The sequence below is a fragment of the Streptopelia decaocto genome (genome assembly GCF_964273445.1).
Source record: "Streptopelia decaocto genome assembly, chromosome: 1".
NCBI classification, from domain to species: domain Eukaryota; kingdom Metazoa; phylum Chordata; class Aves; order Columbiformes; family Columbidae; genus Streptopelia; species Streptopelia decaocto.
Window position 1 is genome coordinate 78553336 of NC_138663.1, and position 70218 is coordinate 78623553.

Sequence of the window (70218 nt, forward strand, 5' to 3'; positions counted from 1 at the left end):
GCCAGTGCACTTACCACTTCGACCACTCTTGGCTTGCGTAGCCTCTGGAGAAAGACAAATTCCCTCATTAGAAAACCAAGCGAGTCTGAGCTGGACTTTGTCAGCACGCTCAAGGCAGAGGCAGGTTTCTCCAGAGAACCCCAGCAGCACCAGCGATGCCCTCGTCCCGCCCGCGCTGCTTGGGAAATGGCAGCTGAAAGCCTGGGGGAGCGGTGAGATGTGACCCCTTCAGTGACAGCAGGGAGCTCAGCCCCTCCTTCCTGCCAGCTGGGCAGAAGCCCCCAGCCCTCGGGATGGCTCCTGCCTCCCAACCAGTGCCAGGGCAGCACCGGGCATTTCCCAGGCCTACCTGAGCACCCATCACACTCATCATCGCAAGAGCCGGGCTTTCCCTTGCTCAAGACGGTCCCTCCGCAGGCTCCTCCCATGTCAACCCCCAGGCGGGGACCGAAGATCCTTGGTGGCGTCCACACTCCGACCTGCAGGGACAGGACTTCCCGACTTGCTGTTCAAGCTGCGTCCCTCTGCCGCCCTCCCGGCTGGCTCCCTGCTGCTCGGACCTCTCCAAGCCCCTCAAAACCAGGCTCCAGCTCAGCCTTAAACACACCTGGAATCACAGAATCACATTAGTATTCTGGTTGGAAAAGACCCTCGAGATCATCGAGTCCAACCACAAACCTCACACTACCAAGTCCACCCCTACCCCATGTCCTGAGAACCTCATCTCTGCATCTTTCAAAGCCCTCCAGGGCTGGTGACTCCTCCACTGCCCTGGGCAGCCTGTTGCAATGCCCCACAGCCCTTTGGGGAAGAAATTGTTCCTAAATCCAACCTCAGCCTCCCCTGGCGCAACTTGAGGCCGTTTCCTCTGCTCCTGGCGTTTGTTCCTGGGGAGCAGAGCCCGACCCCCCCTGGCTCCAAGCTCCTTTCAGGCAGTTCAGAGATCAGAAGGTCTCCCCTCAGCTCCTGTTCTCCAGCTGAACCCCGCAGGTCCCTCAGCCGCTCCCATCACACTTGTGCTCCAGCCCCTCACCAGCTCTCTTGCTCTTCTCTGCACACTCTCCAGTAGCTCAAGGCATCAAGTGAAGTCTCCAAACGCTCGAGTCACCGAGATGAACAGCACCTCCCGCGATGCTGCAGGACGGAGCAGCCGCTGCGGCACCAACCGCAGCAACCGCAGCAACCGCACAAACGGCACCAACCGCAGCAACCGCAGCAACCGCACAAACGGCACCGACCGCACCGGCCGCACCGACCGCCGCCGCTCCCCGTCCCGTGGCCGCGACAGCAGGGGCCTCGCGCCCCCGGCCCCCAGCGCCCGTGGGCCTGGTGGCCATGGCCGCAGCGTCCCGGTCCCCAGGGTCACGGTGTTAGCAAACAGGACACATAACCACGGATGTAGTTATATGCGGTGCTTTTATTTCAGCGCTGGGAAACCAGGGGTTCGCACCCAAAGCTGGCTTCGACCACTGATTCAAACTCCACTACATTTATACAATTTGGTTACATACATATTCATTAGGGTTACAACGTATGTATTGCATATTCATCAGATTTCACAACTATTTCACAACATCAGTTGCAACACCTTGGAACTACTCTAAGCATGCGCAGTGTCCTCTGGTGGTCGTTCAGGGAGTCTTCAGGATGAAGTAAGGAGTCTTCTTCACTCGTGTACTTTTCACCTTTTGTCACTGCACATGCGAACTATTCCTAGGTTCATTGTGAAATCATGTAAAATTCTTGGATTTCTTAGATGTGCATTCTCAGCACATCGTATCCTTTCAAGATAAGATAAGGACTAACTGAGGACTACCTTTCAGTTCTCTTTTTGTATACAACCTGCAAAGCCTCAAGATAAGGTAAGAATCTTGGATATAGTTTACAAAACTTAGTTACAACTATAACATTTCCCCCCTTTGAAAATGCTTTTCTATTCCTAGACAATGCATTTTCACTCCATTTTAGTCAGCTCCTTCAACAACTGACCCTCATCATGGCTTCTTTGGAGCACGGATTTAATCTTATAAGCAATCATAAAGGCTCCAAAAAAAAACTTTCTTCTTTGTCCGTGTCAACTATGTCACCATTACTGATGGAGACGAAAATCCTGTCCTCTCTTTTCAGCTGAAACATGCCACCTTGGTAGATGGAGTAAAGTCCATATTCTGCCTTTTTAGACCAGCAGCTTGTTCTTGCACTTTTCATGAGCAAAATGGGCTCTGGATGTTTACAAACTGAGTAACAAATCTGAATCCTCATTCTCGTTTTCACGGAAACAAAAATAAATTTGTGATACCAAGCCTGTCTGGGGTATCACAAACTCGCCATTTCTCTGTTCCACATTGTAAAGGAAAGACTGGCCTTTTCTTGACGATTCCCAGTTTTTTTGTTTTGTTTTGTTTTGTTTTTATTCCCTCTCCTGGGTGAGGAATCTATGTGTGGGGACAGGGAATTCTTCCTGTTGCTGTCGCCCATCAGATGTGCCACAATCCTGTTGATGGGACCACGCGGCTGCTGCCCATCGGTCTGTGACAGCGTCAGCACTCTGTCAGCGTTGACTGCAGATATGTTTTCCTCGTAGCTTTTCGACATCCTTTAAATTACCTTTCCCAGGTGCCACTTTACTTGCCAGCAGGGGTCAGCCGCTCTGTCTTCACTTTCAATTAGATCCAAGTTTTGGATGAAATTTCCCGTTTCCTCCCTAGTGAGACAAGCGATGCTGCTCTTGGAGTACGTGTCCCAGGGCTGTTTGAGCTCGTTGGTGAGGTAGAGGAAGGTGACGGCCATGCAGACAGACTGCAGGAACACGGTGGCGACCAGCATGGCCCCGCAGGTCTGCACAGGGCTGGGACCGGCCGCGGGCAGCATCGTGGCAGGGCAGGGCTGGTCCCCACGCAGCGCTGCACTGTTCCCTCTGGCGGCAGAGCGGGCCGGGCTGGGGTTCACCCGCTGCTGTCCCGCTGTTAGCAAATGAAACACGTAATTGTATAAATTCTGATTACCCTTTACATACACACTTGGATTTGGATCAGGTGCTTCATATCGTTCGCCATACAAAATTTTGTATGGGCTTACTAACATTCCGCTCCTAGGTTTAATCCTAATATGTAATGGTTTCAGCGTTATTGAATTTTTGATTCCTGACAAATCTTGCTAAGTTGCCTTTTTAGGGTTTGATTCATTTTCTCCACCTGTCCACTAGACTGGGGTCTCCATGGGGCATGTAATTCCCATTTAATTCCCAAACATCTGCTGACTTCCTTTACTAACTGTGCAACAAAGTGTGGTCCCCTATCAGATGATATTCCCAGTGGTACCCCAAATCTAGGGATTATTTCCTTTAGTAACCATTTTACAGTTTCTTTTGCCTGGTTGGTGCGACAAGGGAAAGCTTCCGGCCATCCTGAAAAGGTATCTACCCCAACTAGTAGGTATCTAAGCCCTCGAGTTCTGGGCAGTTCCGCATAATCTATTTGCCAGTAATCTCCGGGTTGTATGCCTGTCTTAATTTTCCCCATTTCTATTTTTCTTTTTACTAAAGGATTATTTTTCAAGCAAATTTCACACTTAGCTGTAATAGACTTTGCCATTGTTAGCATCTGGACTGAGATAATCCATTTTCTCAGATATGTTACCAATGCTTCCGCACCCCAATGACACTTCTGGGGTTCCGTCTGACGTATTCCTCTCATGATAGTAATTGGCACCACATCTTGTCCATTGGCGGATACATACCACCCAGAGCTATCCTTGCTGGCTTTTACCAGACCTGCCAATTTCTCGTCTTCTCTAGAATATTTAGGTGGCTCTGAAGGTAATAAATCAATTGCTCTTACCTTCTGGGAGACAAGACCCACCATTGTCCAAACTTGTCGTGCTACTGATCGAGCTGTCTGATCAGCGAGCCAATTTCCTTCAATAATTTTCGATGTTCCACTCTGATGAGCTTTACAGTGCATGATGGCAACTCGCGATGGCTTTTGAACGGCATTAATCAAGTTTAATATTTCCTTCTGATACTTGATGTTTGTTCCTTGAGAGGAAAGTAGTCCACGCTCTTTCCAGAGAGCTCCATGCACACGAACAACTCCAAATACATATTTTGAATCAGTCCAAATATTGACCCTTTTGTCCTCACTGAGCTCCAATGCCCTAGTTAGGGCTATCAACTCAGCTTTCTGTGCTGATGTGTTTGGTGGTAGGGATTTGGCTTCAATTACTGTTTTGGCAGTAGTAATCGCATATCCTGCATACCGCACTCTGCTTTCCACAAAACTACTGCCATCAGTAAAAAGTTCCCAATCCGTCTCCTCCAATGGGGTATCCTTCAGATCAGGACGACTTGCGTGGGTTTATTCGATGACCTCCACACAATCATGTTCCAGATTTTCTTCTTCAGTCTCAGCGTTTAAAAACACAGCTGGATTCATTAGGTTAGTTGTTTTTAGGATAACATCATCTTGTTCTGTCAAAATCGTTTGATATTTCATCACTCTACTTGGGGAAAGCCAATGGCCCCCCTTTTGTTCCAATACAGTAGTCACCATGTGGGATACAAATACTTGGATCTTTTTCCCCATGGTCAGTTTCCGAACTTCCTGGATTAATATCACGGTAGCAGCCACCGCCCGCAAGCACGCCGGCCATCCAGCACTTACCGGGTCAAGTTGTTTAGAGAAATAACCTACGGGCCTTTTCCAGGATCCCAGCCGTTGGGTTAATAGCCCTAGGGCAAGTCTCTGTCGTTCATGTATGAATAACTGAAAGTCTTTACTTAAGTCAGGTAGGCTCAAAGCAGGTGCTTTTATTAAAGCTTGTTTCAATTTCTGGAAAGCTTCTTGTTGTGGCTTTCCCCCCTCTAAGGTCTTATTCTTCTGCGCCTCATATACAGGTTTGGCAATAAGCCCATAGTCCATGATCCAGAGTCTGCACCATCCTGTCATTCCTAGAAAAGATCTCAATTCATGTAAGTTACGCGGTTCTGAGATAGCACAGATAGCATGCACACGGTTTATACCTAGTCTTCGCTGTCCTTGAGAAAGCTCGCATCCTAGATAGATCACAGTCGTGGATGCAATCTGAGCTTTATTTTTTGACACTTTATATCCATTCATTCCTAACTGATTCAATATTTCAGTTGTTACCTGGATGCAAAGTTCTTGGGTCTCAGCAGCAATCAGAATATCATCCACATATTGCAGCAACAAATACCATTGTCGGGGAATTCCGATATGGCCTCTTGTAGTCCACTCCTCGAGTTCTTTGGCTAGTTGATTTCCAAAGATAGTCAGACTATTCTTAAATCCTTGTGGAAGGCGCGTCCAGGTTAATTGGGTCTTTCTTCCGTTGTGTGGATTTTCCCATTCAAAAACGAATAGCTTTTTACTTTCCTGGTCAAGGGGTATGCAGAAGAAGGCATCTTTTAAATCAAGAACTGTAAACCATTTATATTCCTCTTTCACAGATGTTAGCAAGGTATATGGATTTGCCACTACGGGATGTAGTGATTCTTAGTGATTTGGTTTATTGCTCGTAAGTCCTGGACTAGTCGACAGCTACCATCAGGTTTCTTTACCGGAAAGATTGGAGTATTGTATTCTGATTCACATTCCTCTAGAACTCCATATTTCAAGAATTTCTCAATCAAAGATACTACTCCTAATCTAGCTTCTAATTTCAACGGATACTGCCTCAATCGTACTGGTTTAGCACCTTCCTTCAGCTCCACTTTCACAGGTTTAGCTGCTTTTGACCTCCCGGGTATGTCAGTTTCCCATACTGTGGGAATCACTGCGTCTTCTACTGCCTGTGGTATCTTTACAATTGGATTTTCCTTTAATAGTAAAATTTGTCCTGCCTTTGACTCCGGAATTTTCATTACCAAATCTCCATCCTCAAATGTTATTATGGCATCTAATTTAGTCAGCAAATCTTGTCCTAAAAGAGAAACTGGACAATCTGGAACATATAAGAACTCGTGGGTTAGTTCCTTTTCTCCAAAACACAAATCCAAGGATTGCAGGAATGGCCGTACTTCCTCCTTCCCTGTGGCACCAACAATTGCTGTAGCTCTGTGACCTACCGCCCCCTGTAAGGAATTTAATACAGAGTAAGTAGCCCCTGTGTCTAATAAAAATCTTACGTCCCGGTCTCCCACTTGTATTGTCACTAAGGGCTCCTTATTCTGAGTTTTCCCTTTCGTGCCTTCATATAGTCAGCTGTCATTACTATATTCCCCCAACACCATAGTTCGTACCGCATTTCCCACCACATTGGACACCTAACCCGTGGGGTTCCTAGCAGGGCATTCACTCTTCCAGTGTCCTTCCTGCTTACAATAAGCACATTGATTTATGCCAAGCCTCACAAGGGGTCTCAGGGGAGTTCCTTGGGTATTCCACGAACCACGTCCCCGACCTCCTCCTCGACTATTTCCAGCTCCCCTACCCCGGACCCCTACTCCCCTGCCTTGTCCCTGGATCAAAGCTAACAAATTTTACTGGTGACATCTCGACTGCTCCTTTTCTCTATTATTATAAACTTTCCAAGCTGTTTCTAACATTACGTCCAAATCCCTTAATTGTGCACCTTCTAATTTCTGCAATTTCTTCCGAATGTCATCTTGAGACTGCCCCAAGAAAATTAAAGCCAACTGAGTTTTTGCTTGTTCCGTTTCTATATCTAAATCCGTATATCTTTTGGCAGCCTCTTTTAATCTTTCTAAAAAGGCTGAGGGAGGCTCGTTCTTTTCCTGCCTTACGTTATACAATTTTGACCAATTCATTTGCTTCGGCATAGCAGTTTGAACACCAATCAATAACCAATCCTGATATCTCCAGAGACGGCATAACCCGCCTCCTGTATTATAATTCCATCGGGGATCTTCTTTTGGAAAGTTCTCATCAACATTGCCCTCTACTTTCCCATTCCGGATATCTTCTCTCACTTTATCCCTTGCAACCCATATAACCATATCTTTTTCTGTAGAATCCATTAATGTATTCAAAATAACTTGTGAATCATCCCAATCAGGATTCTGCATCTTAATTATCATCTTAATTACTTTTGCAACCTCATCTGGGTTTTCCTGATAATGACTGGCTGATTGCTTCCAGATCACTAAAACCCCTGGCGAAAACGGGACTTTTACATAGACTGGTTCCGCCCCAACACCTACCACCTGCCGCAGGGGTGCTATTACATTTGATGATCCTTCCACCTTTTGCGCTTCCTTCTCTTTTTCCCTGTTTCTAGTTTGGTGAGACACTGGGGTTACCATTATCCCTTTTATACCGGTTATTACCTCCTTATCATCGCTTGAATCATCATCACTATCAGCAAGAGGGATAGGTGCAGAGGGTCTAACTGATACCGTTTCCTCAGAAGGCGCAACATCGAGACACAGTAAATCTGTCTTTGAATCATTACCACTGCTATTTTCCACAGCCAAACGTGTCATGCATCTCTTTTCTGTTTTACATCCCGTACACTTGTTTTCATTATTACTCTGCACTAACATCAGTCCGCAACCCTTCCTCCAATCATGCTGTGGTTCAAGATAGAAAAAGAGATCAATATCTTGAACTTCGTCCCATTTGCCCTCTCTCTGACAGAACCTCATTAACTCAGCAATAATTTCATGATTCAAAGTCCCCTCCGGTGGCCACTGTACCTCATTAGGTAGTTTATATTGGGCCACCAGTGAGTACAATATTCGATTAACTTCTTTTTATGCATAGACTGTCCAAAACCAGCCTCCTTCCAATGTTTCAATAAACAACTCAACGGCGATACTTCTGAATTAGACATATTAAAACAAACAAACACAACTACGGGAACCGAACCAGACCAGAACAAGTACAGAAACAAATGCAAGAACCAGACCAAATACAGGAACAAATACAGGAAAGACAAGAAGAAATTCAGAAACCAGGATTCAGGAACCAGAACGGAATAAATTCAGTAACCAGGATTCAGGAACCAGACCAAATGCCGAACATGCAGAGGTTTCCCTCTGTCTGACGGTCGCAGCCTATAGGCTTTACCGATCGGGAGCTCCCTGCCCAACCGAGCATGGCTTTCGCCTCGTCTGACCGGCAGGCTACCAGGATTCAGGAACCAGATGTTGGGTACCCAAATAATAATGAAAGCACCTTCTTACCAATCAGAGGTCCGTCGAGAGCAGAGGAGGGTCGGTCACGTCCGATGCGCTGGAAAACCAGGGGTTCGCACCCAAAGCTGGCTTCGACCACTGATTCAAACTCCACTACATTTATACAATTTGGTTACATACATATTCTTTAGGGTTAGAACGTAGGAATTGCATATTCATCAGATTTCACAACTATTTCACAATATCAGTTGCAACACCTTGGAACTACTCTAGGCATGCGTAGTGTCCTCTGGTGGTCGTTCAGGGGGTCTTCAGGATGAAGTAAGGAGTCTTCTTCACTCGTGTACTTTTCACCTTTTGTCACTGCACATGCGAACTATTCCTATGTTCATTGTGAAATCATGTAAAATTCTTGGATTTCTTAGATGTGCATTCTCAGCACATCCTATCCTTTCAAGATAAGGTAAGGACTAACTGAGGACTAACTTTCAGTTCTCTTTTTGTATACAACCTGCAAAGCCTCAAGATAAGGTAAGAATCTTGGATATAGTTTACAAAACTTAGTTACAACTGTAACAACGGCAGCCCCGGCCCCGCCCGCAGCCCTTCCCTTCCCTTCCCTTCCCTTCCCTTCCCTTCCCTTCCCTTCCCTTCCCTTCCCTTCCCTTCCCTTCCCTTCCCTTCCCTTCCCTTCCCTTCCCTTCCCTTCCCTTCCCTTCCCTTCCCTTCCCTTCCCTTCCCTTCCCTTCCCTTCCCTTCCCTTCCCTTCCCTTCCCTTCCCTTCCCTTCCCTTCCCTTCCCTTCCCTTCCCTTCCCTTCCCCGCTGATTGAGGAATGCCCCTCTTTCTCACAGCAGATTCTGTTCTCAGCTTCTCGAAGTGGCCTTGAGATTCCTTTGAGCCTGACTAATTCAGCAACAGATCTTTATCTATCAAAACCCCTCCACACCTCCCAGCAAACAAGTTTCTGCTCATGTGCACATGGAGCCTCCTGTGTTTCAGTCTCTGCCCGTTGCCCCTCACCCTGGCGTTGGGCACCACTGACCAGAGTCTGGTCCATCCTCTGACACCCACCCTGAGATACTGATCCCATTGATCAGATCCCTCTCAGCTTCTCCAGCTCAACAGCCCCAGCTCTCTCAGCCTTTCCTCAGAAGAAAAATGCTCCAGACCCCTCAGCATCTTCGTAGCCCACCGCTGGACTCTTCCCAGTAAGTCCTTGTCCTTAAACTGGGGTGCCCAGAACTGGACACACAACTCAGATGTGGCCTCACAAGGGCAGAGCAGAGGAGGAGGATTCACCTCCCTTGACCTGCTGGCCACACTCCTCCTCACGCACCCCAGATACCATCGACCTTCTTGGCCACAGGAGACAGTGCTGGCTCGTGGTCAACCTGTTGTCAACCAGAACTCCTGTGACAGCTCGGCCTTGCCTGGCCTTGCAGCTCGGCACCTGCTGCTGCTCCTCCGGCTGCCGACAGTCAGCCCGGCTTCTTGCACAGCCCCCTGGTTCCCCCCTCACCCCGTCCCCCCAGTTAGTGCCAGGGGGTGTTTCTGAAGCCTATGGACACCTCAGCCCCACCCGGGGTGCAGGATGGGCCTTTGCTGGCTCTGCCCTGGTGCCCACTGGTTTGCTCCCCATGCTCCCTCTGGGGGAGCCCTGGATACCACTGGATCCACCTGGGCACCCCCAAAGCGCCTTTTTAGCACTTATTTTTCTCCTGAAAAAGCAAACACAGCAGGGCTTTCTGCCATCCTGCCCCAGGGACCCCCACTTAGACCACACCGGTGCTTGGTTGCCCATCGCCATTTATTGCAGCCGCTGCCTGCTCAGCGCCTGGGGCGGTGGGACCAGGGCCGGGACCCCCGTCTTGCCCGGCTGTCAGGGGCTTGATTCACCGCGGCGGGGCTGGAGGGGCGGCAGCAGCTTCGGTGCCAGGGTGAAGCGTCTGGGAGACGAGACTGGTTGGTGCTGCAGCACGGCTGATAGCAGCGAGGAGGGGGTGCCTGGGGGCGAGGGGCAGAGTCAGCCACAGACACCCACCAACAGGGTCCTGCCCCCACCCTGAAGCACACAGGCTGTTGTCCCACACTGCCCAGCACCACCCCCCATGTCCCCCCAGCCCCCTCCAGCTCCACCTCGAGGACCGGCTGCCCCAGCAGCCAGTGCTGCCCCCACAGCCCAGCCCAGACCCCAGACCCCTGTCCCACCCTGCCCAGCTGTGGGCACAGACCCGTCCCCCCAGCCAGCAGGGTGTCCTCTGCCCCCTGGTGCCCTGACAGGGCCATACCTGGCCGGTTCCTCGAGGCCGAGGTGTCTGGGGTGGCCCTTGGCGTTGTGGGCAGCTGAGAGCCCCCCATCATGGAGAGCTGCTCGTCCTGCCGGTTCCCATCAGTCCCGTCCTGGCCCGACAGCTGCATCGTGTCCTTCTGGGAAGGGGAGAGCGTGTGACCCAAACACGGGGCCCCATTCCGCATCCCCCAGCAACCCTCCCCCAGCCAGCTCTCCCTGGGGAAACTGAGGCACAGATCCCCCCCGCAGGCTCAGCATCCCACTCCCCACCTCCGTCATCCCTACCTTGTTGGGGCTGCGGGCGCTGGATGGGGCCGGCCGTGGGGTGCTGGGCGGTTGGGGCTGGAAGCGCGGGGGCGTGAGGGTGTGTGGGCCCCCGCAGCTCCGCGGAACAGTGGGGTACCTGCACTCGCCCGTCCGCTCCCTGTGGGACAGGACATGGGGGTGCTCAAGGCCTGGCAGGTGGCACCCCATGTGTCACTTGACGCCAGGGAGGGCTCGGCGGGTGCTCCATGTTCGGGGGGCAGTTACTCACGGTCCAGGCGCCAGCATGTTGAGGGGCCGGTCGCAGGACAGGCAATGGAAGCCAGGCAGCAGCTGCCTGGAGGGGGGAGAAAAGGGCTGGGGAGCTCCTGGGGGGCACAGCCCCACCTGCACACCTGCCACAAAAAGCCTCTGCACCCACCCCCCAAGACTGGTTCAGGAGGGCTCCTCCCACACGTGCCCCCTCATTGTGCCGCCTCTATCGCTGGGAAGCTGCAGCTGGCAGGAGCACAAGGCACAGCCACTTGCTCAGCATCCCCAGGGGCGCTGCCCACATGGCTCCCACGCCAGGGTACCACAGCGGCACGAGCTGGGGCAGGGCACCAGCAGGGACAGGGCCAGCACTGCCAAAGCCACCACTGTCCCCATCGCACTCACTTCCTAATCCCAGCGGCATCGTCACGCTCTGGCTGCAGCGCCTTCTGGAGCCGCCCGCTGAGGCTCTTCCACCGCTCCTCCTGCTGCTGCCGGAACGCCCCCAGCTCCCGGCGGTCCAGCTGTGGACGGGTGACACCCTCAGCCATCTACCCCAGGATGGGACATGGCGGTCCCCGGGGGCACAGCCAGGAGGGGGGACCCTCGCAAGGATGCTGCCTTAGGCTGCCAGGCCCGCAAGGTGCCAGTTCTGCGTGGACGGGACGAGCCCTCACCTTGCAGTCCATCTGTCTCTGCAGCTCTTTCTGGAACTGGTGCCAACCCTTCTCCTGGCCCATCACCTGACTCGTCACCTCCTCCATCACCTTGTTCAGCCGCTCCTCGCACGCCTCAAGGTGGCTGCGACTGACTTTGTCAGCCAGGGCGGCTCTGTCTGCTTTCTAGCAATGGGGAAAGGCAGGGGAGTGGTGGGAACAGGATGGAGGGACAACGGGAGAAGGAGAAGTGGCTACGTGGCCCTGTTCACCCCATCACCCCCGTGGGGTTGGTCCCACCAGCCAAAGGGACTCAGGGTCACTGAGGGACCTGGCAAGGGACCTGCAGCCGGCTGGAAATCCTCCCTCCCCGTGACTGGTTCTGCCAGCCGGCACCCAAGCGACAAGGGGTGTTTGTCACCCTGCCCGGGACAGCCTTGGCTGGCACCAGGGCCCCTGGAGCCCGTACCTCATCGATTGCCAGCACCAGCAGCTCCTCCTTGTCTGCTTGCTTCTTCTCCAGCCTCTCCAGGGCCTGGGACAGAGCCTTCCAAGGCAGACAGCAGCCCGTGATGCCACGGCAGGGTCGGAGCTGCCCCCGGCCAGCTGAGCACCCCCTGCCTCCCCACCCCATCAGAAACCTCCAGGAAAGGCATCGGGAAGCTGTGCAGGGCTGCGAGCAGGGTGGCAGGGGGACAGATCCCTTGGGGTCCCAGCCTGGGCTCTGCCTGCGGGTTATAGCCACCCACCTTGATGTCATTCTGCTCCTGCTGGCAATCCTGCTGGAGGCTTGCAAGGGCCGAGCTGAACTTCTCATAATCCTTTTGGAGCTGCATGTTGCTGGCCTGGAGGCGCTTGAGCTGCTCGTCCTGCTGCAGAGACTAAGAGGACAAGGCGGTGCTGAGCAAGGGGGGTGGCTGCTCCCGCGGGGACAGACCCAGGGTATTTTGGCTGGTGGCCACGGGCTCTCAGTGCAAGCAGGACATTTACTGCAAGGCTTTAATTCCCTTCCATGCTGCTGACTCCGACAAGCCGACAATTAGGGGGGCAGCGAGGGGCTCCCCCACATTACAGCAAAGCAGAAATGCGTGGGAGGTCCTGGCAGCTCAAGCCCCCTACACCGCATCTCCTTACCTGTCTCCTCCACTTTGGATAAGTCTCCACCTTGCCGCCCGCCTTCTGGGCCAGGGACTGCAGCTGCTCCTCGAGCTTCTCGCAGCGCTGGAGGAGCTTCCCCAGCAGCACCCTGGTGTCCGTGTTGCAGACGGGGCACCCTGCGTGCTCGTGTCCCCCGCTCTGTGCCGTCACCCTCGGCTCGTCCAGCTGCTGGCAGGGGAGGAGGAATCAGCTCTGAGCCGGGCTGGATGCCGCCCACAAGCCCAGGTGCCGTGGAGGCTCCATGGCCCCATCCAGCCAGGGGACGTGGCCGGGACCCCGCCAGGACTCGCCCCGAGCCAGCGGGGGCTGGGAGCGCTGGCCCCGGGCCTCACCTCTGCCTGCAGCTGCTGCGCTGTCTCCATCACAAACTTATTCACGTATTCGGCCGCAAGCTGTTCCAGCTCGGCCTGGGTCGGCTCCTGCTGCTTCCCCGACTCCTTCCGCTCTGCCTTGACCTTCTGTTCCTTGGGCCTGGCCAGCGAGATGGGGGCAGGGACAGGCTTAGCCTTCGTGGGGGTGTCCCTCGGCCCCCAAACTGAGATGCTCCCAGACCACAGGCTCCCTCGCAGTCCTGCGGGGTAGGAAACCCTCTCCCATCCTTTTACCGCGGCTGTTGGGTCATCTGGCTGCTGCCGTCTGCTTTTCTGCTGGCTCCAGCCCCCCTCATCTTTCTGGGAGCATCCTCCACCTTGCTGACCTGGGAACAGCAGTGGGGGCAGTGAGGGCACAGCCCCTGTGTCATTCCAGCACGGGGACCCTTCGGCTGCCCCCTCCCTGCCCAAACTGGCATCCCCGCAGCCCCTCGGGGACTGCTGCCGGCTCACCTTCTCCTCCTCCCTGTGGAGGGTCCTGGCCATGTCTTGCAGGAAGGACACCTGGCACTTGAGGTCGGCCAGGATGCTGGTGATGCTCTCCCGGCCTAGAGGGACATGGTGCAAGGGGATGTGCTGTCGGTGAGGGGGTCTCACCCGTGGGGCCAGGCTCTGAGCACGACGAGCCCCTAGCCCAGGGTGTCCCCACACCAAACAACCCCCGCCAGCCCCCCCGTGCTCTCACCTCCCTTCGGGAGGAGCCGGCGCACATTCTCAAGATCTGTATGTTCTGCTTTTGTAGATTGAAGCTGCTCCACCTGCTCCTTCAGACCAGCGCAGAGGTGGCCGAGCTGCCCAACCTGGGAGAGAACCTCCCACATCTCCGACTCGTAGCTGGAGGTGCTGGTGGAGCCCCAGGGCTTGGCCAGCTCTTGGGCAATCCCTGGGATGGTGGCCTGGGAGCTGGAGGACGCAGGCTGCACCCCAGGGGTGGTGGCGTGGGTCCCAGGTGATCCTGGCTCCAGCCCCGAGGTGCTGGCCTGAGCATCAGGGGCCCCTGGCTGTGTCCCCAAGTGGGTGGTGGCCTGGGTGCCCGGGGATCCTGGTTCCAGCCCCGAGGTGCTGGCCTGGGCATCAGGGGCCCCTGGCTGTGTCCCCAGGTGGGTGGTGGCCTGGGTGCCCGGGGATCCTGGTTCCAGACCCGAGGTGCTGGCCTCAGTGTCAAGGGCCCCTGGTTGTGTCCCCAGGTGGGTGATGGCCTGGGTGCCCGGGGATCCTGGTTCCAGACCCGAGGTGCTGGCCTCAGTGTCAAGGGCCCCTGGTTGTGTCCCCAGGGAGGTGCTGGCCTGGGTGCCCGGGGATCCTGGCTGCAACCCCGGGGTGGTGGTGCCGGCACCACAAGATCCTGCGTGATCAAAGGGAGCGCCCGACAACTTCACAGGGGTCGCTGGTTCCCCCTGTGTCCCTGCTTGCATCCCCGGGGAGCCAGACTCTGCAGTCCCCTTGCTGGTCTCCATCCCAGGCCGTGTCCCACGTCCCTTCAGCCCATGTGCTGAGCTCTTCCTGGCCTGGCTGTCCGTGGCCACGTGGGTGGGCTCGGCGCGGGCAGACTGGCCCCCAGCGCCCTCCTGAGAAGAAGAGGCAAAGGGCAGCAGGTTTACTGGCAGCTGGGCAGCCGTGAGGACAGACCCCAGAACCCCCCGCCATGTCCCCAGTCCCTGTCCCCAAATCACCATCTCGCGGGGCCCAACTCGTGTTGAACATGAGAGCCCAAATGCAAAGGGATCACGGGGTCAGCCTGGCCATGGAGCTGGGGGGATGGGACCCCCAGGGATGGGACCCCCAGCATCACTGCCCAGCACCCCCAACCCACAGGATGTGCCCCGAGGCAGGAGGGCTGGTGTCCCCGAGGGAGCAGGGGACGCAGCCGCCTCCTGTCCCTGCGCAGCCCGGCAGCGTCCTGGGGCTTCCCCTGGAGCTGGGCCAGGAGAGGGACACCCGTTCAGATGTGGGAGCGGGATTTCAAGAGTATCCTCAAGTGAACTGGGGCACGAGGCAGAGGGACGCTGGGCAGGGCTGTGCCTGGGGGCTGCGGCTGAATTGCAGGGGTAGAGCTTTATCTCCCCTCCTTCCCCTCCCATGGTTCTGTTTGGATGGCTCTCTAGTTGAAAAGTGCCTTAGCAACTCCTGGGACACCCTTCCCGCTCTTCCCTCCTGCTGCCCTTCACACTGGTGACACCGATGGCCGTGGGGCACGGGCACAGTGTGACAGGGCAGCAGGAGCGGGGAGGGACGAGGGCCCAGCTCCCTCCCGGGGCACCAGGGGACGCTCACCAGGCCAAGCGTCTCCTGTATCTCCTGGATGTCCTCTGCCAGGCCAGAATGCGCCTCCTGCATGGCCCGCATGTCCTCTGCCAGGCCCACGTGCGCCTCCTTCATCTCCTGGATGTCCTCTGCCAGGCCGGAATGCGCCTCCTGCATCGCCTCCTTCATCTCCCGCATGTCCTCCGCCAGGCCGGACTGCACCTCCTTAAACTTGTTGATCTCCTCCCACAGATCCTGGAGCGAAGCCCTTTTCTGGGAGAGCGGGTGGGGGGTGAGCCCAGGGGAGGGTCCCTGGGGACCTGGAGCCCGCTGTGCTCTGCTGCGGGAGCTCGGGCTTAACCCAGCCCTTGGGCTGAGGGCGGCACGACGGCAGCGCGGAGCCCAGAGGAGGGGGCGTCTCGTGGGGGAGCACCCAGGGACCAGCAAGAGCATCTACCTTGGAGACGGCTCTCTCCTTCTCTTCGGTTGTTTTTGGCGTCAGCTCCTTGGCCACGGAGGAGACCTCGGAGTTGCTCCCGGTCCCCTCCAGCTGCTCCTCTGGTTTCCAGAGCTGCTGCCCTGTGCCCAGGGCTCCGTCCTCCTCCTTCTCCTGGCCAGGCTGGTCCTTGCTGTCCTGGTCCTCTGCCAGGCCAGGGGTCGGGCTCTGCCCTGGCTCCAGGACAGAGAGCTCCTGCTGGCCCAGCTGCCCGATGATGGCCTCGAGCAGCTTGTGCAGCGCTTTCAAGTCGACAGCCGTGAAATGGGGTGTCCCGATGGCGGCGTTCAGCATCTCCAGCAGACCGAGTGTGGCCATGGCTGCTGCTCTGCCGGAAAACACTGAACTGGATGTGGGAAGACGGGAGCTTTTCTGTCCGCAGATGATCTTGGAGGGATGGGCAGCCAGCAGCCTTTCTCCTCCTCCTTCTTGCCACAGAAAATGATCCAGTCACCAAACAGATCCAAGTGCCGAAAGCAATCCAAGTGATGAAAGTGATCCAGTAACCAAACAGATCCAAGTTCCGAAAGTGATCAAACCACCAAAAGCGGTTCAACCACCAGAAGTGGTTCAACCACCAGCAGCGATCCCACCACCAGAAGTGGTTCAACCACCAAAAGCAATTCCACCACCAAAAGTGATGCAACCACCAATAGTGATCCCACCACCGAAAGCAATCCAACTGCCAAAATGAGTCCACCACCACAGTGATCCCACCACGGCAAGTGATCCCACCACGGCCAGTGACCAAATGGGCGAGGGGCACAGGTGACAGGGGACAATATAGTGTCTCTGTTGCCTGGCAACAGCCGCCCCAGGAGCCAGCGGGCGCCGCCCTGGTCCCTTGTGATGAAGTTATCCATGGGATGGGAGACGCTGAGGGTCCCTCCTGCCTTTCCCACTTGACCACCTACAATGCAGCTGGTGACACCTCCAATGTTGTGGCAGGTCACTGCAGCCTGTGCCCAGATTCAAAATACAATCGGACAGTTCATGGGAATGAAATCTCATTTCACTGAATTAAATACCCTCAGTTTTAATTGCAGAGAGAATGGCTTTATCCATGTTGTGCACAAAACCAAACTCTCCTGACGTTTAACCCTTTCCTTTCCCCATGGCACATTCCCCTTGGTGGCAGATGTGCAGTGACTGGCTCACGAGTGCACCAGCGCCTGGGAACCTGGGCTGAAAACAAGGTCCAAGTGCCTGGTTTAGGATGCCTTTCCCTGCGGTTCATCAAGCAGAAGGATGTCTTTTGAGAGGGAGCTGTTCTGAAGGGATTTCTTCTGCCTCTCTTGACCGTTGGCATGAGCCAGCGGCTGCTGACCAGGAAACCTCCAGCTGGGGCCAGTGACAAGTGCTGCTCTTCTCCCGCTCAGCTCTGACGTGGTCGAGGGGGATCAGTGCTGCGAGGAGGGAAATGCTGCAGGTGACACCAGGACCTGGGGGGTTCAGCTGGAGAACAGGAGCTGAGGGGAGACCTTCTGATCTCTGAACTGCCTGAAAGGAGCTTGGAGCCAGGGGGGGTCGGGCTCTGCTCCCAAGGAACAAGCGACGGGACAAGGGGAAATGGCCTCAGGTTGAGCCAGGGGAGGTTGAGGTTGGATCTGGGGAACAATTCCTTAACAGAAAAGGTTGTCAGGCATTGGGACATCATCCCCTCTGGCTGCCATTTTACCAGGCAGCTCCTTTGAGCCTTATTCTGGGGAACACAGCACAGAAAGCCTGAATCCTTGATTTGAGTTCATTTAATGATTTTTCCAGGATCTTACAGCCATGCAGTTGGCACGGTGCTGTGCGCAGAGTTTGCAGGTGGAGCTGCCCCACCACCTGGGACCGCTCGGTGGGTCACGGACCAGGAATCCCAAGCGGGTGATGGAGAGGATGCTCGGCACAAAGCGCCTCTGCCCCGAGATGCCAGCACGAGGCAGGAGGGTCCGTCGTCCCGTCCCGCCAGCCTGCGGGGGCCACAGTCCCCAGAGTCAAAATACAGGAAGGATAAGCCCAGCCCTTCCCACCAGCGCAGAGCAGAGCACCTCGAGGGGAGGCCCGGCCCTAGGAAATGCCGTACGTGGGCTCCTTGGTGTCTCGCTATCTGTCCAGGTCCTCAGGGGCTGGTGGCACAGGAACTTCACCTGGGGAGGATGGTAAACGGGTGGCCACACAAATTCAACCACGGGCTCTCTCCTATCTGTAAAGGGGTGACACAGAGCGTTAGCGAGATGGCGCATATCCGAACCCCAGGACCCCCGTCGCTAACAAGGCCCCCCCCCCCCCCACCCACCAGGGCTGGTCGAGCACGCCCTGGTGAAGGACCTCAGTGTTATTTTAAAATGCTCATTCAAAATGGGCTCCATAAGCACCCAGTCTGCGCTGTAACAGCTCCCAGACCAGTGCTGGGACCAAGCAGGAGCCCACGGGCACAGCTCGTTCACCGGCCCTGCGCCTCCCCCCAGGGCTGCGTCACGGCTCCCCCAGCCCCCCGCACGGGCCATTTCTCACTGGGGAGCTGATGGGAGACCCAGGTAACGGAGCTGTCCCACTGGCACTGTTGAACCGCCAGCCCTGCCGGGGTCATGGCATCCTCGTGCTTTCTGTACAAGTCAAATGTGCTCCAGCATCTCCCCCCAGCACGGTGGCACCAGCTCAATGCGCAGCCCACCCCCTGCATTACTGCCACCGTCACCTCACTGCCCTTACTCTTTTTTTGGGCCTTTGCCACGTCCCAGCGCATCCAACAGGTCGTCCTCATCACCATCTTCAAACGTCGACGTCTTCCTCCTCTGGACCGGGGCCACCGTGTGCAGGGGCGTCTGGCGTGGGGGCAGCTCTGGGCATGGGATCGCATGTGGGAGGAGGTTTGAGCAGGGTGGGGTTTGGTTTTTTAAACAACAAGAGATCAAAGCAGCCCTGCCTGCTCTTATCTCCCTGGACCATTTACAAAGTCCTTTTTCAATGTCTTTTCCCTGACCGAACCCCACAGCAAGTGACAAAGCGGCAGCATGCCACTGCCTGCCCTGTGCCCCTGCATCGACTGCTGGGACATGGCTGGGGGTCACTGACACTGGGCTTTCCAGCTCTGTCAACACCAGGAGCTTCTGGAGCTTTGCAAGTTTCCAATCAGATCGTTCCTGCCCCTCTTCACCCTAAGCTCCTGCTCTACCAACACACCTTGGCCCTTGCCCCAACCCACCGGCTGCTACTGGTGTCCAGAGTGGATTTATAGTGGGGAAGGGCCATTTGAGGAGACTATCAGACCCATGAGCATCCCCGCTTCAGGAACAAGAGGGGCGAGTGCCTGTAACAGCCCAGTGCAGCCAGGAGCCACCCAGACGTGCCCCTGCCGGGCTTTGCTGTGGACCAGGGATGCTACAGCCACGCAAATCCTGACGCTGAAAACTTGTTCTCCTTTGGCACCGTGCACAACAGGCCGGGTGAGGCCCAAGGGAAGATCTGAGCCTCCCTTTCCGGAAAGGAAAGGCCAGTTCTGTAACCTGGGGCACTCCCTGAGCTGTGGCACAACCAACCCTGTTATCAAGCTGCTCTAGAAACGACAGCACAGCTTAATCAGAGACGGGACTGGGTGGCTTTCCATTTCATCAGCTGGGACCTCACACAAACTCAGCCAGGCTGCTGATTCCTTTCCTACAAGGAGGAGGCGTCCAGCAACCTGCTTACCTTTCCTGCTGCTCTGTTCTGCTGTTGTCTCAGAGCTGCGCTCAGTGCCACGTTTCACGGGCATCTTCCCTGGGCCAGAACTGGGTTTCGATGTCCCCAGGAAATGCCATTCCCGGTCGTCCTTGTCCTGGAAAGCGAGAGGATGAGGACGGGCACAGGGCGAGCGCTGCGGATGCCTCAGCACCGCTTCTCCCTTGGGAGGCTGGTGCTGGGGGCCACGGCTGCAGCACATGGGGGCTGGGATGGGGGGGATTTTGGTACTTGAAACGTTCTGAGCCCTCAGTCCTGTGCCGAGATCCTGCTGCTGCCTCTGGGAGAAGCGTCAGGAACACCCAAGGCCATTGCTTTGGCTGAGGGCTCTTCCTGCGACGCTGGAGCCGAAGCCAACGCAGGAAGGTTGGGCTGCAGCAGCGGGTGCCCCCAGGCTCTGCTCCATCCTCGGTACCTGGAAGCCCGTCTCCCATCAGCCACCCACTCCCCTCTCCTGGCTTTTCCCCACTGCCAGTGATGCCAGAGAGCTCAGCCCCAGCCCTCAGGACATCCAGGCTCTCTCCCCACATTTGGGCTCACCCCTGCAGCTGCCTTGTCTTCTCCAGGGACCTTGCTGAAGAAATCTTCCTCTGCGAGCAACCTGTCGGGGCAGGGAGCGGGTGCAGAAGCTGAGGACGGGGCAGGGCAGGAGGACGTGGGGAGCACGCAGAGATCTGAAAGGCACTCACTTCTTGCTGTCCCGCACGCTGGTGCTCCAGGCTCTCCCACCGCTGCTGCCGGATGTAACACGGGGTTCAACTGAAACACACAGGGAGAGATCAGGATGATGGACACGGGCATAGCCCTGGCCTGGGCACTCCACAGGGGGATTTGTCTGCTTCTCATGGAACACAGAGGCTTTTAATCAGGGACAAGCTTCCCTTCACCTCCCCAGACCGATGGCCAACCTATTGAGTGGCCTCCGGCTCTGGGAACCCGGCTCTCCCCTCTGCTCCCTGCTGCCTCGCCCCTCACAACTGGAGCACCTCGCGCATCAAGGGCTGTTGCACCAGCAGCTCCTGCTCCCAGGAAGGGAGGACCAGGACCACGATGCTGCCCTTGCAGCTGCAAAGAAGCTTCATTTTACCATCATATCCGTGCAGGTCCTCAAGGATCTCATCAATAGAGCCTGAAACAAGACAAATTAAAGGTGCTGAGGCAGGTGAGCTCACTGAGCTGGTGCAGAAAAGCTCCAAAAGCCAATAAGTCTTGCACTTTTGAGATCCCCCAAGAATAAAGATTTGGTCTCAAGCATCAGCAACGTCATGCCTGCCATGTCTTCTAGAGAGAGCTGCCAGGGCCAGGACTTGATCCTGTATTTTGGGGATGTAAAACTGGCTTCGCTGAGGGAGAAACAGCATTTCTTTCTCAAGCAAGCCAGCTGCTGGCCACAAGGAGCACCTCATCTAGGAATTCTCACCTGTCAGTAGCTCAGAGCCCCTGGGCAAGCCCAAATGCACTGCTTCAGTGTCAGAGGCAGCAAGAGGCCTCTAAACCAGCAGTTAGGGAGCAGGGGAGGGGAAGAACTGAAATAAAGACATATATTCTCCCCCGGATTTGGGAAAACGCGCAGCCACAGAATATAGGAGCCCAAGAAGCAAATCCCTTTGATTGGAGAGGCAGGTGAGTATGTTTGGGTCAGGAATGACACGATGCCCTGAGCTGCACCTTCCACACAAGGATGGTGACCATTGCGGTAGCCAGGGCTGCCACCTCATCGCAGTGTCCCCCTCCTCCGCCCCAGGCATTCCCAGCAGACCAAAGCACCTACGCACAGCGAAAGGAGACCAGGCCAGTGCACTTACCACTTCGACCTCTCTTGGCTTGCGTAGCCTCTGGAGGAAGACAAATTCCCTCATTAGAAAACCAAGAGAGTCTGAGCTGGACTTTGTCAGCACGCTCAAGGCAGAGGCAGGTTTCTCCAGAGAACCCCAGCAGCACCAGCGACGCCCTCGTCCCGCCCGCGCTGCTTGGGAAATGGCAGCTGAAAGCCTGGGGGAGCAGCGAGATGTGACCCTGTCCTGGTTTTGTTAAAAACAAGTTTCTCTTTCAGTGAATTTTGCCTGTCAGCTAAAGCCTTCATATTAACTGCATTTTCCTGGAGAACCAGACACATGTTTTGGTAAACCTAGCAATGGAATGCAAACTTATTGATAAGCATGGATGGACATCTCGCAAGAGGGGCGACGAGAAACAAGTGACTAAGAAACTGACCAACTATGTATAACATTCCATTCACGTGAATACTTCATATAAAAGTGGGAGATCAGAAGGATCTCATCCCTTTTTCCCTTTTTCCTTATGGCCGACCTTAGGAGAGGACCTTGCGAGTCGTCCCTGTGAACTGAGGCCCAGTGACAGACTGAATCCAGCTCCGCTTGGTTGCAGAGTCTAATCCAGGACTTTGGGTGCCGGCTCTGCAGTTGCTGAGACTTTCAAGATTGGTTTTGTATATTTTGTATTATTTTCTCTATTCTTATTAGTAGCATTAGTAAAACATCTTTAATTTTTTCCAACTCTCTTCTCTCTGTCCTTCTTTCCCTCCCGATCGCCTGCTCTGAGTGGAAGGGGGGAGAGGGAGGAGCAAAAGGGGGAAGTGGGGGGAGGGAGAGGAGGTTAACAATACATCTGCCAGGGTTTTATTGTCACCCCGCAATCTTAACCCTCGACAGATAATTGGCGCCCAACGTGGGGCCCGAGAAAGGGGTAAATTTGGAGATTTTTGGCTTTCTACTGCTCTAACGTACCTTTCAGTTTTCTTGGCACGGTGCCAACTCATAGAGTTGTGATACTCGTGCGTCTGTTTGTTTTGGATATTATTTAGTGGTATTAAGGCAAAGTGAATTACATTGATTTAAAGATGTTATGGCATAAGTGGTATCAGTTATTTTCTACATTGTGCTCACTGATTCCATATCTGTGTTGGGCTTTCTTTTTAAATCGAAGTATTTATTATATAACAACAAGGAACTGGACAATGATCATGATGATACTGTGTGGTTTGTCACTGGTTTATTTCGTTATACTGCAGCCTCTAATGAATTTCTACTCGCTTCTGCTTTACCTTGAAAAGCCTCCAGGAGAGATTAAAGAGTAGTACAGCTCTGTGTTTGCTAATTGGTCGAGCGAATCTTTAGAAAGGCTGACTAACAATACTTTCGTTTCTTCGCTAGGACAGTTTGCAAATGTTTTAGAGAATTTTGAATATCCTTGGAGTTTTGATAGAACTGTGATGGTGTTATCTGGTTTGCTGAATGTGTGTCAGTTTCTGTTACTGTTAAGAGAAATGGCGTTCAACAGGAGGTTTGCGTCTCTTTGTTGTCCTGAGATTTGCGGTGCGTCTTCGGAAGCTTTAGCAAAAAGCTCTCCTAGCCGCTCGAGAAAGAGCAAAACAGCAAAAACTGCCACTGCAGCCACTGCCCCCTCGCCAACAGGCTGAAGCTACAGCTCCTACGCAGGTCAAGGCCGATGCTGATAACATTACTTCTCCAGCCTCAAAGGCTAAGGCAACCCCCCCTCCTTCACACACTGGGCACTGTTGCTGCTGTAACCACAGTAACCACTGTGACAGTCATTCAGACTCTGGAAATGCATCAAATGATGGCAAACCCATATCAGCATCAGTTGCCGGTTGTAAGAAAGTCACTAGAAAGACTACCCGTGCAGCAGATGATGGCACAGAGCCAACATCAACCCAAGGGGCACCATCAGGACAGGGAGGAGATGAAGTGACCACCACTCGGTCCTTCTCTCCAGGTGAGCTGAGAGATCTGCGAAAAGACTTTAGTTGTCGTGAAGGCGAGAATATTTTAACCTGGTTGCTCCGATGCTGGGACAATGGCGCAGAAACAATTGAATTGGAAGGTGGTGAAGCCAGGCAGCTGGGATCTCTGTCAAGAGATTCCACCATTGATAGGGCAATTTCAAGAGAGTCTAATGCCACTGCTCTCTGGACCTGACTTCTGGCAGCTATGAAAGTAAGATTTCCCTACAAGGAAGATTGTATATCCAAGTTAGGGAAATGGAATACTATGGAGAGAGGTATTCAGTTCCTGAGAGAATTAGCTGTGCGAGAGATCATTTATTTTGGACCAAACAGCCAAGAGGGGACAGACCCAGATAGAATCAATTGTACACGACCTCTGTGGCGCAGATTTGTACAAAGTGCACCACCTGCATACGCTAAGTCATTGGCAGGAATGGTCTGGTCATCACGAGGTATACAAAATATTACTGAAGTGATTGAGCAGCTCCGGAACTTTGAGGACAGCCTTGCTGGTTCTCTACGGGCTTGGAAGAGAGGAGAGGGAGGGGCAAAAGGGGGAAGTGGGGGGAGGGAGAGGAGGTTAACAATACATCTGCCAGGGTTTTATTGTCACCCCGCAATCTTAACCCTCGACAGACCCCTTCAGTGACAGCAGGGAGCTCAGCCCCTCCTTCCTGCCAGCTGGGCAGAAGCCTCCAGCCCTCGGGATGGGTCCTGCCTCCCAACCAGTGCCAGGGCAGCACCGGGAATTTCCCAGGCCTGCCTGAGCACCTGTCACACTCACCATCGCAAGAGCCGGGCTTTCCCTTGCTCAAGACGGTCCCTCCGCAGGCTCCTCCCATGTCAACCCCCAGGCGGGGACCGAAGATCCTTGGTGGCGTCCACACTCCGACCTGCAGGGACAGGACTTCCCGACTTGCTGTTCAACTTGCGTCCCTCTGCCGCCCCCCCGGCTGGCTCCCTGCTGCTCGGACCTCTCCAAGCCCCTCAAAACCAGGCTCCAGCTCAGCCTTAAACACACCTGGAATCACAGAATCACATTAGTATTCTGGTTGGGAAAGACCCTCGAGATCATCGAGTCCAACCACAAACCTCACACCACCAAGTCCACCCCTACCCCATGTCCTGAGAACCTCATCTCTGCATCTTTCAAACCCCTCCAGGGCTGGTGACTCCTCCACTGCCCTGGGCAGCCTGTTGCAATGCCCCACAGCCCTTTGGGGAGGAAATAGTTCCTAAATCCAACCTCAGCCTCCCCTGGCGCAACTTGAGGCCGTTTCCTCTGCTCCTGGCGTTTGTTCCTGGGGAGCAGAGCCCGACCCCCCCTGGCTCCAAGCTCCTTTCAGGCAGTTCAGAGATCAGAAGGTCTCCCCTCAGCTCCTGTTCTCCAGCTGAACCCCCCAGGTCCCTCAGCTGCTCCCATCACACTTGTGCTCCAGCCCCTCACCAGCTCTCTTGCTCTTCTCTGCACACTCTCCAGTAGCTCAAGGCGTCAAGCGAAGTCTCCAAACGCTCGAGTCGCCGAGATGAACAGCACCTCCCGCGATGCTGCAGGACGGAGCAGCCGCTGCGGCACCAACCGCAGCAACCGCAGCAACCGCACAAACGACACCAACCGCAGCAACCGCAGCAACCGCACAAACGACACCGACCGCACCGGCCGCACCGACCGCCGCCGCTCCCCGTCCCGTTGCCGCGACAGCGGGGGCCTCGCGCCCCCGGCCCCCAGCACCCGCGGGCCTGGTGGCCATGGCCGCAGCGTCCCGGTCCCCGGGGTCACGGTGTTAGCAAACAGGACACATAACCACGGATGTAGTTATATGCGGTGCTTTTATTTCAGCGCTGGGAAACCAGGGGTTCGTACCCAAAGCTGGCTTTGACCACTGATTCAAACTCCACTACATTTATACAATTTGGTTACATACATATTCATTAGGGTTACAACGTATGTATTGCATATTCATCAGATTTCACAACTATTTCACAACATCAGTTGCAACACCTTGGAACTACTCTAAGCATGCGCAGTGTCCTCTGGTGGTCGTTCAGGGAGTCTTCAGGATGAAGTAAGGAGTCTTCTTCACTCGTGTACTTTTCACCTTTTGTCACTGCACATGCGAACTATTCCTAGGTTCATTGTGAAATCATGTAAAATTCTTGGATTTCTTAGATGTGCATTCTCAGCACATCCTATCCTTTCAAGATAAGATAAGGACTAACTGAGGACTACCTTTCAGTTCTCTTTTTGTATACAACCTGCAAAGCCTCAAGATAAGGTAAGAATCTTGGATATAGTTTACAAAGCTTAGTTACAACTATAACATTTCCCCCCTTTGAAAATGCTTTTCTATTCGTAGACAATGCATTTTCACTCCATTTTAGTCAGCTCCTTCAACAACTGACCCTCATCATGGCTTCTTTGGAGCACGGATTTAATCTTATAAGCAATCATAAAGGCTCCAAAAAAACACTTTCTTCTTTGTCCGTGTCAACTATGTCACCATTACTGATGGAGACGAAAATCCTGTCCTCTCTTTTCAGCTGAAACATGCCACCTTGGTAGATGGAGTAAAGTCCATATTCTGCCTTTTTAGACCAGCAGCTTGTTCTTGCACTTTTCATGAGCAAAATGGGCTCTGGATGTTTACAAACTGAGTAACAAATCTGAATCCTCATTCTCGTTTTCACGGAAACAAAAATAAATTTGTGATACCAAGCCTGTCTGGGGTATCACAAACTCGCAATTTCTCTGTTCCACATTGTAAAGGAAAGACTGGCCTTTTCTTGACGATTCCCAGTTTTTTTGTTTTGTTTTGTTTTGTTTTGTTTTGTTTTTATTCCCTCTCCTGGGTGAGGAATCTATGTGTGGGGACAGGGAATTCTTCCTGTTGCTGTCGCCCATCAGATGTGCCACAATCCTGTTGATGGGACCACGCGGCTGCTGCCCATCGGTCTGTGACAGCGTCAGCACTCTGTCAGCGTTGACTGCAGATATGTTTTCCTCGTAGCTTTTCGACATCCTTTAAATTACCTTTCCCAGGTGCCACTTTACTTGCCAGCAGGGGTCAGCCGCTCTGTCTTCACTTTCAATTAGATCCAAGTTTTGGATGAAATTTCCCATTTCCTCCCTAGTGAGACAAGCGATGCTGCTCTTGGAGTACGTGTCCCAGGGCTGTTTGAGCTCGTTGGTGAGGTAGAGGAAGGTGACGGCCACGCAGACAGACTGCAGGAACACGGTGGCGACCAGCGTGGCCCCGCAGGTCTGCACAGGGCTGGGACCGGCCGCGGGCAGCATCGTGGCAGGGCAGGGCTGGTCCCCACGCAGCGCTGCACTGTTCCCTCTGGCGGCGGAGCGGGCCGGGCTGGGGTTCACCCGCTGCTGTCCCGCTGTTAGCAAATGAAACACGTAATTGTATAAATTCTGATTACCCTTTACATACACACTTGGATTTGGATCAGGTGCTTCATATCGTTCGCCATACAAAATTTTGTATGGGCTTACTAACATTCCGCTCCTAGGTTTAATCCTAATATGTAATGGTTTCAGCGTTATTGAATTTTTGATTCCTGACAAATCTTGCTAAGTTGCCTTTTTAGGGTTTGATTCATTTTCTCCACCTGTCCACTAGACTGGGGTCTCCATGGGGCATGTAATTCCCATTTAATTCCCAAACATCTGCTGACTTCCTTTACTAACTGTGCAACAAAGTGTGGTCCCCTATCAGATGATATTCCCAGTGGTACCCCAAATCTAGGGATTATTTCCTTTAGTAACCATTTTACAGTTTCTTTTGCCTGGTTGGTGTGACAAGGGAAAGTTTCCGGCCATCCTGAAAAGGTATCTACCCCAACTAGTAGGTATCTAAGCCCTCGAGTTCTGGGCAGTTCCGCATAATCTATTTGCCAGTAATCTCCGGGTTGTATGCCTGTCTTAATTTTCCCCATTTCTATTTTTCTTTTTACTAAAGGATTATTTTTCAAGCAAATTTCACACTTAGCTGTAATAGACTTTGCCATTGTTAACATCTGGACTGAGATAATCCATTTTCTCAGATATGTTACCAATGCTTCCGCACCCCAATGACACTTCTGGGGTTCCGTCTGAAGTATTCCTCTCATGATAGTAATTGGCACCACAACTTGTCCATTGGCGGATACATACCACCCAGAGCTATCCTTGCTGGCTTTTACCAGACCTGCCAATTTCTCGTCTTCTCTAGAATATTTAGGTGGCCCTGAAGGTAATAAATCAATTGCTCTTACCTTCTGGGAGACAAGACCCACCATTGTCCAAACTTGTCGTGCTACTGATCGAGCTGTCTGATCAGCGAGCCAATTTCCTTCAATAATTTTCGATGTTCCACTCTGATGAGCTTTACAGTGCATGATGGCAACTCGCGATGGCTTTTGAACGGCATTAATCAAGTTTAATATTTCCTTCTGATACTTGATGTTTGTTCCTTGAGAGGAAAGTAGTCCACGCTCTTTCCAGAGAGCTCCATGCACACGAACAACTCCAAATACATATTTTGAATCAGTCCAAATATTGACCCTTTTGTCCTCACTGAGCTCCAATGCCCTAGTTAGGGCTATCAACTCAGCTTTCTGTGCTGATGTGTTTGGTGGTAGGGATTTGGCTTCAATTACTGTTTTGGCAGTAGTAATCGCATATCCTGCATACCGCACTCTGCTTTCCACAAAACTGCTGCCATCAGTAAAAAGTTCCCAATCCGTCTCCTCCAATGGGGTATCCTGCAGATCAGGACGACTTGCGTGGGTTTATTCGATGACCTCCACACAATCATGTTCCAGATTTTCTTCTTCAGTCTCAGCGTTTAAAAACACAGCTGGATTCATTAGGTTAGTTGTTTTTAGGATAACATCATCTTGTTCTGTCAAAATCGTTTGATATTTCATCACTCTACTTGGGGAAAGCCAATGGCCCCCCTTTTGTTCCAATACAGTAGTCACCATGTGGGATACAAATACTTGGATCTTTTTCCCCATGGTCAGTTTCCGAACTTCCTGGATTAATATCACGGTAGCAGCCACCGCCCGCAAGCACGCCGGCCATCCAGCACTTACCGGGTCAAGTTGTTTAGAGAAATAACCTACGGGCCTTTTCCAGGATCCCAGCCGTTGGCTTAATAGCCCTAGGGCAAGTCTCTGTCGTTCATGTATGAATAACTGAAAGTCTTTACTTAAGTCAGGTAGGCTCAAAGCAGGTGCTTTTATTAAAGCTTGTTTCAATTTCTGGAAAGCTTCTTGTTGTGGCTTTCCCCACTCTAAGGTCTTATTCTTCGGCGCCTCATATACAGGTTTGGCAATAAGCCCATAGTCCATGATCCAGAGTCTGCACCATCCTGTCATTCCTAGAAAAGATCTCAATTCATGTAAGTTACGCAGTTCTGAGATAGCACAGATAGCATGCACACGGTTTATACCTAGTCTTCGCTGTCCTTGAGAAAGCTCGCATCCTAGATAGATCACAGTCGTGGATGCAATCTGAGCTTTATTTTTTGACACTTTATATCCATTCATTCCTAACTGATTCAATATTTCAGTTGTTACCTGGATGCAAAGTTCTTGGGTCTCAGCAGCAATCAGAATATCATCCACATATTGCAGCAACAAATACCATTGTCGGGGAATTCCGATATGGCCTCTTGTAGTCCACTCCTCGAGTTCTTTGGCTAGTTGATTTCCAAAGATAGTCGGACTATTCTTAAATCCTTGTGGAAGGCGCGTCCAGGTTAATTGGGTCTTTCTTCCGTTGTGTGGATTTTCCCATTCAAAAACGAATAGCTTTTTACTTTCCTGGTCAAGGGGTATGCAGAAGAAGGCATCTTTTAAATCAAGAACTGTAAACCATTTATATTCCTCTTTCACAGATGTTAGCAAGGTATATGGATTTGCCACTACGGGATGTAGTGATTCTTAGTGATTTGGTTTATTGCTCGTAAGTCCTGGACTAGTCGACAGCTACCATCAGGTTTCTTTACCGGAAAGATTGCAGTATTGTATTCTGATTCACATTCCTCTAGAACTCCATATTTCAAGAATTTCTCAATCAAAGATACTACTCCTAATCTAGCTTCTAATTTCAACGGATACTGCCTCAATCGTACTGGTTTAGCACCTTCCTTCAGCTCCACTTTCACAGGTTTAGCTGCTTTTGACCTCCCGGGTATGTCAGTTTCCCATACTGTGGGAATCACTGCGTCTTCTACTGCCTGTGGTATCTTTACAATTGGATTTTCCTTTAATAGTAAAATTTGTCCTGCCTTTGACTCCGGAATTTTCATTACCAAATCTCCATCCTCAAATGTTATTATGGCATCTAATTTAGTCAGCAAATCTTGTCCTAAAAGAGAAACTGGACAATCTGGAACATATAAGAACTCGTGGGTTAGTTCCTTTTCTCCAAAACACAAATCCAAGGATTGCAGGAATGGCCGTACTTCCTCCTTCCCTGTGGCACCAACAATTGTTGTAGCTCTGTGACCTACCGCCCCCTGTAAGGAATTTAATACAGAGTAAGTAGCCCCTGTGTCTAATAAAAATCTTACGTCCCGGTCTCCCACTTGTATTGTCACTAAGGGCTCCTTATTCTGAGTTTTCCCTTTCGTGCCTTCATATAGTCAGCTGTCATTACTATATTCCCCCAACACCATAGTTCGTACCGCATTTCCCGCCACATTGGACACCTGACCCGTGGGATTCCTAGCAGGGCATTCACTCTTCCAGTGTCCTTCCTGCTTACAATAAGCACATTGATTTATGCCAAGCCTCACAAGGGGTCTCAGGGGAGTTCCTTGGGTATTCCACGAACCACGTCCCCGACCTCCTCCTCGACTATTTCCAGCTCCCCTACCCCGGACCCCTACCCCCCTGCCTTGTCCCTGGATCAAAGCTAACAAATTTTGCTGGTGACATCTCGACTGCTCCTTTTCTCTCCAAGCTGTTTCTAACATTACGTCCAAATCCCTTAATTGTGCACCTTCTAATTTCTGCAATTTCTTCTGAATGTCATCTTGAGACTGCCCCAAGAAAATTAAAGCCAACTGAGTTTTTGCTTGTTCCGTTTCTATATCTAAATCCGTATATCTTTTGGCAGCCTCTTTTAATCTTTCTAAAAAGGCTGAGGGAGGCTCGTTCTTTTCCTGCCTTACGTTATACAATTTTGACCAATTCATTTGCTTCGGCATAGCAGTTTGAACACCAATCAATAACCAATCCTGATATCTCCGGAGACGGCATAACCCGCCTCCTGTATTATAATTCCATCGGGGATCTTCTTTTGGAAAGTTCTCATCAACATTGCCCTCTACTTTCCCATTCCGGATATCTTCTCTCACTTTATCCCTTGCAACCCATATAACAATATCTTTTTCTGTAGAATCCATTAATATATTCAAAATAACTTGTGAATCATCCCAATCAGGATTCTGCGTCTTAATTATCATCTTAATTACTTTTGCAACCTCATCTGGGTTTTCCTGATAATGACTGGCTGATTGCTTCCAGATCACTAAATCCCCTGGCGAAAACGGGACTTTTACATAGACTGGTTCCGCCCCAACACCTACCACCTGCCGCAGGGGTGCTATTACATTTGATGATCCTCCCACCTTTTGCGCTTCCTTCTCTTTTTCCCTGTTTCTAGTTCGGTGAGACACTGGGCTTACCATTATCCCTTTTATACCGGTTATTACCTCCTTATCATCGCTTGAATCATCATCACTATCAGCAAGAGGGATAGGTGCAGAGGGTCTAACTGATACCGTTTCCTCAGAAGGCGCAACATCGAGACACAGTAAATCTGTCTTTGAATCATTACCACTGCTATTTTCCACAGCCAAACGTGTCATGCATCTCTTTTCTGTTTTACATCCCGTACACTTGTTTTCATTATTACTCTGCACTAACATCAGTCCGCAACCCTTCCTCCAATCATGCTGTGGTTCAAGATAGAAAAAGAGATCAATATCTTGAACTTCGTCCCATTTGCCCTCTCTCTGACAGAACCTCATTAACTCAGCAATAATTTCATGATTCAAAGTCCCCTCCGGTGGCCACTGTACCTCATTAGGTAGTTTATATTCGGGCCACCAGTGAGTACAATATTCGATTAACTTCTTTTTATGCATAGACTGTCCAAAAACAGCCTCCTTCCAATGTTTCAATAAACAACTCAACGGCGATACTTCTGAATTAGACATATTAAAACAAACAAACACAACTACGGGAACCGAACCAGACCAGAACAAGTACAGAAACAAATGCAAGAACCAGACCAAATACAGGAACAAATACGAGAACCAAATACAGGAACAAATACAGGAAAGACAAGAAGAAATTCAGAAACCAGGATTCAGGAACCAGAACAGAATAAATTCAGTAACCAGGATTCAGGAACCAGACCAAATGCCGAACATGCAGAGGTTTCCCTCTGTCTGATGGTCGCAGCCTATAGGCTTTACCGATCGGGAGCTCCCTGCCCAACCGAGCGTGGCTTTCGCCGCGTCTGACCGGCAGGCTACCAGGATTCAGGAGCCAGATGTTGGGTACCCAAATAATAATGAAAGCACCTTCTTACCAATCAGAGGTCCGTCGAGAGCAGCGGAGGGTCGGTCGCGTCCGATGCGCTCCCCAAGAATACCTCCGTGCTAGCCGGAGCAGAATCAAGACGCGATCAGCCTCAGCAGTGCCCACGAGGTCCCATCTGGGGTCTCCAAAATGTTAGCAAACAGGACACATAACCACGGAGGTAGTTATATGCGGTGCTTTTATTTCAGCGCTGGAAAACCAGGGGTTCGCACCCAAAGCTGGCTTCGACCACTGATTCAAACTCCACTACATTTATACAATTTGGTTACATACATATTCATTAGGGTTAGAACGTAGGAATTGCATATTCATCAGATTTCACAACTATTTCACAATATCAGTTGCAACACCTTGGAACTACTCTAAGCATGCGCAGTGTCCTCTGGTGGTCGTTCAGGGGGTCTTCAGGATGAAGTAAGGAGTCTTCTTCACTCGTGTACTTTTCACCTTTTGTCACTGCACATGCGAACTATTCCTATGTTCATTGTGAAATCATGTAAAATTCTTGGATTTCTTAGATGTGCATTCTCAGTACATCCTATCCTTTCAAGATAAGATAAGGACTAACTGAGGACTACCTTTCAGTTCTCTTTTTGTATACACCTGCAAAGCCTCAAGATAAGGTAAGAATCTTGGATATAGTTTACAAAACTTAGTTACAACTATAACAACGGCAGCCCCGGCCCCGCCCGCAGCAGCCCTTCCCTTCCCTTCCCTTCCCTTCCCTTCCCTTCCCTTCCCTTCCCTTCCCTTCCCTTCCCTTCCCTTCCCTTCCCTTCCCTTCCCTTCCCTTCCCTTCCCTTCCCTTCCCTTCCCTTCCCTTCCCTTCCCTTCCCTTCCCTTCCCTTCCCTTCCCTTCCCTTCCCTTCCCTTCCCTTCCCTTCCCTTCCCTTCCCTTCCCTTCCCTTCCCTTCCCTTCCCTTCCCTTCCCTTCCCTTCCCTTCCCTTCCCCGCTGATTGAGGAATGCCCCTCTTTCTCACAGCAGATTCTGTTCTCAGCTTCTCGAAGTGGCCTTGAGATTCCTTTGAGCCTGACTAATTCAGCAACAGATCTTTATCTATCAAAACCCCTCCACACCTCCCAGCAAACAAGTTTCTGCTCATGTGCACATGGAGCCTCCTGTGTTTCAGTCTCTGCCCGTTGCCCCTCACCCTGGCGTTGGGCACCACTGACCAGAGTCTGGTCCATCCTCTGACACCCACCCTGAGATACTGATCCCATTGATCAGATCCCTCTCAGCTTCTCTTCTCCAGCTCAACAGCCCCAGCTCTCTCAGCCTTTCCTCAGAAGAAAAATGCTCCAGACCCCTCAGCATCTTCGTAGCCCACCGCTGGACTGTCCCCAGTAAGTCCTTGTCCTTAAACTGGGGTGCCCGGCTTCTTGCACAGCCCCCTGGCTCCCCCCTCACCCCGTCCCCCCAGTTAGTGCCAGGGGGTGTTTCTGAAGCCATGGACACCTCAGCCCCACCCAGCAGGATGGGCCTTTGCTGGCTCTGCCCTGGTGCCCACTGGTTTGCTCCCCGTGCTCCCTCTGGGGGAGCCCTGGATACCACTGGATCCACCTGGGCACCCCCAAAGCGCCTTTTTAGCACTTATTTTTCTCCTGAAAAAGCAAATACAGCGGGGCTTTCTGCCATCCTGCCCCAGGGACCCCCACTCTGACCACACTGGTGCTTGGTTGCCCATCACCATTTATTGCAGCCGCTGCCTGCTCAGCGCCCGGGGCAGTGGGACCGGGGCCGGGACCCCCGTCCTGCCCGGCTGTCAGGGGCTTGATTCACCGCGGCGGGGCTGGAGGGGCGGCAGCAGCTTCGGTGCCAGGGTGAAGCGTCTGGGAGACGAGACTGGTTGGTGCTGCAGCACGGCCGATAGCAGCGAGGAGGGGGTGCCTGGGGGCGAGGGGCAGAGTCAGCCACAGACACCCACCAACAGGGTCCTGCCCCCACCCTGAAGCACACAGGCTGTTGTCCCACACTGCCCAGCACCACCCCCCATGTCCCCCCAGCCCCCTCCAGCTCCACCTCGAGGACCGGCTGCCCCAGCAGCCAGTGCTGCCCCCACAGCCCAGCCCAGACCCCAGACCCCTGTCCCACCCTGCCCAGCTGTGGGCACAGACCCATCCCCCCAGCCAGCAGGGTGTCCTCTGCCCCCTGGTGCCCTGACAGGGCCATACCTGGCCGGTTCCTCGAGGCCGAGGTGTCTGGGGTGGCCCGTGGCGTTGTGGGCAGCTGAGAGCCCCCCATCATGGAGAACTGCTCGTCCTGCCGGTTCCCATCAGTCCCGTCCTGGCCCGACAGCTGCATCGTGTCCTTCTGGGAAGGGGAGAGCGTGTGACCCAAACACGGGGCCCCATTCTGCATCCCCCAGCCAGCTCTCCCTGGGGAAACTGAGGCACAGATCCCCCCCGCAGGCTCAGCATCCCCCTCCCCACCTCCGTCATCCCTACCTTGTTGGGGCTGCGGGCGCTGGATGGGGCCGGCCGTGGGGTGCTGGGCGGTTGGGGCTGGAAGCGCGGGGGCGTGAGGGTGTGTGGGCCCCCGCAGCTCCGCGGAACAGTGGGGTACCTGCACTCGCCCGTCCGCTCCCTGTGGGACAGGACATGGGGGTGCTCAGGGCCTGGCAGGTGGCACCCCATGTGTCACTCGACGCCAGGGAGGGCTCGGCGGCTGCTCCATGTTCGGGGGGCAGTTACTCACGGTCCAGGCGCCAGCATGTTGAGGGGCCGGTCGCAGGACAGGCAATGGAAGCCAGGCAGCAGCTGCCTGGAGGGGGGAGAAAAGGGCTGGGGAGCTCCTGGGGGGCACAGCCCCACCTGCACACCTGCCACAGAAAGCCTCTGCACCCACCCCCCAAGACTGGTTCAGGAGGGCTCCTCCCACACGTGCCCCCTCATTGTGCCGCCTCTATCGCTGGGAAGCTGCAGCTGGCAGGAGCACAAGGCACAGCCACTTGCTCAGCATCCCCAGGGGCGCTGCCCACATGGCTCCCACGCCAGGGTACCACAGCGGCACGAGCTGGGGCAGGGCACCAGCAGGGACAGGGCCAGCACTGCCAAAGCCACCACTGTCCCCATCGCACTCACTTCCTAATCCCAGCGGCATCGTCACGCTCTGGCTGCAGCGCCTTCTGAAGCCGCCCGCTGAGGCTCTTCCACCGCTCCTCCTGCTGCTGCCGGAACGCCCCCAGCTCCCGGCGGTCCAGCTGTGGACGGGTGACACCCTCAGCCATCTACCCCAGGATGGGACATGGCGGTCCCCGGGGGCACAGCCAGGAGGGGGGACACTCGCAAGGATGCTGCCTTAGGCTGCCAGGCCCGCAAGGTGCCAGTTCTGCGTGGACGGGACGAGCCCTCACCTTGCAGTCCATCTGTCTCTGCAGCTCTTTCTGGAACTGGTGCCAACCCTTCTCCTGGCCCATCACCTGACTCGTCACCTCCTCCATCACCTTGTTCAGCCGCTCCTCGCACGCCTCAAGGTGGCTGCGACTGACTTTGTCAGCCAGGGCGGCTCTGTCTGCTTTCTAGCAACGGGGAAAGGCAGGAGAGTGGTGGGAACAGGATGGAGGGACAACGGGAGAAGGAGAAGTGGCTACGTGGCCCTGTTCACCCCATCACCCCCGTGGGGTTGGTCCCACCAGCCGAAGGGACTCAGGGTCACTGAGGGACCTGGCAAGGGACCCGCAGCCGGCTGGAAATCCTCCCTCCCCCTGGATGGTTCTGCCAGCCGGCACCCAAGCGACAAGGGGTGTTTGTCACCCTGCCCGGGACAGCCTTGGCTGGCACCAGGGCCCCTGGAGCCCGTACCTCATCGATTGCCAGCACCAGCAGCTCCTCCTTGTCTGCTTGCTTCTTCTCCAGCCTCTCCAGGGCCTGGGACAGAGCCTTCCAAGGCAGACAGCAGCCCGTGATGCCACGGCAGGGTCAGAGCTGCCCCCGGCCAGCTGAGCACCCCCTGCCTCCCCACCCCATCAGAAACCTCCAGGAAAGGCATCGGGAAGCTGTGCAGGGCTGCGAGCAGGGTGGCAGGGGGACAGATCCCTTGGGGTCCCAGCCTGGGCTCTGCCTGCGGGTTATAGCCACCCACCTTGATGTCATTCTGCTCCTGCTGGCAATCCTGCTGGAGGCTTGCAAGGGCCGAGCTGAACTTCTCATAATCCTTTTGGAGCTGCATGTTGCTGGCCTGGAGGCGCTTGAGCTGCTCATCGTGCTGCAGAGACTAAGAGGACAAGGCGGTGCTGAGCAAGGGGGGTGGCTGCCCTGCGGGGACAGACCCAGGGTATTTTGGCTGGTGGCCACGGGCTCTCAGTGCAAGCAGGACATTTACTGCAAGGCTTTAATTCCCTTCCATGCTGCTGACTCCGACAAGCCGACAATTAGGGGGGCAGCGAGGGGCTCCCCCCCATTACAGCAAAGCAGAAATGCCTGGGAGGTCCTGGCAGCTCAAGCCCCCTACACCGCATGTCCTTACCTGTCTCCTCCACTTTGGATAAGTCTCCACCTTGCCGTCCGCCTTCTGGGCCAGGGACTGCAGCTGCTCCTCGAGCTTCTCGCAGCGCTGGAGGAGCTTCCCCAGCAGCACCCTGGTGTCCGTGTTGCAGACGGGGCACCCTGCGTGCTCGTGTCCCCCGCTCTGCGCCGTCACCCTTGGCTCGTCCAGCTGCTGGCAGGGGAGGAGGAATCAGCTCTGAGCCGGGCTGGATGCCGCCCACAAGCCCAGGTGCCGTGGAGGCTCCATGGCCCCATCCAGCCAGGGGACGTGGCCGGGACCCCGCCAGGACTCGCCCCGAGCCAGCGGGGGCTGGGAGCGCTGGCCCCGGGCCTCACCTCTGCCTGCAGCTGCTGCGCTGTCTCCATCACAAACTTATTCACGTATTCGGCCGCAAGCTGTTCCAGCTCGGCCTGGGTCGGCTCCTGCTGCTTCCCCGACTCCTTCCGCTCTGCCTTGACCTTCTGTCCCTTGGGCCTGGCCAGCGAGACAGGGGCAGGGACAGGCTTAGCCTTCGTGGGGCTCCCACACCCCAGGTTCCCTCGCAGCCCTGCGGGGTAGGAAACCCTCTCCCATCATTTTACCGCGGCTGTTGGGTCATCTGGCTGCTGCCATCTGCTTTTCTGCTGGCTCCAGCCCCCCTCATCTTTCTGGGAGCATCCTCCACCTTGCTGATCTGGGAACAGCAGTGGGGGCGGTGAGGGCACAGCCCCATGTGTCATTCCAGCACGGGGACCCTTGGGCTGCCCCCTCCCTGCCCAAACTGGCATCCCCGCAGCCCCTCGGGGACTGCTGCCGGCTCACCTTCTCCTCCTCCCTGTGGAGGGTCCTGGCCATGTCTTGCAGGAAGGACACCTGGCACTTGAGGTCGGCCAGGATGCTGGTGATGCTCTCCCGGCCTAGAGGGACATAGTGCAAGGGGATGTGCTGTTGGTGAGGGGGTCTCACCCGTGGGGCCAGGCTCTGAGCATGACGAGCCCCTAGCCCAGGTGTCCCCACACCAAACAACCCCAGCCAGCCCCCCCGTGCTCTCACCTCCCTTCGGGAGGAGCCGGCGCACATTCTCAAGATCTGTATGTTCTGCTTTTGTAGATTGAAGCTGCTCCACCTGCTCCTTCAGACCAGCGCAGAGGTGGCCGAGCTGCCCAACCTGGGAGAGAACCTCCCGCATCTCCGACTCGTAGCTGGAGGTGCTGGTGGAGCCCCAGGGCTTGGCCAGCTCTTGGGCAATCCCTGGGATGGTGGCCTGGGAGCTGGAGGACGCAGGCTGCACCCCAGGGGTGGTGGCGTGGGTCCCAGGTGATCCTGGCTCCAGCCCCGAGGTGCTGGCCTGAGCATCAGGGGCCCCTGGCTGTGTCCCCAAGTGGGTGGTGGCCTGGGTGCCCGGGGATCCTGGCTCCAGCCCCGAGGTGCTGGCCTGGGCATCAGGGGCCCCTGGCTGTGTCCCCAGGTGGGTGGTGGCCTGGGTGCTCGGGGATCCTGGTTCCAGCCCCGAGGTGCTGGCCTGGGCATCAGAGACCCCTGGCTGTGTCCCCAGGTGGGTGGTGGCCTGGGTGCCCGGGGATCCTGGTTCCAGCCCTGAGGTGCTGGCCTCAGTGTCAAGGGCCCCTGGTTGTGTCCCCAGGGAGGTGCTGGCCTGGGTGCCCGGGGATCCTGGCTGCAACCCCGGGGTGGTGGTGCCGGCACCACAAGATCCTGCGTGATCAAAGGGAGCGCCCGACAACTTCACAGGGGTCGCTGGTTCCCCCTGTGTCCCTGCTTGCATCCCCGGGGAGCCAGACTCTGCAGTCCCCTTGCTGGTCTCCATCCCAGGCCGTGTCCCACGTTCCTTCGGCCCATGTGCTGAGCTCTTCCTGGCCTGGCTGTCCGTGGCCACGTGGGTGGGCTCGGCGCGGGCAGACTGGCCCCCAGCGCCCTCCTGAGAAGAAGAGGCAAAGGGCAGCAGGTTTACTGGCAGCTGGGCAGCCGTGAGGACAGACCCCAGAACCCCCCGCCATGTCCCCAGTCCCTGTCCCCAAATCACCATCTCACGGGGCCCAACTCGTGTTGAACATGAGAGCCCAAATGCAAAGGGATCACGGGGTCAGCCTGGCCACGGAGCTGGGGGGATGGGACCCCCAGGGATGGGACCCCCAGCATCACTGCCCAGCACCCCCAACCCACAGGATGTGCCCCGAGGCAGGAGGGCTGGTGTCCCCGAGGGAGCAGGGGACGCAGCCGCCTCCTGTCCCTGCGCAGCCCGGCAGCGTCCTGGGGCTTCCCCTGGAGCTGGGCCAGGAGAGGGACACCCGTTCAGATGTGGGAGCGGGATTTCAAGAGTATCCTCAAGTGAACTGGGGCACGAGGCAGAGGGACGCTGGGCAGGGCTGTGCCTGGGGGCCGTGGCTGAATTGCACGGGTAGAACTTTATCTCCCCTCCTTCCTCTCCCATGGTTCTGTTTGGATGGCTGTCTAGTTGAAAAGTGCCTTAGCAACTCCTGGGACACCCTTCCCGCTCTTCCCTCCTGCTGCCCTTCACACTGGTGACACCGATGGCCGTGGGGCACGGGCACAGTGTGACAGGGCAGCAGGAGCGGGGAGGGACGAGGGCCCAGCTCCCTCCCGGGGCACCAGGGGACGCTCACCAGGCCAAGCGTCTCCTGTATCTCCTGGATGTCCTCTGCCAGGCCAGAATGCGCCTCCTGCATGGCCCGCATGTCCTCTGCCAGGCCCACGTGCGCCTCCTTCATCTCCTGGATGTCCTCTGCCAGGCCGGAATGCGCCTCCTGCATCGCCTCCTTCATCTCCCGCATGTCCTCCGCCAGGCCGGACTGCACCTCTTTAAACTTGTTGATCTCCTCCCACAGATCCTGGAGCGAAGCCCTTTTCTGGGAGAGCGGGTGGGGGGTGAGCCCAGGGGAGGGTCCCTGGGGACCTGGAGCCCGCTGTGCTCTGCTGCGGGAGCTCGGGCTTAACCCAGCCCTTGGGCTGAGGGCGGCACGACGGCAGCGCGGAGCCCAGAGGAGGGGGCGTCTCGTGGGGGAGCACCCAGGGACCAGCAAGAGCATCTACCTTGGAGACGGCTCTCTCCTTCTCTTCGGTTGTTTTTGGCGTCAGCTCCTTGGCCACGGAGGAGACCTCGGAGTTGCTCCCGGTCCCCTCCAGCTGCTCCTCTGGTTTCCAGAGCTGCTGCCCTGTGCCCAGGGCTCCGTCCTCCTCCTTCTCCTGGCCAGGCTGGTCCTTGCTGTCCTGGTCCTCTGCCAGGCCAGGGGTCGGGCTCTGCCCTGGCTCCAGGACAGACAGCTCCTGCTGGCCCAGCTGCCCGATGATGGCCTCGAGCATCTTGTGCAGCGCTTTCAAGTCGACAGCCGTGAAATGGGGTGTCCCGATGGCGGCGTTCAGCATCTCCAGCAGACCGAGTGTGGCCATGGCTGCTGCTCTGCCGGAAAACACTGAACTGGATGTGGGAAGACGGGAGCTTTTCTGTCCGCAGATGATCTTGGAGGGATGGGCAGCCAGCAGCCTTTCTCCTCCTCCTTCTTGCCACAGAAAGTGATCCAGTCACCAAACAGATCCAAGTGCCGAAAGCAATCCGAGTGATGAAAGTGATCCAGTAACCAAACAGATCCAAGTTCCGAAAGTGATCAAACCACCAAAAGCGGTTCAACCACCAGAAGTGGTTCAATCACCAGCAGCGATCCCACCACCAGAAGTGATTCAACCACCAAAAGCAATTCCACCACCAAAAGTGATGCAACCACCAATAGCGATCCCACCACCGAAAGCAATCCAACTGCCAAAATGAGTCCACCACCACAGTGATCCCACCACGGCAAGTGATCCCACCACGGCCAGTGACCAAATGGGCGAGGGGCACAGGTGACAGGGGACAATATAGTGTCTCTGTTGCCTGGCAACAGCCGCCCCAGGAGCCAGCGGGCGCCGCCCTGGTCCCTTGTGATGAAGTTATCCACGGGATGGGAGACGCTGAGGGTCCCTCCTGCCTTTCCCACTTGACCACCTACAATGCAGCTGGTGACACCTCCAATGTTGTGGCAGGTCACTGCAGCCTGTGCCCAGATTCAAAATACAATCGGACAGTTAATGGGAATGAAATCTCATTTCACTGAATTAAATACCCTCAGTTTTAATTGCAGAGAGAATGGCTTTATCCATGTTGTGCACTAAATCAAACTCTCCTGACGTTTAACCCTTTCCTTTCCCCATGGCACAGTTGGCCTCGGAGGCGATTCCCCTTGGTGGCAGATGTGCAGTGACTGGCTCACGAGTGCACCAGCGCCTGGGAACCTGGGCTGAAAACAAGGTCCAAGTGCCTGGTTTAGGATGCCTTTCCCTGCGGTTCATCAAGCAGAAGGATGTCTTTTGAGAGGGAGCTGTTCTGAAGGGATTTCTTCTGCCTCTCTTGACCGTTGGCATGAGCCAGCGGCTGCTGACCAGGAAACCTCCAGCTGGGGCCAGTGACAAGTGCTGCTCTTCTCCCGCTCAGCTCTGACGTGGTCGAGGGGGATCAGTGCTGCGAGGAGGGAAATGCTGCAGGTGACACCAGGACCTGGGGGGTTCAGCTGGAGAACAGGAGCTGAGGGGAGACCTTCTGATCTCTGAACTGCCTGAAAGGAGCTTGGAGCCAGGGCGGGTCGGGCTCTGCTCCCAAGGAACAAGCGACGGGACAAGGGCAAACGGCCTCTGGTTGAGCCAGGGGAGGTTGAGGTTGGATCTGGGGAACAATTCCTTAACAGAAAAGGTTGTCAGGCATTGGGACATCATCCCCTCTGACTGCCATTTTACCAGGCAGCTCCTTGAGCCTTATTCTGGGGAACACAGCACAGAAAGCCTGAATCCTTGATTTGAGTTCATTTAATGATTTTTCCAGGATCTTACAGCCATGCAGTTGGCACGGTGCTGTGCGCAGAGTTTGCAGGTGGAGCTGCCCCACCATTTGGGACCGCTCGGTGGGTCACGGACCAGGAATCCCAAGCGGGTGATGGAAAGGACGCTCGGCACAAAGCGCCTCTGCCCCGAGGTGCCAGCACGAGGCAGGAGGGTCCGTCGTCCCGTCCCGCCAGCCTGCGGGGGCCACAGTCCCCAGAGGCAAAATACAGGAAGGATAAGCCCAGCCCTTCCCACCAGCGCAGAGCAGAGCACCTCGAGGGGAGGCCCGGCCCTAGGAAATGTCATACGTGGGCTCCTTGGTGTCTCGCTATCTGTCCAGGTCCTCAGGGGCTGGTGGCACAGGAACTTCACCTGGGGAGGATGGTAAACGGGTGGCCACACAAATTCAACCACAGGCTCTCTCCTATCTGTAAAGGGGTGACACAGAGCGTTAGTGAGATGACGCAGATCCGAACCCCAGGGCCCCCCGTCGCTAACAAGGCCTCCCCCCCCCACCCACCAGGGCTGGTCGAGTACGCCCTGGTGAAGGCCCTCAGTGTTATTTTAAAATGCTCATTCAAAATGGGCTCCATAAGCACCCAGTCTGTGCTGTAACAGCTCCCAGACCAGTGCCGGGACCAAGCAGGAGCCCACGGGCACAGCTCGTTCACCGGCCCTGCGCCTCCCCCCAGGGCTGCGTCACGGCTCCCCCAGCCCCCCACATGGGCCTTTTCTCACTGGGGAGCTGATGGGAGACCCAGGTAACGGAGCTGTCCCACTGGCACTGTTGAACCGCCAGCCCTGCCGGGGTCATGGCATCCTCGTGCTTTCTGTACAAGTCAAACGTGCTCCAGCATCTCCCCCCAGCACGGTGGCACCAGCTCAATGCGCAGCCCACCCCCTGCATTACTGCCACCATCACCTCACTGCCCTTACTCTTTTTTTGGGCCTTTGCCACGTCCCAGCGCATCCAACAGGTCGTCCTCATCACCATCTTCAAACGTCGACGTCTTCCTCCTCTGGACCGGGGCCACCGTGTGCAGGGGCGTCTGGCGTGGGGGCAGCTCTGGGCATGGGATCGCAAGTGGGAGGAGGTTTGAGCAGGGTGGGGTTTGGTTTTTTAAACAACAAGAGATCAAAGCAGCCCTGCCTGCTCTTATCTCCCTGGACCATTTACAAAGTCCTTTTTCAATGTCTTTTCCCTGTGAGAACCCCACAGCAAGTGACAAAGCGGCAACATGCCACTGCCTGCCCTGTGCCCCTGCATCCACTGCTGGGACATGGCTGGGGGTCACTGACACTGGGCTTTCCAGCTCTGTCAACACCAGGAGCTTCTGGAGCTTTGCAAGTTTCCAATCAGATCGTTCCTGCCCCTCTTCACCCTAAGCTCCTGCTCTACCAACACACCCTGGCCCTTGCCCCAACCCACCGGCTGCTACTGGTGTCCAGAGTGGATTTATGGGGGAGAAGGGCCATTTGAGGAGACTATCAGACCCATGAGCATCCCCGCTGCAGGAACAAGAGGGGGGAGTGCCTGTAACAGCCCAGTGCAGCCAGGAGCCACCCAGACGTGCCCCCGCTGAGCTTTGCTGTGGACCAGGGATGCTACAGCCACGCAAATCCTGACGCTGAAAACTTGTTCTCCTTTGGCACCGTGCACAACAGGCCGGGTGAGGCCCAAGGGAAGATCTGAGCCTCCCTTCCCGGAAAGGAAAGGCCAGTTCTGTAACCTGGGGCACTCCCTGAGCTGTGGCACAACCAACCCTGTTATCAAGCTGCTCTAGAAGCGACAGCACTGCTTAATCAGAGACGGGACTGGGTGGCTTTCCATTTCATCAGCTGGGACCTCACACAAACTCAGCCAGGCTGCTGATTCCTTTCCTACAAGGAGGAGGCGTCGAGCAACCTGCTTACCTTTCCTGCTGCTCTGTTCTGCTGTTGTCTCAGAGCTGCGCTCAGTGCCACGTTTCACGGGCATCTTCCCTGGGCCAGAACTGGGTTTCGATGTCCCCAGGAAATGCCATTCCCGGTCGTCCTTGTCCTGGAAAGCGAGAGGATGAGGACGGGCACAGGGCGAGCGCTGCGGATGCCTCAGCACCACTTCTCCCTTGGGAGGCTGGTGCTGGGGGCCGCGGCTGCAGCACACGGGGGCTGGGATGGGGGGGATTTTGGTACTTGAAATGTTCTGAGCCCTCAGTCCTGTGCCGAGATCCTGCTGCTGCCTCTGGGAGAAGCGTCAGGAACACCCAAGGCCATTTCTTTGGCTGAGGGCTCTTCCTGCGACGCTGGAGCCGAAGCCAACGCAGGAAGGTTGGGCTGCAGCAGCGGGTGCCCCCGGGCTTTGCTCCATCCTCGGTACCTGGAAGCCCGTCTCCCATCAGCCACCCACTCCCCTCTCCTGGCTTTTCCCCACTGCCAGTGATGCCAGAGAGCTCAGCCCCAGCCCTCAGGACATCCAGGCTCTCTCCCCACATTTGGGCTCACCCCTGCAGCTGCCTTGTCCTCTCCAGGGACCTTGCTGAAGAAATCTTCCTCTGCGAGCAACCTGTCGGGGCAGGGAGCGGGTGCAGAAGCTGAGGACGGGGCAGGGCAGGAGGACGTGGGGAGCACGCAGAGATCTGAAAGGCACTCACTTCTTGCTGTCCTGCACGCTGGTGCTCCAGACTCTCCCACCGCTGCTGCCGGATGTAACGCGGGGTTCAACTGAAACACACAGGGAGAGATCAGGATGATGGACACGGGCATAGCCCTGGCCTGGGCACTCCACAGGGGGATTTGTCTGCTTCTCATGGAACACAGAGGCTTTTAATCAGGGACAAGCTTCCCTTCACCTCCCCAGACCGACGGCCAACCTATTGAGTGGCCTCCGGCTCTGGGAACCCGGCTCTCCCCTCTGCTCCCTGCTGCCTCCCCCCTCACAACTGGAGCACCTCGCGCATCAAGGGCTGTTGCACCAGCAGCTCCTGCTCCCAGGAAGGGAGGACCAGGACCACGATGCTGCCCTTGCAGCTGCAAAGAAGCTTCATTTTACCATCATATCTGCGCAGGTCCTCAAGGATCTCATCAATAGAGCCTGAAACAAGACAAATTAAAGGTGCTGAGGCAGGTGAGCTCATTGAACTGGTGCAGAAAAGCTCCCAAAGCCAATAAGGCTTGCTCTTTTGAGATCCCCCAAGAATAAAGATTTGGTCTCAAGCATCAGCAACGTCATGCCTGCCATGTCTTCTAGAGAGCTGCCAGGGCCAGGACTTGATCCTGTATTTTGGGGATGTAAAACTGGCTTCGCTGAGGGAGAAACAGCATTTCTTTCTCAAGCAAGCCAGCTGCTGGCCACAAGGAGCACCTCATCTGGGAATTCTCACCTGTCAGTAGCTCAGAGCCCCTGGGCAAGCCCAAATGCACTGCTTCAGTGTCAGGGGCAGCAAGAGGCCTCTAAACCAGCAGTTAGGGAGCAGGGGAGGGGAAGAACTGAAATAAAGACATATATTCTCCCCCGGATTTGGGAAAACGCGCAGCCACAGAATATAGGAGCCCAAGAAGCAAATCCCTTTGATTGGAGAGGCAGGTGAGTATGTTTGGGTCAGGAATGACACGATGCCCTGAGCTGCACCTTCCACACAAGGATGGTGACCATTGCGGTAGCCAGGGCTGCCACCTCATCGCAGTGTCCCCCTCCTCCGCCCCAGGCATTCCCAGCAGACCAAAGCACCTACGCACAGCGAAAGGAGACCAGGCCAGTGCACTTACCACTTCGACCTCTCTTGGCTTGCGTAGCCTCCGGAGAAAGACAAATTCCCTCATTAGAAAACCAAGCGAGTCTGAGCTGGACTTTGTCAGCACGCTCAAGGCAGAGGCAGGTTTCTCCAGAGAACCCCAGCAGCACCAGCGACGCCCTCGTCCCGCCCGCGCTGCTTGGGAAATGGCAGCTGAAAGCCTGGGGGAGCGGTGAGATGTGACCCCTTCAGTGACAGCAGGGAGCTCAGCCCCTCCTTCCTGCCAGCTGGGCAGAAGCCTCCAGCCCTCGGGATGGCTCCTGCCTCCCAACCAGTGCCAGGGCAGCACCGGGCATTTCCCAGGCCTGCCTGAGCACCCATCACACTCATCATCGCAAGAGCCGGGCTTTCCCTTGCTCAAGACGGTCCCTCCGCAGGCTCCTCCCATGTCAACCCCCAGGCGGGGACCCAAGATCCTTGGTGGCGTCCACACTCCGACCTGCAGGGACAGGACTTCCCGACTTGCTGTTCAACCTGCGTCCCTCTGCTGCCCTCCCGGCTGGCTCCCTGCTGCTCGGACCTCTCCAAGCCCCTCGAAACCAGGCTCCAGCTCAGCCTTAAACACACCTGGAATCACAGAATCACATTAGTATTCTGGTTGGAAAAGACCCTCAAGATCATCGAGTCCAACCACAAACCTCACACTACCAAGTCCACCCCTACCCCATGTCCTGAGAACCTCATCTCTGCATCTTTCAAAGCCCTCCAGGGCTGGTGACTCCTCCACTGCCCTGGGAAGCCTGTTGCAATGCCCCCAGCCCTTTGGGGAAGAAATTGTTCCTAAATCCAACCTCAGCCTCCCCTGGCGCAACTTGAGGCCGTTTCCTCTGCTCCTGGCGTTTGTTCCTGGGGAGCAGAGCCCGACCCCCCCTGGCTCCAAGCTCCTTTCAGGCAGTTCAGAGATCAGAAGGTCTCCCCTCAGCTCCTGTTCTCCAGCTGAACCCCCCAGGTCCCTTAGCCGCTCCCATCACACTTGTGCTCCAGCCCCTCACCAGCTCTCTTGCTCTTCTCTGCACACTCTCCAGTAGCTCAAGGCGTCAAGCGAAGTCTCCAAACGCTCAAGTCGCCGAGATGAACAGCACCTCCCACGATGCTGCAGGAGGGAGCAGCCGCTGCGGCACCAACCGCAGCAACCGCAGCAACCGCACAAACGACACCAACCGCAGCAACCGCAGCAACCGCACAAACGGCACCAACCGCAGCAACCGCAGCAACCGCCGCCGCTCCCCGTCCCGTGGCCGCGACAGCGGGGGCCTCGCGCCCCTGGCCCCCAGCGCCCGTGGTCCTGGTGGCCATGGCCGCAGAGTCCCGGTCCCCGGGGTCACGGTGTTAGCAAACAGGACACATAACCACGGATGTAGTTGTATGCGGTGCTTTTATTTCAGCGCTGGGAAACCAGGGGTTCGCACCCAAAGCTGGCTTCGACCACTGATTCAAACTCCACTACATTTATACAATTTGGTTACATACATATTCATTAGGGTTACAACGTATGTATTGCATATTCATCAGATTTCACAGATTTCACAGCATCAGTTGCAACAACTTGGAACTACTCTAAGCATGCGCAGTGTCCTCTGGTGGTCGTTCAGGGAGTCTTCAGGATGAAGTAAGGAGTCTTCTTCACTCGTGTACTTTTCACCTTTTGTCACTGCACATGCGAACTATTACTATGTTCATTGTGAAATCATGTAAAATTCTTGGATTTCTTAGATGTGCATTCTCAGCACATCCTATCCTTTCAAGATAAGATAAGGACTAACTGAGGACTAACTTTCAGTTCTCTTTTTGTATACAACCTGCAAAGCCTCAAGATAAGGTAAGAATCTTGGATATAGTTTACAAAACTTAGTTACAACTATAACATTTCCCCCCTTTGAAAATGCTTTTCTATTCCTAGACAATGCATTTTCACTCCATTTTAGTCAGCTCCTTCAACAACTGACCCTCATCATGGCTTCTTTGGAGCACGGATTTAATCTTATAAGCAATCATAAAGGCTCCAAAAAAAAACTTTCTTCTTTGTCCGTGTCAACTATGTCACCATTACTGATGGAGACGAAAATCCTGTCCTCTCTTTTCAGCTGAAACATGCCACCTTGGTAGATGGAGTAAAGTCCATATTCTGCCTTTTTAGACCAGCAGCTTGTTCTTGCACTTTTCATGAGCAAAATGGGCTCTGGATGTTTACAAACTGAGTAACAAATCTGAATCCTCATTCTCGTTTTCACGGAAACAAAAATAAATTTGTGATACCAAGCCTGTCTGGGGTATCACAAACTCGCCAGTTCTCTGTTCCACATTGTAAAGGAAAGACTGGCCTTTTCTTGACGATTCCCAGTTTTTTTGTTTTGTTTTGTTTTGTTTTGTTTTGTTTTGTTTTTATTCCCTCTCCTGGGTGAGGAATCTATGTGTGGGGACAGGGAATTCTTCCTGTTGCTGTCGCCCATCAGATGTGCCACAATCCTGTTGATGGGACCACGCGGCTGCTGCCCATCGGTCTGTGACAGCGTCAGCACTCTGTCAGCATTGACTGCAGATATGTTTTCCTTGTAGCTTTTCGACATCCTTTAAATTACCTTTCCCAGGTGCCACTTTACTTGCCAGCAGGGGTCAGCCGCTCTGTCTTCACTTTCAATTAGATCCAAGTTTTGGATGAAATTTCCCGTTTCCTCCCTAGTGAGACAAGCGATGCTGCTCTTGGAGTACGTGTCCCAGGGCTGTTTGAGCTCGTTGGTGAGGTAGAGGAAGGTGACGGCCACGCAGACAGACTGCAGGAACACGGTGGCGACCAGCGTGGCCCCGCAGGTCTGCACAGGGCTGGGACCGGCCGCGGGCAGCATCGTGGCAGGGCAGGGCTGGTCCCCACGCAGCGCTGCACTGTTCCCTCTGGCGGCGGAGCGGGCCGGGCTGGGGTTCACCCGCTGCTGTCCCGCTGTTAGCAAATGAAACACGTAATTGTATAAATTCTGATTACCCTTTACATACACACTTGGATTTGGATCAGGTGCTTCATATCGTTCGCCATACAAAATTTCGTATGGGCTTACTAACATTCCGCTCCTAGGTTTAATCCTAATATGTAATGGTTTCAGCGTTATTGAATTTTTGATTCCTGACAAATCTTGCTAAGTTGCCTTTTTAGGGTTTGATTCATTTTCTCCACCTGTCCACTAGACTGGGGTCTCCATGGGGCATGTAATTCCCATTTAATTCCCAAACATCTGCTGACTTCCTTTACTAACTGTGCAACAAAGTGTGGTCCCCTATCAGATGATATTCCCAGTGGTACCCCAAATCTAGGGATTATTTCCTTTAGTAACCATTTTACAGTTTCTTTTGCCTGGTTGGTGCGACAAGGGAAAGTTTCCGGCCATCCTGAAAAGGTATCTACCCCAACTAGTAGGTATCTAAGCCCTCGAGTTCTGGGCAGTTCCGCATAATCTATTTGCCAGTAATCTCCGGGTTGTATGCCTGTCTTAATTTTCCCCATTTCTATTTTTCTTTTTACTAAAGGATTATTTTTCAAGCAAATTTCACACTTAGCTGTAATAGACTTTGCCATTGTTAACATCTGGACTGAGATAATCCATTTTCTCAGATATGTTACCAATGCTTCCGCACCCCAATGACACTTCTGGGGTTCCGTCTGAAGTATTCCTCTCATGATAGTAATTGGCACCACAACTTGTCCATTGGCGGATACATACCACCCAGAGCTATCCTTGCTGGCTTTTACCAGACCTGCCAATTTCTCGTCTTCTCTAGAATATTTAGGTGGCTCTGAAGGTAATAAATCAATTGCTCTTACCTTCTGGGAGACAAGACCCACCATTGTCCAAACTTGTCGTGCTACTGATCGAGCTGTCTGATCAGCGAGCCAATTTCCTTCAATAATTTTTGATGTTCCACTCTGATGAGCTTTACAGTGCATGATGGCAACTCGCGATGGCTTTTGAACGGCATTAATCAAGTTTAATATTTCCTTCTGATACTTGATGTTTGTTCCTTGAGAGGAAAGTAGTCCACGCTCTTTCCAGAGAGCTCCATGCACACGAACAACTCCAAATACATATTTTGAATCAGTCCAAATATTGACCCTTTTGTCCTCACTGAGCTCCAATGCCCTAGTTAGGGCTATCAACTCAGCTTTCTGTGCTGATGTGTTTGGTGGTAGGGATTTGGCTTCAATTACTGTTTTGGCAGTAGTAATCGCATATCCTGCATACCGCACTCTGCTTTCCACAAAACTGCTGCCATCAGTAAAAAGTTCCCAATCCGTCTCCTCCAATGGGGTATCCTTCAGATCGGGACGACTTGCGTGGGTTTATTCGATGACCTCCACACAATCATGTTCCAGATTTTCTTCTTCAGTCTCAGCGTTTAAAAACACAGCTGGATTCATTAGGTTAGTTGTTTTTAGGATAACATCATCTTGTTCTGTCAAAATCGTTTGATATTTCATCACTCTACTTGGGGAAAGCCAATGGCCCCCCTTTTGTTCCAATACAGTAGTCACCATGTGGGATACAAATACTTGGATCTTTTTCCCCATGGTCAGTTTCCGAACTTCCTGGATTAATATCACGGTAGCAGCCACCGCCCGTAAGCACGCCGGCCATCCAGCACTTACCGGGTCAAGTTGTTTAGAGAAATAACCTACGGGCCTTTTCCAGGATCCCAGCCGTTGGGTTAATAGCCCTAGGGCAAGTCTCTGTCGTTCATGTATGAATAACTGAAAGTCTTTACTTAAGTCAGGTAGGCTCAAAGCAGGTGCTTTTATTAAAGCTTGTTTCAATTTCTGGAAAGCTTCTTGTTGTGGCTTTCCCCACTCTAAGGTCTTATTCTTCTGCGCCTCATATACAGGTTTGGCAATAAGCCCATAGTCCATCATCCAGAGTCTGCACCATCCTGTCATTCCTAGAAAAGATCTCAATTCATGTAAGTTACGCGGTTCTGAGATAGCACAGATAGCATGCACACGGTTTATACCTAGTCTTCGCTGTCCTTGAGAAAGCTCGCATCCTAGATAGATCACAGTCGTGGATGCAATCTGAGCTTTATTTTTTGACACTTTATATCCATTCATTCCTAACTGATTCAATATTTCAGTTGTTACCTGGATGCAAAGTTCTTGGGTCTCAGCAGCAATCAGAATATCATCCACATATTGCAGCAACAAATACCATTGTCGGGGAATTCCGATATGGCCTCTTGTAGTCCACTCCTCGAGTTCTTTGGCTAGTTGATTTCCAAAGATAGTCGGACTATTCTTAAATCCTTGTGGAAGGCGCGTCCAGGTTAATTGGGTCTTTCTTCCGTTGTGTGGATTTTCCCATTCAAAAACGAATAGCTTTTTACTTTCCTGGTCAAGGGGTATGCAGAAGAAGGCATCTTTTAAATCAAGAACTGTAAACCATTTATATTCCTCTTTCACAGATGTTAGCAAGGTATATGGATTTGCCACTACGGGATGTAGTGATTCTTAGTGATTTGGTTTATTGCTCGTAAGTCCTGGACTAGTCGATAGCTACCATCAGGTTTCTTTACCGGAAAGATTGGAGTATTGTATTCTGATTCACATTCCTCTAGAACTCCATATTTCAAGAATTTCTCAATCAAAGATACTACTCCTAATCTAGCTTCTAATTTCAACGGATACTGCCTCAATCGTACTGGTTTAGCACCTTCCTTCAGCTCCACTTTCACAGGTTTAGCTGCTTTTGACCTCCCGGGTATGTCAGTTTCCCATACTGTGGGAATCACTGCGTCTTCTACTGCCTGTGGTATCTTTACAATTGGATTTTCCTTTAATAGTAAAATTTGTCCTGCCTTTGACTCCGGAATTTTCATTACCAAATCTCCATCCTCAAATGTTATTATGGCATCTAATTTAGTCAGCAAATCTTGTCCTAAAAGAGAAACTGGACAATCTGGAACATATAAGAACTCGTGGGTTAGTTCCTTTTCTCCAAAACACAAATCCAAGGATTGCAGGAATGGCCGTACTTCCTCCTTCCCTGTGGCACCAACAATTGTTGTAGCTCTGTGACCTACCGCCCCCTGTAAGGAATTTAATACAGAGTAAGTAGCCCCTGTGTCTAATAAAAATCTTACGTCCCGGTCTCTCACTTGTATTGTCACTAAGGGCTCCTTATTCTGAGTTTTCCCTTTCGTGCCTTCATATAGTCAGCTGTCATTACTATATTCCCCCAACACCATAGTTCGTACCGCATTTCCCGCCACATTGGACACCTGACCCGTGGGGTTCCTAGCAGGGCATTCACTCTTCCAGTGTCCTTCCTGCTTACAATAAGCACATTGATTTATGCCAAGCCTCACAAGGGGTCTCAGGGGAGTTCCTTGGGTATTCCACGAACCACGTCCCCGACCTCCTCCTCGACTATTTCCAGCTCCCCTACCCCGGACCCCTACTCCCCTGCCTTGTCCCTGGATCAAAGCTAACAAATTTTGCTGGTGACATCTCGACTGCTCCTTTTCTCTATTATTATAAACTTTCCAAGCTGTTTCTAACATTACGTCCAAATCCCTTAATTGTGCACCTTCTAATTTCTGCAATTTCTTCCGAATGTCATCTTGAGACTGCCCCAAGAAAATTAAAGCCAACTGAGATTTTGCTTGTTCCGTTTCTATATCTAAATCCGTATATCTTTTGGCAGCCTCTTTTAATCTTTCTAAAAAGGCTGAGGGAGGCTCGTTCTTTTCCTGCCTTACGTTATACAATTTTGACCAATTCATTTGCTTCGGCATAGCAGTTTGAACACCAATCAATAACCAATCCTGATATCTCCGGAGACGGCATAACCCGCCTCCTGTATTATAATTCCATCGGGGATCTTCTTTTGGAAAGTTCTCATCAACATTGCCCTCTACTTTCCCATTCCGGATATCTTCTCTCACTTTATCCCTTGCAACCCATATAACCATATCTTTTTCTGTAGAATCCATTAATGTATTCAAAATAACTTGTGAATCATCCCAATCAGGATTCTGCATCTTAATTATCATCTTAATTACTTTTGCAACCTCATCTGGGTTCTCCTGATAATGACTGGCTGATTGCTTCCAGATCACTAAATCCCCTGGCGAAAACGGGACTTTTACATAGACTGGTTCCGCCCCAACACCTACCACCTGCCGCAGGGGTGCTATTACATTTGATGATCCTCCCACCTTTTGCGCTTCCTTCTCTTTTTCCCTGTTTCTAGTTCGGTGAGACACTGGGGTTACCATTATCCCTTTTATACCGGTTATTACCTCCTTATCATCGCTTGAATCATCATCACTATCAGCAAGAGGGATAGGTGCAGAGGGTCTAACTGATACCGTTTCCTCAGAAGGCGCAACATCGAGACACAGTAAATCCGTCTTTGAATCATTACCACTGCTATTTTCCACAGCCAAACGTGTCATGCATCTCTTTTCTGTTTTACATCCCGTACACTTGTTTTCATTATTACTCTGCACTAACATCAGTCCGCAACCCTTCCTCCAATCATGCTGTGGTTCAAGATAGAAAAAGAGATCAATATCTTGAACTTCGTCCCATTTGCCCTCTCTCTGACAGAACCTCATTAACTCAGCAACAATTTCATGATTCAAAGTCCCCTCCGGTGGCCACTGTACCTCATTAGGTAGTTTATATTCAGGCCACCAGTGAGTACAATATTCGATTAACTTCTTTTTATGCATAGACTGTCCAAAACCAGCCTCCTTCCAATGTTTCAATAAACAACTCAACGGCGATACTTCTGAATTAGACATATTAAAACAAACAAACACAACTACGGGAACCGAACCAGACCAGAACAAGTACAGAAACAAATGCAAGAACCAGACCAAATACAGGAACAAATACGAGAACCAAATACAGGAACAAATACAGGAAAGACAAGAAGAAATTCAGAAACCAGGATTCAGGAACCAGAACGGAATAAATTCAGTAACCAGGATTCAGGAACCGGACCAAATGCCGAACATGCAGAGGTTTCCCTCTGTCTGATGGTCGCAGCCTATAGGCTTTACCGATCGGGAGCTCCCTGCCCAACCGAGCGTGGCTTTCGCCGCGTCTGACCGGCAGGCTACCAGGATTCAGGAACCAGATGTTGGGTACCCAAATAATAATGAAAGCACCTTCTTACCAATCAGAGGTCCGTCGAGAGCAGCGGAGGGTCGGTCGCGTCCGATGCGCTCCCCAAGAATACCTCCGTGCTAGCCGGAGCAGAATCAAGACGCGATCAGCCTCAGCAGTGCCCACGAGGTCCCATCTGGGGTCTCCAAAATGTTAGCAAACAGGACACATAACCACGGATGTAGTTATATGCGGTGCTTTTATTTCAGCGCTGGAAAACCAGGGGTTCGCACCCAAAGCTGGCTTCGACCACTGATTCAAACTCCACTACATTTATACAATTTGGTTACATACATATTCATTAGGGTTAGAACGTAGGAATTGCATATTCATCAGATTTCACAACTATTTCACAATATCAGTTGCAACACCTTGGAACTACTCTAAGCATGCGCAGTGTCCTCTGGTGGTCGTTCAGGGGGTCTTCAGGATGAAGTAAGGAGTCTTCTTCACTCGTGTACTTTTCACCTTTTGTCACTGCACATGCGAACTATTCCTAGGTTCATTGTGAAATCATGTAAAATTCTTGGATTTCTTAGATGTGCATTCTCAGCACATCCTATCCTTTCAAGATAAGATAAGGACTAACTGAGGACTACCTTTCAGTTCTCTTTTTGTATACAACCTGCAAAGCCTCAAGATAAGGTAAGAATCTTGGATATAGTTTACAAAACTTAGTTACAACTATAACAACGGCAGCCCCGGCCCTGCCCGCAGCAGCCCTTCCCTTCCCTTCCCTTCCCTTCCCTTCCCTTCCCTTCCCTTCCCTTCCCTTCCCTTCCCTTCCCTTCCCTTCCCTTCCCTTCCCTTCCCTTCCCTTCCCTTCCCTTCCCTTCCCTTCCCTTCCCTTCCCTTCCCTTCCCTTCCCTTCCCTTCCCTTCCCTTCCCTTCCCTTCCCTTCCCTTCCCTTCCCTTCCCTTCCCTTCCCCGCTGATTGAGGAATGCCCCTCTTTCTCACAGCAGATTCTGTTCTCAGCTTCTCGAAGTGGCCTTGAGATTCCTTTGAGGCTGACTAATTCAGCAACAGATCTTTATCTATCAAAACCCCTCCACACCTCCCAGCAAACAAGTTTCTGCTCATGTGCACATGGAGCCTCCTGTGTTTCAGTCTCTGCCCGTTGCCCCTCACCCTGGCGTTGGGCACCACTGACCAGAGTCCGGTCCATCCTCTGACACCCACCCTGAGATACTGATCCCATTGATCAGATCCCTCTCAGCTTCTCTTCTCCAGCTCAACAGCCCCAGCTCTCTCAGCCTTTCCTCAGAAGAAAAATGCTCCAGACCCCTCAGCATCTTCGTAGCCCACCGCTGGACTCTCCCCAGTAAGTCCTTGTCCTTAAACTGGGGTGCCCAGAACTGGACACACAACTCAGATGTGGCCTCACAAGGGCAGAGCAGAGGGGCAGGATTCACCTCCCTTGACCTGCTGGCCACACTCCTCCTCACGCACCCCAGGTACCATCGACCTTCTTGGCCACAGGAGACAGTGCTGGCTCATGGTCAACCTGTTGTCAACCAGAACTCCTGTGACAGCTCGGCCTTGCCTGGCCTTGCAGCTCGGCACCTGCTGCTGCTCCTCCGGCTGCCGACAGTCAGCCCGGCTTCTTGCACAGCCCCCTGGTTCCCCCCTCACCCCGTCCCCCCAGTTAGTGCCAGGGGGTGTTTCTGAAGCCCATGGACACCTCAGCCCCACCCAGGGTGCAGGATGGGCCTTTGCTGGCTCTGCCCTGGTGCCCACTGGTTTGCTCCCCGTGCTCCCTCTGGGGGAGCCCTGGATACCACTGGATCCACCTGGGCACCCCCAAAGTGCCTTTTTAGCACTTATTTTTCTCCTGAAAAAGCAAACACAGCAGGGCTTTCTGCCATCCTGCCCCAGGGACCCCCACTCAGACCACACCGGCGCTTGGTTGCCCATCGCCATTTATTGCAGCCGCTGCCTGCTCAGCACCCGGGGCGGTGGGACCGGGGCCGGGACCCCCGTCCTGCCCGGCTGTCAGGGGCTTGATTCACCGCGGCGGGGCTGGAGGGGCGGCAGCAGCTTCGGTGCCAGGGTGAAGCGTCTGGGAGATGAGACTGGTTGGTGCTGCAGCACGGCTGATAGCAGCGAGGAGGGGGTGCCTGGGGGCGAGGGGCAGAGTCAGCCACAGACACCCACCAACAGGGTCCTGCCCCCACCCTGAAGCACACAGGCTGTTGTCCCACACTGCCCAGCACCACCCCCCATGTCCCCCCAGCCCCCTCCAGCTCCACCTCGAGGACCGGCTGCCCCAGCAGCCAGTGCTGCCCCCACAGCCCAGCCCAGACCCCAGACCCCTGTCCCACCCTGCCCAGCTGTGGGCACAGACCCCTCCCCCCAGCCAGCAGGGTGTCCTCTGCCCCCTGGTGCCCTGACAGGGCCATACCTGGCCGGTTCCTCGAGGCCGAGGTGTCTGGGGTGGCCCTTGGCGTTGTGGGCAGCTGAGAGCCCCCCATCATGGAGAGCTGCTCGTCCTGCCGGTTCCCATCAGTCCCGTCCTGGCCCGACAGCTGCATCGTGTCCTTCTGGGAAGGGGAGAGCGTGTGACCCAAACACGGGGCCCCATTCCGCATCCCCCAGCAACCCTCCCCCAGCCAGCTCTCCCTGGGGAAACTGAGGCACAGATCCCCCTCCCCACCTCCGTCATCCCTACCTTGTTGGGGCTGCGGGCGCTGGATGGGGCCGGCCGTGGGGTGCTGGGCGGTTGGGGCTGGAAGCGCGGGGGCGTGAGGGTGTGTGGGCCCCCGCAGCTCCGCGGAACAGTGGGGTACCTGCACTCGCCCGTCCGCTCCCTGTGGGACAGGACATGGGGGTGCTCAGGGCCTGGCAGGTGGCACCCCATGTGTCACTCAACGCCAGGGAGGGCTCGGCGGGTGCTCCATGTTCGGGGGGCAGTTACTCACGGTCCAGGCGCCAGCATGTTGAGGGGCCGGTCGCAGGACAGGCAATGGAAGCCAGGCAGCAGCTGCCTGGAGGGGGGAGAAAAGGGCTGGGGAGCTCCTGGGGGGCACAGCCCCACCTGCACACCTGCCACAAAAAGCCTCTGCACCCACCCCCCAAGACTGGTTCAGGAGGGCTCCTCCCACACGTGCCCCCTCATTGTGCCGCCTCTATCGCTGGGAAGCTGCAGCTGGCAGGAGCACAAGGCACAGCCACTTGCTCAGCATCCCCAGGGGCGCTGCCCACATGGCTCCCACGCCAGGGTACCACAGCGGCACGAGCTGGGGCAGGGCACCAGCAGGGACAGGGCCAGCACTGCCAAAGCCACCACTGTCCCCATCGCACTCACTTCCTAATCCCAGCGGCATCGTCACGCTCTGGCTGCAGCGCCTTCTGGAGCCGCCCGCTGAGGCTCTTCCACCGCTCCTCCTGCTGCTGCCGGAACGCCCCCAGCTCCCGGCGGTCCAGCTGTGGACGGGTGACACCCTCAGCCATCTACCCCCAGATGACACATGGCGGTCCCCGGGGGCACAGCCAGGAGGGGGGACCCTCGCAAGGATGCTGCCTTAGGCTGCCAGGCCCCCAAGGTGCCAGTTCTGCGTGGACGGGACGAGCCCTCACCTTGCAGTCCATCTGCCTCTGCAGCTCTTTCTGGAACTGGTGCCAACCCTTCTCCTGGCCCATCACCTGACTCGTCACCTCCTCCATCACCTTGTTCAGCCGCTCCTCGCACGCCTCAAGGTGGCTGCGACTGACTTTGTCAGCCAGGGCGGCTCTGTCTGCTTTCTAGCAACGGGGAAAGGCAGGAGAGTGGTGGGAACAGGATGGAGGGACAACGGGAGAAGGAGAAGTGGCTACGTGGCCCTGTTCACCCCATCACCCCCGTGGGGTTGGTCCCACCAGCCGAAGGGACTCAGGGTCACTGAGGGACCTGGCAAGGGACCCGCAGCCGGCTGGAAATCCTCCCTCCCCGTGACTGGTTCTGCCAGCCGGCACCCAAGCGACAAGGGGTGTTTGTCACCCTGCCCGGGACAGCCTTGGCTGGCACCAGGGCCCCTGGAGCCCGTACCTCATCGATTGCCAGCACCAGCAGCTCCTCCTTGTCTGCTTGCTTCTTCTCCAGCCTCTCCAGGGCCTGGGACAGAGCCTTCCAAGGCAGACAGCAGCCCGTGATGCCACGGCAGGGTCGGAGCTGCCCCCGGCCAGCTGAGCACCCCCTGCCTCCCCACCCCATCAGAAACCTCCAGGAAAGGCATCGGGAAGCTGTGCAGGGCTGCGAGCAGGGTGGCAGGGGGACAGATCCCTTGGGGTCCCAGCCTGGGCTCTGCCTGCGGGTTATAGCCACCCACCTTGATGTCATTCTGCTCCTGCTGGCGATCCTGCTGGAGGCTTGCAAGGGCCGAGCTGAACTTCTCATAATCCTTTTGGAGCTGCATGTTGCTGGCCTGGAGGCGCTTGAGCTGCTCGTCCTGCTGCAGAGACTAAGAGGACAAGGCGGTGCTGAGCAAGGGGGGTGGCTGCCCCGCGGGGACAGACCCAGGGTATTTTGGCTGGTGGCCACGGGCTCTCAGTGCAAGCAGGACATTTACTGCAAGGCTTTAATTCCCTTCCATGCTGCTGACTCCGACAAGCCGACAATTAGGGGGGCAGCGAGGGGCTTCCCCACATTACAGCAAAGCAGAAATGCCTGGGAGGTCCTGGCAGCTCAAGCCCCCTACACCGCATCTCCTTACCTGTCTCCTCCACTTTGGATAAGTCTCCACCTTGCCGCCCGCCTTCTGGGCCAGGGACTGCAGCTGCTCCTCGAGCTTCTCGCAGCGCTGGAGGAGCTTCCCCAGCAGCACCCTGGTGTCCGTGTTGCAGACGGGGCACCCTGCGTGCTCGTGTCCCCCGCTCTGTGCCGTCACCCTCGGCTCGTCCAGCTGCTGGCAGGGGAGGAGGAATCAGCTCTGAGCCGGGCTGGATGCCGCCCACAAGCCCAGGTGCCGTGGAGGCTCCATGGCCCCATCCAGCCAGGGGACGTGGCCGGGACCCCGCCAGGACTCGCCCCGAGCCAGCGGGGGCTGGGAGCGCTGGCCCCGGGCCTCACCTCTGCCTGCAGCTGCTGCGCTGTCTCCATCACAAACTTATTCACGTATTCGGCCGCAAGCTGTTCCAGCTCGGCCTGGGTCGGCTCCTGCTGCTTCCCCGACTCCTTCCGCTCTGCCTTGACCTTCTGTCCCTTGGGCCTGGCCAGCGAGACAGGGGCAGGGACAGGCTTAGCCTTCGTGGGGCTCCCACACCCCAGGTTCCCTCGCAGCCCTGCGGGGTAGGAAACCCTCTCCCATCATTTTACCGCGGCTGTTGGGTCATCTGGCTGCTGCCATCTGCTTTTCTGCTGGCTCCAGCCCCCCTCATCTTTCTGGGAGCATCCTCCACCTTGCTGATCTGGGAACAGCAGTGGGGGCGGTGAGGGCACAGCCCCATGTGTCATTCCGGCACGGGGACCCTTGGGCTGCCCCCTCCCTGCCCAAACTGGCATCCCCGCAGCCCCTCGGGGACTGCTGCCGGCTCACCTTCTCCTCCTCCCTGTGGAGGGTCCTGGCCATGTCTTGCAGGAAGGACACCTGGCACTTGAGGTCAGCCAGGATGCTGGTGATGCTCTCCCGGCCTAGAGGGACATAGTGCAAGGGGATGTGCTGTCGGTGAGGGGGTCTCACCTGTGGGGCCAGGCTCTGAGCATGACGAGCCCCTAGCCCAGGGTGTCCCCACACCAAACAACCCCCGCCAGCCCCCCCGTGCTCTCACCTCCCTTCGGGAGGAGCTGGCGCACATTCTCAAGATCTGTATGTTCTGCTTTTGTAGATTGAAGCTGCTCCACCTGCTCCTTCAGACCAGCGCAGAGGTGGCCGAGCTGCCCAACCTGGGAGAGAACCTCCCGCATCTCCGACTCGTAGCTGGAGGTGCTGGTGGAGCCCCAGGGCTTGGCCAGCTCTTGGGCAATCCCTGGGATGGTGGCCTGGGAGCTGGAGGACGCAGGCTGCACCCCAGGGGTGGTGGCGTGGGTCCCAGGTGATCCTGGCTCCAGCCCCGAGGTGCTGGCCTGAGCATCAGGGGCCCCTGGCTGTGTCCCCAAGTGGGTGGTGACCTGGGTGCCCAGGGATCCTGGCTCCAGCCCCGAGGTGCTGGCCTGGGCATCAGGGGCCCCTGGCTGTGTCCCCAGGTGGGTGGTGGCCTGGGTGCCCGGGGATCCTGGTTCCAGACCCGAGGTGCTGGCCTGGGCATCAGAGACCCCTGGCTGTGTCCCCAGGTGGGTGGTGGCCTGGGTGCCCGGGGATCCTGGTTCCAGCCCCGAGGTGCTGGCCTCAGTGTCAAGGGCCCCTGGTTGTGTCCCCAGGGAGGTGCTGGCCTGGGTGCCCGGGGATCCTGGCTGCAACCCCGGGGTGCTGGTGCCGGCACCACAAGATCCTGCATGATCAAAGGGAGCGCCCGACAACTTCACAGGGGTCGCTGGTTCCCCCTGTGTCCCTGCTTGCATCCCCGGGGAGCCAGACTCTGCAGTTCCCTTGCTGGTCTCCATCCCAGGCCGTGTCCCACGTCCCTTCGGCCCATGTGCTGAGCTCTTCCTGGCCTGGCTGTCCGTGGCCACGTGTGTGGGCTCGGCGCGGGCAGACTGGCCCCCAGCGCCCTCCTGAGAAGAAGAGGCAAAGGGCAGCAGGTTTACTGGCAGCTGGGCAGCCGTGAGGACAGACCCCAGAACCCCCCACCATGTCCCCAGTCCCTGTCCCCAAATCGCCATCTCACGGGGCCCAACTCGTGTTGAACATGAGAGCCCAAATGCAAAGGGATCACGGGGTCAGCCTGGCCATGGAGCTGGGGGGATGGGACCCCCAGCATCACTGCCCAGCACCCCCAACCCACAGGATGTGCCCCGAGGCAGGAGGGCTGGTGTCCCCAAGGGAGCAGGGGACGCAGCCGCCTCCTGTCCCTGCGCAGCCCGGCAGCGTCCTGGGGCTTCCCCTGGAGCTGGGCCAGGAGAGGGACACCCGTTCAGATGTGGGAGCGGGATTTCAAGAGCATCCCCAAGTGAACTGGGGCACGAGGCAGAGGGACGCTGGGCAGGGCTGTGCCTGGGGGCCGCGGCTGAATTGCACGGGTAGAGCTTTATCTCCCCTCCTTCCCCTCCCATGGTTCTGTTTGGATGGCTCTCTAGTTGAAAAGTGCCTTAGCAACTCCTGGGACACCCTTCCCGCTCTTCCCTCCTGCTGCCCTTCACACTGGTGACACCGATGGCCGTGGGGCACGGGCACAGTGTGACAGGGCAGCAGGAGCGGGGAGGGACGAGGGCCCAGCTCCCTCCCGGGGCACCAGGGGACGCTCACCAGGCCAAGCGTCTCCTGTATCTCCTGGATGTCCTCTGCCAGGCCAGAATGCGCCTCCTGCATGGCCCGCATGTCCTCTGCCAGGCCCACGTGCGCCTCCTTCATCTCCTGGATGTCCTCTGCCAGGCCGGAATGCGCCTCCTGCATCGCCTCCTTCATCTCCCGCATGTCCTCCGCCAGGCCGGACTGCACCTCCTTAAACTTGTTGATCTCCTCCCACAGATCCTGGAGCGAAGCCCTTTTCTGGGAGACCGGGTGGGGGGTGAGCCCAGGGGAGGGTCCCTGGGGACCTGGAGCCCGCTGTGCTCTGCTGCGGGAGCTCGGGCTTAACCCAGCCCTTGGGCTGAGGGCGGCACGACGGCAGCGCGGAGCCCAGAGGAGGGGGCGTCTCGTGGGGGAGCACCCAGGGACCAGCAAGAGCATCTACCTTGGAGACGGCTCTCTCCTTCTCTTCGGTTGTTTTTGGCGTCAGCTCCTTGGCCACGGAGGAGACCTCGGAGTTGCTCCCGGTCCCCTCCAGCTGCTCCTCTGGTTTCCAGAGCTGCTGCCCTGTGCCCAGGGCTCCGTCCTCCTCCTTCTCCTGGCCAGGCTGGTCCTTGCTGTCCTGGTCCTCTGCCAGGCCAGGGGTCGGGCTCTGCCCTGGCTCCAGGACAGACAGCTCCTGCTGGCCCAGCTGCCCGATGATGGCCTCGAGCAGCTTGTGCAGCGCTTTCAAGTCGACAGCCGTGAAATGGGGTGTCCCGATGGCGGCGTTCAGCATCTCCAGCAGACCGAGTGTGGCCATGGCTGCTGCTCTGCCGGAAAACACTGAACTGGATGTGGGAAGACGGGAGCTTTTCTGTCCGCAGATGATCTTGGAGGGATGGGCAGCCAGCAGCCTTTCTCCTCCTCCTTCTTGCCACAGAAAGTGATCCAGTCACCAAACAGATCCAAGTGCCGAAAGCAATCCGAGTGATGAAAGTGATCCAGTCACCAAACAGATCCAAGTGCCGAAAGTGATCAAACCACCAAAAGCGGTTCAACCACCAGAAGTGGTTCAATCACCAGCAGCGATCCCACCACCAGAAGTGGTTCAACCACCAGCAGCGATCCCACCACCAGAAGTGGTTCAACCACCAAAAGCAATTCCACCACCAAAAGTGATGCAACCACCAATAGTGATCCCACCACCGAAAGCAATCCAACTGCCAAAATGAGTCCACCACCACAGTGATCCCACCACGGCAAGTGATCCCACCACGGCCAGTGACCAAATGGGCGAGGGGCACAGGTGACAGGGGACAATATAGTGTCTCTGTTGCCTGGCAACAGCCGCCCCAGGAGCCAGCGGGCGCCGCCCTGGTCCCTTGTGATGAAGTTATCCACGGGATGGGAGACGCTGAGGGTCCCTCCTGCCTTTCCCACTTGACCACCTACAATGCAGCTGGTGACACCTCCAATGTTGTGGCAGGTCACTGCAGCCTGTGCCCAGATTCAAAATACAATCGGACAGTTCATGGGAATGAAATCTCATTTCACTGAATTAAATACCCTCAGTTTTAATTGCAGAGAGAATGGCTTTATCCATGTTGTGCACTAAATCAAACTCTCCTGACGTTTAACCCTTTCCTTTCCCCATGGCACAGTTGGCCTCGGAGGCGATTCCCCTTGGTGGCAGATGTGCAGTGACTGGCTCACGAGTGCACCAGCGCCTGGGAACCTGGGCTGAAAACAAGGTCAAAGTGCCTGGTTTAGGATGCCTTTCCCTGCGGTTCATCAAGCAGAAGGATGTCTTTTGAGAGGGAGCTGTTCTGAAGGGATTTCTTCTGCCTCTCTTGACTGTTGGCATGAGCCAGCGGCTGCTGACCAGGAAACCTCCAGCTGGGGCCAGTGACAAGTGCTGCTCTTCTCCCGCTCAGCTCTGACGTGATCGAGGGGGATCAGTGCTGCGAGGAGGGAAATGCTGCAGGTGACACCAGGACCTGGGGGGTTCAGCTGGAGAACAGGAGCTGAGGGGAGACCTTCTGATCTCTGAACTGCCTGAAAGGAGCTTGGAGCCAGGGGGGGTCGGGCTCTGCTCCCAAGGAACAAGCGACGGGACAAGGGGAAATGGCCTCCGGTTGAGCCAGGGGAGGTTGAGGTTGGATCTGGGGAACAATTCCTTAACAGAAAAGGTTGTCGGGCACTGGGACATCATCCCCTCTGGCTGCCATTTTACCAGGCAGCTCCTTTGAGCCTTATTCTGGGGAACACAGCACAGAAACCCCGAGTCCTTGATTTGAGTTCATTTAATGATTTTTCCAGGATCTTACAGCCATGCAGTTGGCACGGTGCTGTGCGCAGAATTTGCAGGTGGAGCTGCCCCACCACCTGGGACCGCTCGGTGGGTCACGGACCAGGAATCCCAAGCGGGTGATGGAGAGGACGCTCGGCACAAAGCGCCTCTGCCCCGAGATGCCAGCACGAGGCAGGAGGGTCCGTCGTCCCGTCCCACCAGCCTGCGGGGGCCACAGTCCCCAGAGTCAAAATACAGGAAGGATAAGCCCAGCCTTTCCCACCAGCGCAGAGCAGAGCACCTCGAGGGGAGGCCCGGCCCTAGGAAATGCCGTACGTGGGCTCCTTGGTGTCTCGCTATCTGTCCAGGTCCTCAGGGGCTGGTGGCACAGGAACTTCACCTGGGGAGGATGGTAAACGGGTGGCCACACAAATTCAACCACGGGCTCTCTCCTATCTGTAAAGGGGTGACACAGAGCGTTAGCGAGATGGCGCAGATCCAAACCCCAGGACCCCCGTCGCTAACAAGGCCCCCCCCACCCCCACCCACCAGGGCTGGTCGAGCACGCCCTGGTGAAGGACCTCAGTGTTATTTTAAAATGCTCCTTCAAAATGGGCTCCATAAGCACCCAGTCTGTGCTGTAACAACTCCCAGACCAGTGCTGGGACCAAGCAGGAGCCCACGGGCACAGCTCGTTCACCGGCCCTGCGCCTCCCCCCAGGGCTGCGTCACGGCTCCCCCAGCCCCCCACATGGGCCTTTTCTCACTGGGGAGCTGATGGGAGACCCAGGTAACGGAGCTGTCCCACTGGCACTGTTGAACCGCCAGCCCTGCCGGGGTCATGGCATCCTCGTGCTTTCTGTACAAGTCAAATGTGCTCCAGCACCTCCTCCCAGCACGGTGGCACCAGCTCAATGCGCAGCCCACCCCCTGCATTACTGCCACCGTCACCTCACTGCCCTTACTCTTTTTTTGGGTCTTTGCCACGTCCCAGCGCATCCAACAGGTCGTCCTCATCACCATCTTCAAACGTCGATGTCTTCCTCCTCTGGACCGGGGCCACCGTGTGCAGGGGCGTCTGGCGTGGGGGCAGCTCTGGGCATGGGATCGCAAGTGGGAGGAGGTTTGAGCAGAGTGGGGTTTGGTTTTTTAAACAACAAGAGATCAAAGCAGCCCTGCCTGCTCTTATCTCCCTGGACCATTTACAAAGTCCTTTTTCAATGTCTTTTCCCTGACCGAACCCCACAGCAAGTGACAAAGCGGCAACATGCCACTGCCTGCCCTGTGCCCTTGCATCCACTGCTGGGACATGGCTGGGGGTCACTGACACTGGGCTTTCCAGCTCTGTCAACACCAGGAGCTTCTGGAGCTTTGCAAGTTTCCAATCAGATCGTTCCTGCCCCTCTTCACCCTAAGCTCCTGCTCTACCAACACACCCTGGCCCTTGCCCCAACCCACCGGCTGCTACTGGTGTCCAGGGTGGATTTATCAGCGGGAAGGGCCATTTGAGGAGACTATCAGACCCATGAGCATCCCCGCTGCAGGAACAAGAGGGGCGAGTGCCTGTAACAGCCCAGTGCAGCCAGGAGCCACCCAGACGTGCCCCCGCTGGGCTTTGCTGTGGACCAGGGATGCTACAGCCACGCAAATCCTGACGCTGAAAACTTGTTCTCCTTTGGCACCGTGCACAACAGGCCGGGTGAGGCCCAAGGGAAGATCTGAGCCTCCCTTCCCGGAAAGGAAAGGCCAGTTCTGTAACCTGGGGCACTCCCTGAGCTGTGGCACAACCAACCCTGTTATCAAGCTGCTCTAGAAGCGACAGCACTGCTTAATCAGAGACGGGACTTGGTGGCTTTCCGTTTCATCAGCTGGGACCTCACACAAACTCAGCCAGGCTGCTGATTCCTTTCCTACAAGGAGGAGGCGTCCAGCAACCTGCTTACCTTTCCTGCTGCTCAGTTCTGCTGTTGTCTCAGAGCTGCGCTCAGTGCCACGTTTCACGGGCATCTTCCCTGGGCCAGAACTGGGTTTCGATGTCCCCAGGAAATGCCATTCCCGGTCGTCCTTGTCCTGGAAAGCGAGAGGATGAGGACGGGCACAGGGCGAGCGCTGCGGATGCCTCAGCACCGCTTCTCCCTTGGGAGGCTGGTGCTGGGGGCCGCGGCTGCAGCACACGGGGGCTGGGATGGGGGGGATTTTGGTACTTGAAACGTTCTGAGCCCTCAGTCCTGTGCCGAGATCCTGCTGCTGCCTCTGGGAGAAGCGTCAGGAACACCCAAGGCCATTGCTTTGGCTGAGGGCTCTTCCTGCGACGCTGGAGCCGAAGCCAACGCAGGAAGGTTGGGCTGCAGCAGCGGGTGCCCCCGGGCTCTGCTCCATCCTCGGTACCTGGAAGCCCGTCTCCCATCAGCCACCCACTCCCCTCTCCTGGCTTTTCCCCACTGCCAGTGATGCCAGAGAGCTCAGCCCCAGCCCTCAGGACATCCAGGCTCTCTCCCCACATTTGGGCTCACCCCTGCAGCTGCCTTGTCTTCTCCAGGGACCTTGCTGAAGAAATCTTCCTCTGCGAGCAACCTGTCGGGGCAGGGAGCGGGTGCAGAAGCTGAGGACGGGGCAGGGCAGGAGGACGTGGGGAGCACGCAGAGATCTGAAAGGCACTCACTTCTTGCTGTCCTGCACGCTGGTGCTCCAGGCTCTCCCACCGCTGCTGCCGGATGTAACACGGGGTTCAACTGAAACACACAGGGAGAGATCAGGATGATGGACACGGGCATAGCCCTGGCCTGGGCACTCCACAGGGGGATTTGTCTGCTTCTCATGGAACACAGAGGCTTTTAATCAGGGACAAGCTTCCCTTCACCTCCCCAGACCGACGGCCAACCTATTGAGTGGCCTCCGGCTCTGGGAACCCGGCTCTCCCCTCTGCTCCCTGCTGCCTCCCCCCTCACAACTGGAGCACCTCGCGCATCAAGGGCTGTTGCACCAGCAGCTCCTGCTCCCAGGAAGGGAGGATCAGGACCACGATGCTGCCCTTGCAGCTGCAAAGAAGCTTCATTTTACCATCATATCCACGCAGGTCCTCAAGGATCTCATCAATAGAGCCTGAAACAAGACAAATTAAAGGTGCTGAGGCAGGTGAGCTCACTGAGCTGGTGCAGAAAAGCTCCCAAAGCCAATAAGGCTTGCTCTTTTGAGATCCCCCAAGAATAAAGATTTGGTCTCAAGCATCAGCAACGTCATGCCTGCCATGTCTTCTAGAGAGAGCTGCCAGGGCCAGGACTTGATCCTGTATTTTGGGGATGTAAAACTGGCTTCGCTGAGGGAGAAACAGCATTTCTTTCTCAAGCAAGCCAGCTGCTGGCCACAAGGAGCACCTCATCTGGGAATTCTCACCTGTCAGTAGCTCAGAGCCCCTGGGCAAGCCCAAATGCACTGCTTCAGTGTCAGGGGCAGCAAGAGGCCTCTAAACCAGCAGTTAGGGAGCAGGGGAGGGGAAGAACTGAAATAAAGACATATATTCTCCCCCGGATTTGGGAAAACGCGCAGCCACAGAATATAGGAGCCCAAGAAGCAAATCCCTTTGATTGGAGAGGCAGGTGAGTATGTTTGGGTCAGGAATGACACGATGCCCTGAGCTGCACCTTCCACACAAGGATGGTGACCATTGCGGTAGCCAGGGCTGCCACCTCATCGCAGTGTCCCCCTCCTCCGCCCCAGGCATTCCCAGCAGACCAAAGCACCTATGCACAGCGAAAGGAGACCAGGCCAGTGCACTTACCACTTCGACCTCTCTTGGCTTGTGTAGCCTCTGGAGAAAGACAAATTCCCTCATTAGAAAACCAAGCGAGTCTGAGCTGGACTTTGTCAGCACGCTCAAGGCAGAGGCAGGTTTCTCCAGAGAACCCCAGCAGCACCAGCGACGCCCTCGTCCCGCCCGCGCTGCTTGGGAAATGGCAGCTGAAAGCCTGGGGGAGCAGCGAGATGTGACCCCTTCACTGACAGCAGGGAGCTCAGCCCCTCCTTCCTGCCAGCTGGGCAGAAGCCTCCAGCCCTCGGGATGGCTCCTGCCTCCCAACCAGTGCCAGGGCAGCACCGGGCATTTCCCAGGCCTGCCTGAGCACCCATCACACTCATCATCGCAAGAGCCGGGCTTTCCCTTGCTCAAGACGGTCCCTCTGCAGGCTCCTCCCATGTCAACCCCCAGGCGGGGACCGAAGATCCTTGGTGGCGTCCACACTCCGACCTGCAGGGACAGGACTTCCCGACTTGCTGTTCAACTTGCGTCCCTCTGCCGCCCTCCTGGCTGGCTCCCTGCTGCTCGGACCTCTCCAAGCCCCTCGAAACCAGGCTCCAGCTCAGCCTTAAACACACCTGGAATCACAGAATCACATTAGTATTCTGGTTGGAAAAGACCCTCAAGATCATCGAGTCCAACCACAAACCTCACACTACCAAGTCCACCCCTACCCCATGTCCTGAGAACCTCATCTCTGCATCTTTCAAAGCCCTCCAGGGCTGGTGACTCCTCCACTGCCCTGGGCAGCCTGTTGCAAATGCCCCCAGCCCTTTGGGGAAGAAATTGTTCCTAAATCCAACCTCAGCCTCCCCTGGCGCAACTTGAGGACGTTTCCTCTGCTCCTGGCGTTTGTTCCTGGGGAGCAGAGCCCGACCCCCCTGGCTCCAAGCTCCTTTCAGGCAGTTCAGAGATCAGAAGGTCTCCCCTCAGCTCCTGTTCTCCAGCTGAACCCCCCAGGTCCCTCAGCCGCTCCCATCACACTTGTGCTCCAGCCCCTCACCAGCTCTCTTGCTCTTCTCTGCACACTCTCCAGTAGCTCGAGGCGTCAAGTGAAGTCTCCAAACGCTCGAGTCACCGAGATGAACAGCACCTCCCGCGATGCTGCAGGACGGAGCAGCCGCTGCGGCACCAACCGCAGCAACCGCAGCAACCGCACAAACGGCACCGACCGCAGCAACCGCAGCAACCGCCGCCGCTCCCCGTCCCGTGGCCGCGACAGCAGGGGCCTCGCGCCCCCGGCCCCCAGCGCCCGCGGGCCTGGTGGCCATGGCTGCAGCGTCCCGGTCCCCGGGGTCACGGTGTTAGCAAACAGGACACATAACCACGGATGTAGTTGTATGCGGTGCTTTTATTTCAGCGCTGGGAAAACAGGGGTTCGCACCCAAAGCTGTCTTCGACCACTGATTCAAACTCCACTACATTTATACAATTTGGTTACATACATATTCATTAGGGTTACAACGTATGTATTGCATATTCATCAGATTTCACAACTATTTCACAACATCAGTTGAAACACCTTGGAACTACTCTAAGCATGCGCAGTGTCCTCTGGTGGTCGTTCAGGGAGTCTTCAGGATGAAGTAAGGAGTCTTCTTCACTCGTGTACTTTTCACCTTTTGTCACTGCACATGCGAACTATTCCTAGGTTCATTGTGAAATCATGTAAAATTCTTGGATTTCTTAGATGTGCATTCTCAGCACATCCTATCCTTTCAAGATAAGATAAGGACTAACTGAGGACTACCTTTCAGTTCTCTTTTTGTATACAACCTGCAAAGCCTCAAGATAAGGTAAGAATCTTGGATATAGTTTACAAAACTTAGTTACAACTATAACAACGGCAGCCCCGGCCCCGCCCGCAGCAGCCCTGCCCTTCCCTTCCCTTCCCTTCCCTTCCCTTCCCTTCCCTTCCCTTCCCTTCCCTTCCCTTCCCTTCCCTTCCCTTCCCTTCCCTTCCCTTCCCTTCCCTTCCCTTCCCTTCCCTTCCCTTCCCTTCCCTTCCCTTCCCTTCCCTTCCCTTCCCTTCCCTTCCCTTCCCTTCCCTGCTGATTGAGGAATGCCCCTCTTTCTCACAGCAGATTCTGTTCTCAGCTTCTCAAAGTGGCCTTGAGATTCCTTTGAGCCTGACTAATTCAGCAACAGATCTTTATCTATCAAAACCCCTCCACACCTCCCAGCAAACAAGTTTCTGCTCATGTGCACATGGAGCCTCCTGTGTTTTAGTCTCTGCCCGTTGCCCCTCACCCTGGCGCTGGGCACCACTGACCAGAGTCTGGTCCATCCTCTGACACCCACCCTGAGATACTGATCCCATTGATCAGATCCCTCTCAGCTTCTCTTCTCCAGCTCAACAGCCCCAGCTCTCTCAGCCTTTCCTCAGAAGAAAAATGCTCCAGACCCCTCAGCATCTTCGTAGCCCACCGCTGGACTGTCCCCAGTAAGTCCTTGTCCTTAAACTGGGGTGCCCAGAACTGGACACACAACTCAGATGTGGCCTCACAAGGGCAGAGCAGAGGGGGAGGATTCACCTCCCTTGACATGCTGGCCACACTCCTCCTCACGCACCCCAGATACCATCGACCTTCTTGGCCACAGGAGACACTGCTGGCTCGTGGTCAACCTGTTGTCAACCAGAACTCCTGTGACAGCTCGGCCTTGCCCGGCCTTGCAGCTCGGCACCTGCTGCTGCTCCTCCGGCTGCCGACAGTCAGCCCGGCTTTTTGCACACCCCCCTGGTTCCCCCCTCACCCCGTCCCCCCAGTTAGTGCCAGGGGGTGTTTCTGAAGCCATGGACACCTCAGCCCCACCCGGGGTGCAGGATGGGCCTTTGCTGGCTCTGCCCTGGTGCCCACTGGTTTGCTCCCCGTGCTCCCTCTGGGGGAGCCCTGGATACCACTGGATCCACCTGGGCACCCCCAAAGCGCCTTTTTAGCACTTATTTTTCTCCTGAAAAAGCAAATACAGCGGGGCTTTCTGCCATCCTGCCCCAGGGACCCCCACTCAGACCACACTGGTGCTTGGTTGCCCATCACCATTTATTGCAGCCGCTGCCTGCTCAGCGCCCGGGGCGGTGGGACCGGGGCCGGGACCCCCGTCCTGCCCGGCTGTCAGGGGCTTGATTCACCGCGGCGGGGCTGGAGGGGCGGCAGCAGCTTCGGTGCCAGGGTGAAGCGTCTGGGAGACGAGACTGGTTGGTGCTGCAGCACGGCTGATAGCAGCGAGGAGGGGGTGCCTGGGGGCGAGGGGCAGAGTCAGCCACAGACACCCACCAACAGGGTCCTGCCCCCACCCTGAAGCACACAGGCTGTTGTCCCACACTGCCCAGCACCACCCCCCATGTCCCCCCAGCCCCCTCCAGCTCCACCTCGAGGACCGGCTGCCCCAGCAGCCAGTGCTGCCCCCACAGCCCAGCCCAGACCCCAGACCCCTGTCCCACCCTGCCCAGCTGTGGGCACAGACCCGTCCCCCCAGCCAGCAGGGTGTCCTCTGCCCCCTGGTGCCCTGACAGGGCCATACCTGGCCGGTTCCTCGAGGCCGAGGTGTCTGGGGTGGCCCTTGGTGTTGTGGGCAGCTGAGAGCCCCCCATCATGGAGAGCTGCTCGTCCTGCCGGTTCCCATCAGTCCTGTCCTGGCCCGA

The 70218-nt window shown here is 55.3% G+C and overlaps 1 protein-coding gene and 3 pseudogenes across 4 annotated transcripts; all 4 read right to left on the bottom strand.

The window, feature by feature from the left end:
• Nucleotides 1-1831: 1831 nt before the first annotated feature.
• On the bottom strand, nucleotides 1832-3155 carry LOC309449529 (tumor necrosis factor ligand superfamily member 10-like; annotated as a pseudogene). The gene has a single exon. The product of its transcript is annotated as a tumor necrosis factor ligand superfamily member 10-like (transcript).
• A 14460-nt stretch (nucleotides 3156-17615) lies between these two features.
• Nucleotides 17616-24445, bottom strand: LOC309451907 (fas-binding factor 1 homolog; the record flags this gene model as incomplete). The annotated part of the gene is made up of 8 exons (XM_082075928.1): nucleotides 17616-18040; nucleotides 18550-18679; nucleotides 19528-19654; nucleotides 20098-20158; nucleotides 20247-20316; nucleotides 20645-20686; nucleotides 21363-21523; nucleotides 24441-24445. 8 exons carry the CDS (start codon nucleotides 24443-24445, stop codon nucleotides 18037-18039), a joined length of 600 nt encoding a protein of 199 aa, XP_081932054.1. The 3' UTR covers nucleotides 17616-18036.
• A 1246-nt stretch (nucleotides 24446-25691) lies between these two features.
• Nucleotides 25692-27721, bottom strand: LOC309452007 (tumor necrosis factor ligand superfamily member 10-like; annotated as a pseudogene). Its single transcript, XR_014186702.1, has 2 exons — nucleotides 27587-27721; nucleotides 25692-26710 (listed from the first exon to the last, which is right to left on the bottom strand). The product of XR_014186702.1 is annotated as a tumor necrosis factor ligand superfamily member 10-like (transcript).
• An 18926-nt stretch (nucleotides 27722-46647) lies between these two features.
• On the bottom strand, nucleotides 46648-53331 carry LOC309446319 (tumor necrosis factor ligand superfamily member 10-like; annotated as a pseudogene). The gene is made up of 2 exons: nucleotides 53222-53331; nucleotides 46648-47994 (listed from the first exon to the last, which is right to left on the bottom strand). The product of its transcript is annotated as a tumor necrosis factor ligand superfamily member 10-like (transcript).
• Nucleotides 53332-70218: the final 16887 nt, after the last annotated feature.